Here is a 72,089-nt window from a genome sequence, read left to right on the forward strand (position 1 = left end):
TACGCAGAGATAAATTGGTGGGCATGGAAATGTGTTTTTGCACATGTCTCATGAATGCATCCAGCACTTGGAACAGCACTTTTGAGAAGGTTGGTTGTGTACAATCATGTAGCTTTCCAGACATGGGCGAAATGTGCCGGTGGATGGTTCAAACTTGAAATACATAGAAATGGACTTAGAGGCATGTATCGTCTAGTAGTGTGTTGTGAATGAGTAAAGCAATTTAACATGCACTAACATTTGGAAGCATTGGGCCTCATTACGAGTGAGGCGGAACGGGTTAACAGGATCCCCTAAAAGAGGCAGACCCGTTAAACCCGTTCTGCCTCATTACAAGCTCCCCTCGCGGGGCCCGGTAAGTAACGCCTGGTCAAACCAGGCGTCCTTACCGGGTCCCGCGAGGGGAAGAGGGAATAAACAACGGGCCGCTCGTAAACTGCCATTCGAACCCAGACCCGATTTCGGCGGCAGCCATGCTGCCAAAAGCAGCATGGCTACCGCCGAAGTCGTAATGAGGCCCCTTGAGTGCCCAACATGCAAGTATCTTTTTAGAGTTTGGAGCGTTTCAACACATTCACATTTCAGGCTTTCTTACATGTGATTACCTCTCTTCCAACCCTATTAAGCTCTCTAGTCGGGAGATGAAATTCACTTACCGCGCAAGTACCCTTGACTTCTGTACCTGAGTTGGGAGGAATCATTTATGCCATTCTACATGAGATACAAGGAAGGTTTGAAACTCACCTTGCAAGTAATTGTCACGTATAAAGTCCCGTATTTGTGTCGATAAACCTTTGTGACACGAAAAAGAATCCGAGCTGATAGCATGCTTGCAGAAATTGCATGTGCCAATCTCTGAAAAAACCCCTAGGTTTAGAAGGTAGCCAGGTTGCCGACTCTGTAGAGTTAGTTAAAGGAGCTAGGAAAGAAGGACACAGGTGATCTTTAAGTGTCTGGTTCCGAGTAAAAATAAATTTGGGTTTATCAGATATGTAAGGACGTATGTCCGGATCCAACTGGAGTAAATGCCAATGTTTGGCTAGTAGTCCATATAACAAATCTGAATTCTGAACATATTTAGTAATGATGCGCATATCAGAGTAACTGTTAGGTTGGCAAGTCTTTTGCACACAAAGTATATCCTCTAATGGTATGCTGCTGGCTCGTTGCATACCTTGTCTAATGTTTTGGTGGAATAGCCTCTGTTCTTAAATCTGTCATAAATCTGACCACATTCATCAATAAAGTCAGATGTGGCGCTGCAGTTTCTGCGAGCTCGGTGGAATTCCCCAAATGGAATGTTATCAATCACTGATCGTTTATGACAGCTTGTGGCATGAAGGATTGAGTTAACAGCTGTGGGTTTTCTGAAGGTCTGTGTACGTATCTGACAGTCCGAAATACTGATGACTAGATCAAAAAATTCAATGCTGTTTGAGCTGACGTGCCCCATAAAGTCAATGCCAAAATTGTTGTTGTTCAAATAATCAGTAAATTCCAGAAAAATATCTATAGTGCCGTTCCAAATCAATAAGACATCGTCAATGAGGCCGACATCTAGTGGAAGCTGCGGAGTATTACAGTTTGTTTTTCGAAACTCGAAAATGGGTGTCGACACAGGGCGTGCCAGTAATACCATCCCTAGTGTGACGTCCACTGTACCCAAGATCCCTCACGCGTCTGGGATCCTCAGATTTTATTTTTTCTGACATGAGGTAGCATGAGGAGTAGCGTGAGTACAGATAATCCAAGCAGATAGACAGAAAGGTAAGACTACAAGCAATCATGCGCCTTCTCTCAGAGGGGAGGAAGGGTGGGTCGCATGTGAATCCAAGCAGATACAAGCATCAGAAATACGATTACGGTGAGTAATGTATCCCTTCTGAGGCTTGTGGAATCTGCTTAAATCCCATGCTGTGCATAGATTAGCGAGCAGTACCTGAAGAAGGAGGTGGGATGTGAGAAGGGTCATGAGCAAATAAGTGTCTTAGAACCACTTGTCCCACTTGTGTATCTGCCTTGGAATGGCTGTCAATGCAGTAAAGCTGAGTAAAAGTGTGAATAGAGCTCCAAGTAGCTGCTTTGCAAATGGTGTCAAGGGGTACATTTGCAATGAAAGCCAGAGTGGCCCCAACTCTGCCTTTCACGCCAAGCCCCTAGTAGAGTGGGCTCTTGGTGTGAAAGGCAGAGTTTTTTCAGAGAGTGAGTAACACAGCTGGATACAGTTAATAATCCACTTCGAGATGGCACCTTTAGAGACGTGATCCCCCTCTCTGCCTGTAGCTACGGAGACAAACAGTTGATCTGTTTTTCTTAGCGGTCTGGTTTTATTTACATAGTAGAGGACCGCCCTACGCACATCTAGGATGTGTAGTTTCACCTCAGCCGAGCTTTGCGGGTCCTGGAAGAAAGCCGGAAGCTCGATGGACTGGTTTACATGGAATTTTGATATAAATTTAGGTGAGAACCTAGGGTGTGTGCGTAAAACCAGTTTGTCTTTATGGACAGTAAAGAAGGGATCCTGCACTGACAGAGCCTGAATTTCACTGACCCTTCTTATAGAAGTAATAGCTACTAAGAAGGCCGTTTTATAAGTCAGGTGTTTGAGACTGCTTTTATGCATGGGTTCGAAAGGGGGGCCCATGAGCTTGGCTAGCACCACATTAAGGTCCCACCCTGGTGGTGGGTTTGAAATAGGAGGGTGAAGTCTCTTTACTCCTTCGATGAAGGCTTTAACTACTGGTACTTTCCACCACGAAACCTTGTTATGGGAAGTGGTGTAAGTTGACAGGGCTGCCAGGTGTACTTTCAGTGAGTTAAAAACCAATCCTGCATCTAGCAGGTGGAGCATGTATGTAACAATAGTGGAAGGAGTGCAATCAACCGGGTTGATTTGTCTACTCTGGCACCAGATAACGAACCTCTTCCACTTGTCAAAGTAACAGTGCCTTGTGTTTGGTTTCCTAGATTCCTTTAGGATGTCTGAGGGGTTGCGGGGGGTTTCCCCCCGCATATATGTAACAATTGACCTTCACAATTCGGTCAGTTGTGCAAAGGTCAATTGTAATTCGAACAATTGTAGTTCGAACAATTCGTATACAACCGAAAAATCAATAGTGTCAAGCGCAAGATTGTGTTTTATGGCAGTATTCAGAGATTTAACATCAGAACTTGCTAACATATATTTCTCTGACCATTGAATTGAAGATAGCACTTGTAGAGTATGCGTGATATCTCGTAAGTAAGCAGGTAGTGTGATAACCAAACCTTTAATTGCTGTATCAGTATCCTGGGACAGACCTTCTGTTGCCCATCCCAAACCACTTAGAATAGGCCTAACTTGTGGCAGTTCGTGGAACTCTTTGTGAATCTTGGGTAAAAAATACATAGTCGGCATGACTGGAGTTGGCCGATATAGAAACTGTTTCTCATCATCAGAAATGAGTCCCCGTGAGTGCCAGTTTTGAATTAGGTTTGATAGGTTGAGAACTGTTTGTGAGGTTGGATTACCAGGTAATGGTCGATAACAGCCTGGGGTGGCTAAATGGTCATTAGCCATCTTAATATAGTCAACTTTATTTAATATAACTATATTTCCGCCTTTATCGGCTTCCTTTATGACTATGCCTGAATCATGCATCAAAGTAGTGAGTGCTTTATGCTCACTAATAGAAAGGTTCTTATATCGATGGAACATCTTCCTGGGGTGATCTATAAAGTGGTGTAAATCCTGTGTGACTGCCTGATGAAATGTATCCATGACATTCTCATTCTGCGAAACTGGAATAAATTTAGATGCCCTTTTATGTTCCGCTAATTTTAAGTTCAATTGGTGAATACCTAAATCTTGTTGTAATTGGCTTGCCTGGAAGCCAGAATCATCTGCAAAAAGACAAGAGCAAAGTAGTGTCCTCAATATCTGATAGCGTGAGCTGACTTGGAGAGATAGAAATAGTTCCAGCTTTATACTGCTGCACCTGTGTATGAAAGAATTTTTTGGGCTTCAGCTTCCGTATAAACTTGAACAGGTCCATCACTTATTTTGAGCAGAGCGTTGCCTTGAAAAAGACCCGTAGAGGTCGAAAAACGTGTTGGCACACAACTTTGACTCCTGAATATGGACACTATTAAATATTGAAATACTATTTCAGGATTTTCATGAGTAGCAGCTTTGAGGACTTGCTTCATTGGCAATATTGAACTTTATTATTGAAGGCTTTGAACTCTTACGGTGCTGGCAGCGCATTTACCTGGTGAAACAATTCCTGTTTCTTTTCTATGTGAAGTAGGTTTTGAGGTGCCTACTTGTTTCATCAGAGTGCAGCAGTTAGTTTTGGTACATTATCAAGTAGCACATGATTTATTTGCTCAAGTGCTTCCACTCCCTGGCACACCTCAGCTATACTGTTTTTCACGTTACAAGTAAACTACCTTGTGACTTGCAAGAGAAGACAATGTGTGCAATTCACAATTGCAATTTCCATTTTGTTCATTGAAAACTAACATTTTGCATTCGTGAAACCTGCACTAGTTGTGCATGTGAAACATCCATACACTGTTCATTTTTGGCTTGTTTGCTTTAAATAGATAATATGTTGATTAGAATTAAGAAAAATGAGAGTTTTTACTTAAAATAGTGCTTTAACTTTCTTAAACAAGTATGTTTTCCGGATCTGGAACATAATGTATTAAGCAACTCTTCAGCCTCATATTTCGCTTTGGTCGAATACTTGATGAACTAGTATCTAGTATCTTTATTTTGGAAAATATCAATTCTATAAAAGTACACACTACACATCATATTCATCCATAAAACCATAACACAGTACAATATGAACATCTAAAATAAAATCATGATTTCATATTACACAGTTAAATACTGAGTTAGATTATTGAGCAATACAATTCACAAACAATAACTGTCAACACCAGAATACCTAAAATCTAAACATTATAGGATACAAAAATGAAACAGATTGATCATAATCAAATAAAAACACAAAGTTACAGGTGAAAATTTAAATATAATTTTAAAATGGTACAAATCACATACTTCCACAAACTAAGTACAAAAATTCAAAAACCATGAGTTACACCACAGAGGTCAGTACCCAATCCTTATTAAGGCGAGTTAAAGGGTTCCAAGCTCCAACAAACACTAAAATCAACATGCATGTTAACATCGATCTTCATGTTGTTTTTGAGCATTTGTATTTGTGATACATGTTTTCTTTACAGGTTACACTGTTTAAGTGAATAGCAAACGCTGGTAAAGATGTGGCACCTTATTTATGATCACAACAGATCCTGCTTGTATTATCGTGGAAGTGGAGGAGGAGGAACACAGAAGTTAGGTTTAGAAGGAGATGAAGGCTGAAGGAGAAGCCCAGCAGGCTGTGTTAAGAACGAGACAGAGTTACATCAGCAGAGAGGTGAAGCAATGGTATAGAGCAGGAGAGTGTGGTAACCCCAAGACAATAAGTGGTCCGCCTAGGAGGGGTGGAGGAACAAGGATTGTGGAAGGGCGCTGATGAAGGGTAGAAGAAGCTCAGGATGAAGAGAGATAAAGAGAGAGAGAGAGAGACAGAGAGACAGATAGAAAGGTCTATGGTAGGTCCCTGTAGGAATAAGACTTGAAGTGAGACAGTTGGTGAAAGAGTTGTTAAAGAGGGGAAGGAGTGGATAACAAATATCTGGAAAGAAGATGATAGAGGAAGTAACAGGAAATCATGAAGGAACATGAAGGAACATCAATTAGGTGAAGGAGGAGTTGGTACAAGGAAGTAAAGGAAGTAAAAAGGGCAAGTGGTGGAACATCAAGGAGATAAGTGTGTATATGATATAGAATATTGTTCACAGGGACAAGGGAGACTTTACATAAGCAGAGAGGTGGAAGTATGGTCACGATGAGGAGAAGGCGGTGGACCCTAAGACAGGAAGGGCTCCCTCTAGGTGGTGTGGAAAGAATTGCTTGTGGAAAGGCATCAAGGGGGGTATTGGGAAATTCAGAAAGAAGAGAGGGAGAAAGGACAGTCTAAGGATGGACCCTCTAGGAATACGACTTGTGGCGAGACACCAAGGAGGAGAACTAGACTAGGCTAGGTGGTTGGTGAACCAGGTCTGAAAGAAAGAGAGAGAGAGAGAGAGAGAGAGAAAGAGAGAGAGAGAGAGAGAGAGAGAGAGAGAGAGAGAGAGAGAAAGGAGGCCAGGTGTAAACCTTGTTAAGACCTTAGGTTGACTGCCGGCCCCCTATCAGCTCCAGCCCTTGGGTGAAGACCAGCTTGATCGCAACACTGCCTACAAAACTCACCTACAACTCCAATATGGAGCTGAGCCCTTAGAGGACGCTTCTCATTGTGATGACACAAAAGAAAGAAGAAAAATGCAGGATTCCTTAAACCTGAGACTATAAGTATACTGGTTGTATTAACCTGCCAGCAGCACCTTAGACCTGGTCTACTGAAAACTAGGCACAGTGGATCCTAGCCACAATCTGCTAACTGGGCATAATGGAGTCTGACCATGATGTTCCAGCTGGGTATTATGAAATCTTACCATAATATGCTAAAAGGGCAAAATGGTAATTAGATGTTTGTTCTAGCTTTTTTATTTTTGTATTGTGCAATTGGTTATAAATACAACACACCTTTTGCGCAGTTTATAAACAAAGCAATAACACATTATATTCTGGGAATGTTGACATGCCAGAAAACGAATTAATGTATTAGAAGAAGGTGAGGATGTATATAGATTGTAAGAAAAAGGTTGCAATGCTGAATAAGCTAGAGAGAACAAATAGATGGAACTCCCAACTCACAATCGTATGCTGCGTTCTTCTTCAGGTGATTTGCTGGTAGTTAATTGCGGACCTCCAATGCATTGGAACGCATTGGAGGCCCGGCCTTCGCGATTGCTGTGGCTCAAATGTGGAATAATTTGCCACCTCTGATCAAGGCTATACATAACCATCTAGCCTTTAGAAAATCTTTGAAGACCCTGCCATTCTAATTTCTCAGTGGCCTACTGCTGGTGGTCTCCCTCTTCTCATCATCAGTGCCAAGATGCCTTTGGTGATTGTGCGCTCTAAAGGTTCAAATAACATAACATAACACAATGGAGAGTCTCAACTGGCACAGAACAAAGGACACCCAAGATGGAACTCAGGAGCTTGCCCTCACATTTTTCCACCCAAGTCGTCATGGGTTCTTGTAGGACAGCAAGTCTATAGAGGATCCTGGGTAATATGCTTTTACAATAAATCGAGATGAGGCCCTCAATGTTACAACCACATTCTTTTACAGCCAAAAAGCTTGAGCAACAACCACATTTTTATTATTTTGGATCCAATAAAGTCACCATCAAGATCTTGAGGGGAAGAGTTGCAGATTGAGACTCCAAGGTACATATATTTGTTCACAATTTCTAAGGCAGAGTCATTAAACCACAAACAAAACCTAGTTTTCTTTGATTTTCCACCAAAGATCAGAATTTTGCTTTTTGGAATATTAACTTTAAGAACGTTTTTATAGGCATAAGAGGAGAGGGCATCCAACCAGTGATGCAGACCAGGATTTGGTCTAATAGGATGGTATAATTGGCGTACACAATCCAAGACACCGATATGCTTCCAATGCGTGGAGGCAAATTGCGAGCAGATACAATAACTGTGCCCATGTTAGTAACATATACATTTTAAAGACAAGGAGATAAAACACAGCCCTGTTTCCGAACAACATTGGTGGGTATCTGACATGTAATCTCTCCAGCCTGATTAGTACGAACTACCACAGTAGTATTAGAATACAAAGAAATAAGAAAATGTAATAAAGATGAGTCAATTCCCCAATTTTTCAGTTTGGCCCAGAGCAGCAGTCGAGAAATAGAGTCAAATGCTTTCGTGAAATCCAATAAACTCAGGCGGAAATATTAAAATGTAGGGCACTGATTTTGTGCAAGGTACTGTGCCCTTTATGGAAACCTGTCTGAAAGGGAGATAGCAATCCTTTGGCCATAGCCCAATCTGAAAGATTTCTTTTACAAAATAGTACTTAAGTTCTTTTGGCTGATATCTAGCCTTGCCAAAAGTCTATAATCTTATGTATTGTCACGACAGCCCTTTTTAAAGAGAAGAATCAAAATAGATTTTCAGCAACTCGCAGGGATTAAACCACAAATTAGAATGTTGTTATAATGCTGCTCTAAGACAAAAGACCAAAATTGGGCATTTACTTTGAATACAACATTGGTCAAAGAATCTGGGGTGGGGTCAGGCAAACTATTAAGAGAATTAATAATCAAGACGATATCGTCCCTCCCAAACCCCTCTGTAAAATGCACCATTGAAGAATATTGGGTATCCTCAGCAGGTGAACAAGCAGGATCCTAGAAAATGTCCATAATTGCAACGGACCATACAGATACGCTGATGAGATTTAATTCCACCATGGACTGTCCATTAACAAAATGTCTGGCCATAGGACTTCTTATGATCACTACTTTTGAGAAGTCCAAATAGGAGCTTGCAATCAGCGTTAGTGGTAGAAAATGTATGATTTCTAAGCGAATTCTTGTATTGTGTAGAGGAGTGAGCTGTCATTTTGTTTTTCTCATGCCACATGTGCTTATTATTCCTAATCTTGATGCATTTTTTACGATAGGACTTCTTTGCATGATGTGTACCGATGTCAAAAATAATAGGTTTGTTAATTAGATCAACAGAGGCCCTACGATCCAAATGCAGCAACTTTCTCAGGGATAGCATCAAACAAGAACGATCCCAATAATTCTTCTGAAGACACTCTAAAAGAAAAATGTGATTAGAATATACAAATGGACTAATATGTGAGACATTTTTACCACTCCATATAATACAATTCCCCTGAACATTTGTAGTAACATTGATGTTTAATATAGTTAATCTTTCGTGAAGATAAAAGCTTATAAGTCCAGGATAATATTGCATGGTCCCTAAGCGTGGTGAATGTAACAGACAAAGTCCCATAACGCCCCCAGAGATTCCTCTCTACAAAAATGTAGTCAAGATAGGAAAAAGCATTCCCATTCATCCAACTACAATGTGGCGTTCCCCTATTTCTGCATTTATTATTAAAACATAACAGATTGTATGCATATATCAATTTTGCCCATCCCGAATTTCCCACGGGTAACGATAATTTGTTTTCCCACCACATGTCATCATAAGAGCTATCTGGAGACAACGGTATAGCTGCCAGCAATTGAGAGGCGTTTAACTCACGGGCCACAACAATATAACCACCGGGGGAAAATGCAGACCATTTAGAAAGAATTTTGTCAATAGTATTTAAAATACTGGATTATAGTCACAATGTACTAACTCAGAAGAAAGGATTTTAACCACGATATTCAAACTGGGTGTAATGGAGACTGGCCACAATGTGCTTGTCCGGCAAAGGAACGAAACAGGCCATGCTGAGTGCTAACCTGTTTTAATGGGAAATGGCTATGATGTACTAACTGGGTGTCAAATATTCTATCCTAGATGTGATAATTGGGTATAATGGAATGGAAACTGGCCATGATTTGCTGACTGGGCACAATTAACACTAGCCTTTATGTCCTAACTGGATATAAGTCATAGTAATTGGGAATAATGGCTATGATGTTAAGAGTGCATAATGTAAGGTCACCAGGATGTGTTAATTGATCATGATGTGGTAACTTAGCATAATGCAAACTGGTCACAATGGGCTAAATGGGTACAATAGGAACGGGCCATAATGTATAACAAAGAATAGAGGATTCTGATAATTATGTGCAAACAGGGCATAATGTAAAGTGATTATTGAGTGCTTGCTGTTAACAATGGTAACAAAGTATCATGTTAGAAAAATCTGGAACTGAAGCTACACAAGTGTCTCCCCAAGTGTCCTAAAGGAGAATTATAAAATCATCATATGTGAAAAAATGTACCTTTTGCCACTAAGTTTCCAAAATATTTACTGGGTAAGATTTATTAATCTCCTTAACTGTTAAGCAGTCTCTACACACCATCTAGTGTTGATCGATCCTGCTGGTCCATTATACTTTACAATGCACCATTTGGAGAATCGTCACAACCATTTGGAGAATCGTCACACTGCCCTGCAATCATGGGGCCTCATTACAAGGCTTGCTCTTCCGTAATGAAGGGTGCCGGTAACAAACCGGCACCGTTCATTACAGGATGCCTGATTACGAGGTCCCCTAGCGGCACCCGGCACAGACGTCTGGTAAAACCAGACGTCCTCTCCGGGTCCGGCGAGGGGACCAAGGAGCTAATAACGGGCCTGTTATTAACGGGCCCGTTATTAGCTCCCTCCCCATTCCCATTGAGCCCTATGGGGGCTCAAATAGGAATGGGGAATGGTTCTGTGCATGAGGAATTACCGGGTCCTCCAAGGTCGAATTACCTGGTAATTCCTCATTCACAGAACCCGGTACTGGAACCCAGTATGGAGGCAGCCATGCCCTTATTAAGGGCATGGCTGCCTCCATACTCGTAATGAGGCCCATGGTGTTGAATGCTATTAGCCTCTGACCAATGGCACTGGTTCAATATCTTTTAAAGGGCACTTTTTATGACTTAATCTCCTAAAATCCTGTTGTCGTGTTTTCTTTGTAGCGCTTTGAGGCCTGTGGGCATTAAGCGCTTTACTTCTTAATAAATAAATAAAATGTGAGAGGAAACCGCAATAGTACTAGTAAAAGGTTTATAAATCCTTTTAAGTCATGACCCATGTTTATGTCCCAACGTGCATTCAAATGCAATGTTCTACTGAATTTCCTAAACACCATTGGGGGAGACCCCTCAGTCCCTGTTAAGAGTTTGCTCAGTAGGTCAGTTCTTGGCCATATGGGGCAATTCCTTGTACTATAAGCCCACCCTCGCATATCGCATCTGCCACACATGATTCTCTCCCTGTAGTCTTCTTCCCTGTGCTCCCATCCATCCCTCCTCTTTCACTTTTCCGACATTACTTCAACTCCCCTCATTCTCCCTACTTTCCTTCCCTCTGCATTTCTTTGCTTTGTGTCCCTCACACAAGGATGCTTGACTGTCTTCCACCTGACCCTACTAAGGAAAACACTGCCAACCATTCCATCGACGTGCTGAGACTTAAAACATCCATATCCCTTCGATCACTTTAAGAGGTCTGTTTCATCATTTTACATAGCTGTTTCATAGCGCACTTAACTTATCCGTGGCACCTGCACTCTCCTAAAATAAAGCCCTATGTTTGGTTCACCTACAATGAAAAGGGGGCATGTCATGAGTTTTAAGCAAGCTCTTTTCGTACAGCTGCTGTTTCTAACTTTGGGCTGGTCCTGTTAGAGAGACTATTTATCCCACCCCCCCTCACCCCTCCCCGCTCAGGGAATGTAAGATTTGAGAGCAGATAAGTTCTAAAAGCTAGAGGTGGAAACATGAGAAACATGTGAATTGTATGAGACAGTTATAGTATAACATGTTGCATAATTAAATTCACAACTTCCTATGACCAGATTTGTTAATCAATCTGTAGGCAGAAAGGGGTCATTTAATTTCCTTTGGCATGTGGTGGGTATTTTAGTTGGCGGCAAGCATTTGGTTGGTTAATAGCATTTAATTCCCGTTATCCAGGGCACCTTCTTTAGGATCTTCAATTTCGTCTTGGCACAGGAGTTTGTTTGATAGTCACTCCCTTTTCCACTTCTGCCCCGAGGTGTTATTAGCTCCATTTCTTTTTCTTTTTCCCAGAAGGATTTTAGGGTCAGATTCTGACGGTTCTTTTTTTGTTGAGGGTTCCTTGGCATTGCATACCTGAATGAGGAAGTAGAGCAAAGCAAATGTTCTGTTATGAGATGAGATTGTGTAACTAGGCAGACCCATACATACAGATCTCAGCTAACATTATACGCACACCTCACAATAAGTACCAAACTTAGAAAAATAACACCAACATAATTTGGCCAAACAAAGAGGTTTCTCTCCCTTGCCAATCTGGCCTTTTGCATTCCATGGTGGGGTCTTCCAATAGGCATACATAGACGTTCCAATAGGACAACGCAAAAACAGGGACAGCAGCTAGACAATGACCCACCTTCAGGCCACATAGGGTGGGCAGGCTGCTTCCGAGCGATTCAAAATAAAAAAATAATTACAAAACAATCTCTTTCCTTTTTTCTCTTTACTTTATTCTTTATTTCTGTTTGTAATGCAAACAATGTAAACAATTGAGGGAAATGGGCATTATTTTATAATACCAATATACATTCCAATGAACCGTTTAAACATATCATAACAACTGTACCCTGCATATCATAAGCAGATCTAGCGTGTGCTCACTCTCTTCGTCTCTCTCTCTCTCTCTCTCTTGCTCTGTCTCTTTCTCCCTCTCGGTCTTTGGGGGTCATTGCAACTTTGCTGGTGTGGATTTATCGTGCCTGTGTACTGTATACCGGCACGTTTCGGCACCAGCAAAGTACAGGTTTGCCGGTGGAGTGCAGGAATTACCTCCAGCTCATAGCTGGAGGTAATTCCGACACCCACCGGCAAAAGATAGCTTGTATTACCGGTACCGGTATTACCAGTGCCTGTAATAAGGTCAGATCCCCCCATGGAGTCCTAATGGGGATTTACCACCCTTGCTGGCAGTAATTCCGCCGGACTGCATGCCGGTAACGGTATTACCATTTGCTGGTATCCTGGCGGATTTACTGCCAGGATACCGGCAAAGTTATAATGGCCTTGTTTTCCTCCCTTTCTCTGCAGGCGGGGGTTGCGTTGTTAAGTGCACATTTGTTAGAGCCATCATAACTTATACAAACAGCAGCACGACCACATAAAACACATTGGAGGAGGGGGTCTGTGATTCTTTTTGCAAAAGACGCTGTCAGGAATAATACATTATTTAATTGTGCTAACATTGTAATGGGACTCCTTTTAACATTTTTCAATGTTCAGTTATAATGATCACTTCCAGTATATACTGAAGTTATATCAAGAACTCTAGACATCTCTCCCTCTTCCTGAGTAAAACACATGTATCAAAACCTATAAAAACGATATACATTATGTTCTGATAGAAGGTTACCATTCCAAAATAAACAGTATGGTACACTTCCCTCATACTCTTTTAATATGCCTCTTTGACAAAGCGGACGGGGACTCTTACGACCAATGGGGGTTCTTGGTTGCTTTCCGTAACATTAAACAGCATTTTGGCAACATACGAATCACCACAAACGTTTACATTTGAAGAATATGTCTGTGATAAAATAGTTGTATGCTTGGATCACATAAAGCACACTGGACCTGGTGCGCATTAAGCCCCTGATTCATAGAATTATTTGCGCGTAAAACGCAGATTTGCGCGCCATTCTGCACAAAAAATCCCCATACCTCAAACACGGATTTTCGGGCAGAATGGCGCCCAAATCTGCATTTTACGTGCAGATAATTCCAAGAATCAGGCTGTAAATTGTTAGTGCACTCTTGATTCTGAATCCTCTCAATAAATCATACTGGTTACATTAAAACAATATTCAGTGATACCTATTCGCAATATATATATATATTTATATATATACAGGGTAATTCATGGAATTCAGCGCACAAGTGGCGCACGTGGCTGGCGCACAGTGTGCACGTGCGACTTTCTGCGCCATCCGCGTGCGCTTAAACCCATTTCCGCGCACAGCGTATTCATGGATTTTAGCTTCCAAAACCAGCCGTGACGCAGAGTGGCGCAGCGACCCTGCAGCAGCGCCAGTTACGCCCCCAACCCCTCCCCGTGCGCCATGCACAGTGCACAAATCCCGTACATGGCGCACAGGCCCCCAACCACGAAAACAGCTGTAAAACTCCCCGCGCACCCCTCCGAATACACGTACCCCGCTGCACGGGGAGTCTCACATGCGATTGGGATTGGAGCAGGGTACGTGTATAACTGGGGTTCGCGGGAAGTTTCACATTCGATTGGAGCGGGGTACGTGTATTTCGTGGGTGCACTGGAAGTTTCACACGCGATTGGAGCGGGGTATGTGTATAACTGGGGTTCGCGGGAAGTTTCACATGTGATTGGAGCGGGGTACGTGTAGTTCGGGGGTGCGCGGAAAGTTTCACACGTGATAGGCCCTGTGCGAGGGGGGTACGTGCATTACTGGGGTGCATGGGAAGTTTCACAAGCGATTACGCTGTCAGAGCGGGGTACGTGTATCCAGTGGGGTGCGCGTGGAGTCCCACACGTGAATTAGCACTGTAGGTCCTCCCAGGTGTCCCCTCTACCCCCTCCACGGCCCCTGCAGGCAGCCCACACCACAGGGTAGTCCCTGCACCCCTGGTCATGTGCTGCAGCCAGTCCAACCACCATGGGCATGCCCCCCAGCCAGGCCACATGTCACCTTGCACTAGTGATCAACAACTCATGTCCCCAGCACCCCCACCCCCCAGAAGTCAGGGGCACCTGCCAGCAGGCCCCCACTCATGTCCTCCAGCACCCCCACCCCCCAGCAGTCAGGGGCACCTGCCAGCAGGCCCCCACTCATGTCCCCCAGCACCCCCACCCCCCAGCAGTCAGGGGCACCTGCCAGCAGGCCCCCACCCATGTCCCCCAGCACCCCCACCCCCAGCAGTCAGGGGCACCTGCCAGCAGGCCCCCACTCATGCCCCACTCATGTCCCCCAGCACCCCCACCCCCAGCAGTCAGGGGCACCTGCCAGCAGGCCCACACTCATGTCCCACAGCACCCCCACCCCCCAGCAGTCAGGGGCACCTGCCAGCAGGCCCCCACTCATGTCCTCCAGCACCCCCACCCCCCAGCAGTCAGGGGCACCTGCCAGCAGGCCCCCACTCATGTCCCACTCATGTCCCCCGGCACCCCCACCCCCAGCAGTCAGGGGCACCTGCGAGCAGGCCCCCACTCATGTCTCCCAGCACCCCCACCCCCCAGCAGTCAGGGGCACCTGCCAGCAGGCCCCCACTCATGTCCCCCAGCACCCCCAACCCCCAACCCCCAGCAGTCAGGGGCACCTGCCAGCAGGCCCCCACTCATGTCCACCAGCACCCTCACCCCCCAGCAGTCAGGGGCACCTGCCACTTCTACACCAAAATACCACAGCACGCCACCCCATTCTTGAGACGCAATGATTTCCCAATCCACCCCACACTGACATGCCTATCTCAAGACACAAACCAATAGTCAACTATGTACATCAACACATGTCCGTCACACACACACACTGGTTGGCATTGATTGTGTAAACCCACATTTTCACATGCATCAACCCAGTGAGTGAATCCCACATATGGAACTAAAATATGAAAATGTATTAGGTACAAAAAAAAATCAATGACATGAAAGCATAAAAAAACAGCAAACATGAAATGAAAAGCATGTGCAAAAGATGAGTAAATGAAAAGTATAACCAATCCAAACAAATCCGAAAGAAAAATAGTCCAAACTCTCCCTCCAGCAATGCAAATCCAAAGGAAACGTAAAAATAAAAATCCATTGATCCATGGTGAAATCAAATGAAAAAGTTCAAAATAATCCATTGTCCAACTATGTACAATCCATTGTCAAGGGTCCATGAGCCCAACGAAAGAAATGAAACCTACCTAATAAACTACCTAATAAAAAAACTATATACAAATGTGTGTGGCATAGTCCATTGACCACAAATCTAAGAAAAAGGAAAAGGAAACCTAACTCTAAAAACTATTTACAATGGCAGCGGGCTAGTCCGACGGCTCACTTTTTGATGTCCCGGGCCAAGGCATCATCGAACTCCCGCTCAATGTCCTGGAGGTGGTCCTCTCCATGGACCCGAAGGTTTGCAGGGACCAGGGACGTCATTTCACCAAAATGCCAGGGGTCGTGGAAGTGACATCACAATGCCACGCCCCCAAGAGTGACACCACAGGAAGTGATGTCACGTGACCACACCCCATGTGATATCACATGAAGTGGCATCACATATCATTGTTTCTAAGTACACTACGAACAATATGGTGAAAATAACCCTGTAAATTGATGTACATTTCATACAAGAATGGATCACCATATGTATCGTTAATATCAATGCATATTGGCCCATATAACCAAATCACTGTGAATGCAAGCAGACGTCCAAGGCCAAACGATAATGATGTTTTGATATATAGCACTTAAGCTTAAACACTTCATTTAGAACAACTATACAAATCAAAACTACAATCCCTGTTATTATGACCATGGAGTTAAAGTGCCTCCAACAGGGCTATGCTTCTAGCACTCTAAAAGAAAAATGTGATTAGAATATACAAATTTACTAATAGGTGAGACATTTTTACCACTCCATGTAATACGATTCCCCTGAACATTTGTAGTAACATTGATGTTTAATATAGTTAATCTTTCGTGAAGATAAAAGCTTATAAATCCAGGATAATATTGCATGGTCCCTAAGCGTGGTGAATGTAACAGACAAAGTCCCATAACGCCCCCAGAGATTCCTCTCTACAAAAATGTAGTCAAGATAGGAAAAAGCATTCCCATTCATCCAACTACAATGTGGCGTTTCTGCATTTATTATTCAAACATAACAGATCGTATGCATTTATCAATTTTGCCCATCCCGAATTTCCCACGGGTAACGATAATTTGTTTTCCCACCACATGTCATAATAAGAGCTATCTGGAGACAACGGTATAGCTGCCAGCAATTGAGAGGCGTTTAAGTCACGGGCCACAACAATATAACCACCGGGGGAAAATGCAGACCATTTAGAAAGAATTTTGTCAATAGTATTTAAAATACTGGATTATAGTCACAATGTACTAACTGAGAAGAAAGGATCTTAACCACGATATTCAAACTGGGTGTAATGGAGACTGGCCACAATGTGCTTGTCCGGCAAAGGAACGAAACAGGCCATGCTGAGCGCCAACCTGTTTTAATGGAAAATGGCTACGATGTACTAACTGGGTGTCAAATATTCTATCCTAGATGTGATAATTGGGTATAATGGAATGGAAACTGGCCATGATGTGCTGACTGGGCACAATTAACACTAGCCTTTATTTCCTAACTGGATATAAGTCATAGTAATTGGGAATAATGGCTATGATGTTAAGAGTGCATAATGTAAGGTCACCAGGATGTGTTAATTGATCATGATGTGGTAACTTAGCATAATGCAAACTGGTCACAATGGGCTAAATGGGTACAATAGGAACGGGCCATAATGTATAACAAAGAATAGAGGATTCTGATAATTATGTGCAAACAGGGCATAATGTAAAGTGATTATTGAGTGCTTGCTGTTAACAATGGTAACAAAGTATCATGTTAAAAAAAATCTGGAACTGAAGCTACACAAGTGTCTCCCCAAGTGTCCTAAAGGAGAATTATAAAATCATCATATGTGAAAAAATGTACCTTTTGCCAATAAGTTTCCAAAATATTTACTGGGTAAGATTTACTAATCTCCTTAACTGTTAAGCACTCTCTACACACCATCTAGTGTTGATCGATCCTGCTGGTCCATTATACTTTACAATGCACCATTTGGAGAATCGTCACACTGCCCTTCAATCATGGGGCCTCATTACAAGGCTTGCGCCTCCGTAATGAAGGGTGCCGGTAACAAACCAGCACCGTTCATTACAGGATGCCTGATTACGAGATCCCCTAGCGGCACCCGGCACAGACGTCTGGTAAAACCAGACGTCCTCTCCTGGTCCCGCGAGGGGACCAAGGAGCTAATAACGAGCCTGTTATTAACTGGCCCGTTATTAGCTCCCTCCCCATCCCCATTGAGCCCTATGGGGGCTCAAATGGGAATGGGGAATGGTTCTGTGCATGAGGAATTACCGGGTCCTCCAAGGTAGGAATGACCTGGTAATTCCTCATTCACAGAACCCGGTACTGGAACCCAGTATGGAGGCAGCCATGCCCTTATTAAGGGCATGGCTGCCTCCATACTCGTAATGAGGCCCATGGTGTTGAATGCTATTAGCCTCTGACCAATGGCACTGGTTCAATATCTTTTAAAGGGCACTTTTTACGACTTAATCTCCTAAAATCCTGTTGTCGTGTTTTCATTGTAGCGCTTTGAGGCCTGTGGGCATTAAGCGCTTTATTTCTTAATAAATAAATAAAATGTGAGAGGAAACCGCAATAGTACTAGTAAAAGGTTTATAAATCCTTTTAAGTCATGACCCATGTTTATGTCCCAACGTGCATTCAAATGCAATGCTCTACTGAATTTCCTAAACACCATTGGGGGAGACCCCTCAGTCCCTGTTAAGAGTTTGCTCAGTAGGTCAGTTCTTGGCCATATGGGGCAATTCCTTGTACTATAAGCCCACCCTCGCCTATCCCATCTGCCGCACATGGTTCTCTCCCTATAGTCTTCTTCCCTGTGTTCCCATCCATCCCTCCTCTTTCACTTTTCCGACATTACTTCAACTCCCCTCATTCTCCCTACTTTCCTTCCCTCTGCATTCCTTTGCTTTGTGTCCCTCACACAAGGATGCTTGACTGTCTTCCACCTGACCCTACTAAGGAAAACACTGATAACCATTCCATCGACGTGCTGAGAGTTAAAACATCCATATCCCTTCGATCACTTTAAGAGGTCTGTTTCATCATTTTACATAGCTGTTTCATAGCGCACTTAACTTATCCGTGGCACCTGCACTCTCCTAAAATAAAGCCCTATGTTTGGTTCACCTACAATGAAAAGGGGGCATGTCATGAGTTTTAAGCAAGCTCTTTTCGTACAGCTGCTGTTTCTAACTTTGGGCTGGTCCTGTTAGTGAGACTATTTATCCCACCCCCTCCCCACTCCCACCCCCCGCTCAGGGAATGTAAGATTTGAGGGCAGATAAGTTCTAAAAGCTAGAGGTGGAAACATGAGAAACATGTGAATTGTATGAGACAGTTATAGTATAACATGTTGCATAATTAAATTCACAACTTCCTATGACCAGATTTGTTAATCAATCTGTAGGCAGAAAGGGGTCATTTAATTTCCTTTGGCATGTGGTGGGTATTTTAGTTGGCGGCAAGCATTTGGTTGGTTAATAGCATTTAATTGCCGTTATCCAGGGCACCTTCTTTAGGATCTTCAATTTCGTCTTGGCACAGGAGTTTGTTTGATAGTCACTCCCTTTTCCACTTCTGCCCAGAGGTGTTATTAGCTCCATTTCTTTTTCTTTTTCCCAGAAGGGTTTTAGGGTCAGATTCTGACGGTTCCTCTTTTGTTGAGGGTTCCTTGGCATTGCCTACCTGAATGAGGAAGTGGAGCAAAGCAAATGTTCTGTTATGAGATGAGATTGTGTAACTAGGCAGACCCATACATACAGATCTCAGCTAACATTATTTGCGCGTAAAACGCAGATTTGCGCGCCATTCTGCACAAAAAATCCCCATACCTCAAACACGAATTTTCGGGCAGAATGGCGCCCAAATCTGCATTTTACACGCAGATAATTCCATGAATCAGGCTGTAAATTGTTAGTGCACTCTTGATTCTGAATCCTCTCAATAAATCATACTGGTTACATTAAAACAATATTCAGTGATACCCATTCGCAATATATATATATGTTTATATATATACAGGGTAATTCTTGGAATTCAGCGCACAAGTGGCACACGTGGCTGGCGCACAGTGTGCGCGTGCGACTTTCTGCGCCAGCCGCGTGCGCTTAAACCCATTTCCGCGCACAGCGTATTCATGGATTTTAGCTTCCAAAACCAGCCGTGACGCAGAGTGGCGCAGCGACCCTGCAGCAGCGCCAGTTACGCCCCCAACCCCTCCCCGTGCGCCATGCACAGTGCACAAATCCCGTACATGGCGCACAGGCCCCCAACCACGAAAACACCTGTAAAACTCCCCGCGCACCCCTCCGAATACACGTACCCCGCTGCACGGGGAGTCTCACATGCGATTGGAGCAGGGTACGTGTATAACTGGTGTTCGCGGGAAGTTTCACATGCGATTGGAGCGGGGTACGTGTATTTCGTGGGTGTGCTGGAAGATTCACACGCGATTGGAGCGGGGTACGTGTATAACTGGGGTTCACGGGAAGTTTCACACGTGATTGGAGCGGGGTACGTGTAGTTCGGAGGTGCGCGGAAAGTTTCACACACGATAGGCCCTGTGCGAGTGGGGTACGTGCATTACTGGGGTGCATGGGAAGTTTCACAAGCGATTACGCTGTCAGAGCGGGGTACGTGTATCCAGTGGGGTGCGCGTGGAGTCCCACATGTGAATTAGCACTGTAGGTCCTCTCAGGTGTCCCCTCTACCCCCTCCACGGCCCCTGCAGGCAGCCCACACCACAGGGGACTACCCTGCACCCCTGGTCATGTGCCGCAGCCAGTCCATCCACCATGGGCATGCCCCCCAGCCAGGCCACATGTCACCTTGCACTAGTGATCACCAACTCATGTCCCCAGCACCCCCACCCCCCAGCAGTCAGGGGCACCTGCCAGCAGGCCCCCACTCATGTCCCACTCATGTCCCCCAGCACCCCCACCCCCCAGCAGTCAGGGGCACCTGCCAGCAGGCCCCCACTCATGTCCCCCAGCACCCCCACCCCCCAGCAGTCAGGGGCACCTGCCAGCAGGCCCCCACCCATGTCCCCCAGCACCCCCACCCCCCAGCAGTCAGGGGCACCTGCGAGCAGGCCCCCACTCATGTCCCACTCATGTCCCCCAGCACCCCCACCCCCCAGCAGTCAGGGGCACCTGCCAGCAGGCCCACACTCATGTCCCCCAGCACCCCCACCCCCAGCAGTCAGGGGCACCTGCCAGCAGGCCCCCACTCATGTCCCCCAGCACCCCCAACCCCCAACCCCCAGCAGTCAGGGGCAACTGCCAGCAGGCCCCCACTCATGTCCACCAGCACCCTCACCCCCCAGCAGTCAGGGGCACCTGCCACTTCTACACCAAAATACCACAGCACGCCACCCCATTCTTGAGACGCAATGATTTCCCAATCCACCCCACACTGACATGCCTATCTCAAGACACAAACCAATAGTCAACTATGTACATCAACACATGTCCGTCACACACACACACTGGTTGGCATTGATTGTGTAAACCCACATTTTCACATGCATCAACCCAATGAGCGAATCCCACACATGGAACTAAAATATGAAAATGTATTATGTACAAAAAAAAAAATCAATGACATGAAAGCATAAAAAAACAGCAAACCTGAAATGAAAAGCATGTGCAAAAGATGAGTAAATGAAAAGTATAACCAATCCAAACAAATCCGAAAGAAAAATAGTCCAAACTCTCCCTCCAGCAATGCAAATCCAAAGGAAACGTAAAAAGAAAAATCCATTGATCCATGGTGAAATCAAATGAAAAAGTTCAAAATAATCCATTGTCCAACTATGTACAATCCATTGTCAAGGGTCCATGAGCCCAACGAAAGAAATGAAATCTACCTAATAAACTACCTAATAAAAAAACTATATACAAATGTGTGTGGCATAGTCCATTGACCACAAATCAAAGAAAAAGGAAAAGGAAACCTAACTCTAAAAACTATTTACAATGGCAGCGGGCTAGTCCGACGGCTCACTTTTTGATGTCCCGGGCCAGGGCATCATCGAACTCCCGCTCAATGTCCTGGAGGTGGTCCTCTCCATGGACCCGAAGGTTCACAGGGACCAGGGACGTCATTTCACCAACATGCCAGGGGTCGCGGAAGTGACATCACAATGCCACGCCCCCAAGAGTGACACCACAGGAAGTGATGTCACGTGACCACACCCCATGTGACATCACATGAAGTGGCATCACATATCATTGTTTCTAAGTACACTACGAACAATATGGTCAAAATAACCCTGTAAATTGATGTACATTTCATACAAGAATGGATCACCATATGTATCGTTAATATCAATGCATATTGGCCCATATAACCAAATCACTGTGAATGCAAGCAGACGTCCAAGGCCAAACGATAATGGTGTTTTGATATATAGCACTTAAGCTTAAACACTTCACTTAGAACAACTATACAAATCAAAACTACAATCCCTGTTATTATGACCATGGAGTTAAAGTGCCTCCAACAGGGCTATGCTTCTAGCCCGGTTGTCACAATGTTCCATGCTAGTAAGATAGCTAATAGAGTTGCTGCACCTGCTGCAGAAGTCTGTTGCAACGTCAAGCAGAGAACCTAACATCTGCACAGAAGAACTGTGGTTCCGTTGTCAATGCAAGACCTGGTTAAGACATTTATATTACACCGGTAGCGCGACTACAACTCAAATGAAGTCATTAAACCTCAGAAGACTTTGAGAACAACGTTTGATGGTACGGCTTGAGTAAAGCGAGCTCAAAGAGTTTCCATGAGAAGGTGTTTTGGGTGAGGAGGGGCAGTAACTGGGTTGGAATGGTTATAGAGATTAGCACGGCTATGGGCAATGAATGGATGGGCAAATAGCCAAACACCTACACGCATTGTGTCCCTCCTCATATGCCATTTCTCCTAATCTGTACTCTAAAGCAATCATTTCGGCTTATAGGTGCCTCTTAGTGCCACGGAAAGGCCCAAACTAAAAATGCCAAAAGACGCTGCGCAAAAGCACTCGAGCTGTAAGCGGCGATGACTAGAGAAAATCAGAGGCCGAAGGAGAACAGTGGCAAACTCGACCAAAGAGAGAGAATGGTGGTGCAGTGCAAGAATCTCTGAGAGAGAGGAGGCTGCTGCCAAATGGCAAACCCAAAGAGGAACAGATGTAGGACCGCTAAAGTGGTTACAGGGTCAGAGAACCCAAGGATGGGGACAATGATGGAGGGAGAAGACCAAATGTACGCTGAAATGTCTGCAGAAGCAGTAAAACACTGCTTGCTCTAAACACTGCAGTGCCTTTTTGCGAGTACACAACAGCAAAAACAAATCGCTGCGAAAGGGAGAACTCGTGCTGAACCCTGCAACTCTTAGTGAAACTTATCATGTAAGAGCCAAAACTTAATATTTAACGCCCCCTCCTTGAGCCAAAGCCGAAGGAGCTTTAAACAGGATCAGTGCACAGCACCAAGACAGAAAGCTACTGTTGCAGTGAGGAACCACTGGCGAGAGTGTAGTGCTAACCCCCTGCCCCTGCATTTGGACAAATTAAGTGATCCGGGGGAAATACTGGGTGCCATGGTTTCATTGCATGCCAAACTTGGGAACGCTTAGAAAGAGAAACGGAACCCCCTGTGTAATAAATGACACATTTTCTTTGCACATGATATACACCACATTGTTATTGGATGCTAAGAAGGACAATTTTATGATTTTCCTCCAGAGGTGCAAACATACCATGGGACGGGACATTTCGTGACTGCAATAACATTTTGTTTCTGTTGAAATATCGTTTCACACGTGTTTTCGTGACAAAGCTGCACCCATTTCTCTTACTAAGGAAGCTTGCCTTTTGTCGGTCGTTATAGTATCCCCGCACTGACAAAAGAAGCAGCAAAAATAAATGTTTTGTTTTCCATAAGATAACACGCACACAGCCCCTATGCGTTGCAGTTGCAAAAAGCATTTCCTCATCAACGGGATGTTTAACCATAAATTATAATTCGGAGTGCCGAGAAGCGAGAACGCTCCCCCCACCCTTTGTCCTACTTCTGTGATTTGACAATAAAACGCCTTATACTTTCAAATAATTACCACATCGCATTTAGCAGAATTACAATGAGCTGTGTTTTTTTTAAAGTATTGGAAACATTTCCTTCACTCCTAGCGAAAAGGTTAGTAGAATAAAGTACCTGCTCCAGCGCGACAGGACCTGCTAGGAACGTAATCCAAGAGCCTGGCCTCTTTCTGCCAGCAAATTCAAAGCCCAGGCCTCCGGCTCGCTGCTTCAGCTATCTCTTTCACTGCAGGCATCTCACACGAGTTCACCCAGCCGTGACCCAACCCTCCAACCCCACTTGTTCTTAATGAGAGAGTGTACGTGACCCGAGCGGGGGCAGGACTGACTCCTGGGTTTGCACTGCAGGCAGCCTCTGTTGTGTTCTGGCCGGCACCGAGCTGGCGGATATCAAGGCCTGATGGACACGCACTGCCTGATGCTTTTCTTGGTGCTAATGATTTCATCAAAGAAAAGTGAACACTTAGCAACTAAGTGTTCACACTTTCTTTGATGAATGTGTCTGATGTCACTGTGTGCATATGAATGCATCCATCCCTCCTGGTCCTCTGGCGGCAGGCAACGTAATGTTACTTTACTTGTTTTAAGTCCAAAACCTTGATGTGTTGTCAAACCTCGTCCAGGCCCGCCGCGCGGATCTCTGCTTCCTCTGGCCAGGGCTGGGGTCGGTGGCGTCAGGAGCTTGCTCATTTTTTTATAAATAGTGTGTAGCAAACTATTTATAAAAAAATGCAAGCTCCAGCCTCCAGGCCGGGCCAGAGGACGCAGAATTATACCAGCGGTCGCTGGGGAAACAGCAGAGGTCGCTCTTGCGACCTCTGGCGACTCCCAAATGACGTCCCTGGCAGGGACGACGACATGTTCACCTCCACCTCCCTGCGAATTGCCTCAAGGCACTCGGCCAGCCTCAGTGCCCTCCGCATGGAGTTCTCCGCCCTGACCCTTGTGAGCCGTGCCTCTTCCGCCCGCTGCCGCTCCGCATCTATGGCGAGGCCCAACCGCTGCCACACGGAAGACACTTGAAATCCTGGGTCCTCCTGCCCTCTGGCCGATGCCTGCCCCTCCGATGTTGAAGGCCCCGAGCCATCTTTGCTCCCACCATGTTGCTGCTGCTGCTGTGCCTGTGCCTGCACCCTGGCTCTTGCTGCCTGCACGTCCTCCTCCGGCTGGGGTGCAGTTGTCGTGGTGGCCACCCCTGCTGAACGTCCGACTCCCGACTGTGGCAGGGATGTGTCCTCCACCAGCCTGGCCGCTGGGTCAGAGGCAGCTCCACAGGGTACCCAGGTGATAGATGGGTGGGAAGGTTGCATGGAGGACAACTGGCGCGTAGGGGTTTCAGGTGTGGAGGGGGTCACAACAAGGTCCAGCACACGGAGGAATCCAGCACCGGTGACCCGTCCCAGCAGGTCAACGTGGTCAAAGAGGCATCCGAGATGACGTGCAGTCTCTTCACGAAAAGACCACAGGTCACCTTGCATTCCCCGTTGACGCAACGCTATCCCGGCCAGGACAGGCTCAACACGGTCCCGGATAGCCACGTCCGCAGGGAGAGGAAGGCCCGTTGTTGTGTGTGTTAGGGAGAATTCTCTGTTAAGGCTAATTTCCCAAACCTAGTGAGTCCCCCAGCAGCTTTGCTGGATTTTTGGGGTTTATTTTTTTCTCCTGCTAAGAGTGAGACTCTTTTTTTCTCCCACTCTTAGACATGATTTGAGATATCCTTTGACTTTGTAATGTGTTTAATGGGCTATGGGGTCTTTTACTTCATAGGGTGTCATGTATTTTTGGTAAACGTGTTACACAGCACCCTCAGTGGAGTAACACAGGGTTGTCATAGTGACCCCCAAACATAGACTCCATACCCTGGGACTGACTACTGTCTCCCAGGGCATGTAAAGTCCCCATTGACTTTACTAGTCTTAAATTGGGAACAGAACCAGTACAAACCATCAAATTGTGGAAGTACTGGTAGGGATAATTAGATTGCCCCTGGGTCTGTTCTTCGAGGGGGCACTGTGCAGTCCCCCCTCATCGAGTTTCTGGCTGGTGGCAGTGGTTACCAGGCGAAATATTCCACCGGAATATTTCCTATGGGATTTTCCCATTCATTTTAAACGCACCACTTTTTGGTGCAATGTTAAAGATACCGCTGGGTTATTTATTTAATATATATTCCCCGGTTGGGTCTTTTTGCCAGGACTCGGTTTTAAAATGGCTTTTGTGTTCGCCTCTGTAATTCCAACCCAAGTCGAGCCCTTTGTTCCACTTTTTGGCGGGCTTCTCCACAGAAGCCTCCAAAAGTGGTGCCACTCTGTCTGGGTCTACAGGATGTGCGGGAGGGGGGTTTAGGCACCCTGGACTGAGTTACCTTGGCAACTCAAGTCGCACTCTTGTGTTATTGGCCCAGTGGTGAGCCACCCGGCTCTCCACTTAGCATGTTTGAGTGACAGCTAGGACTGATGAATGGGGGTTTTCTGCATAAAAGCAGGGCTTTGGGGACTGGAACTTCAGAAGTCGCCACATGACCAAAGAATCCGAAGAGGGAGAAGCTGAGCCAACCCGCAACGACGACACCACCGGTGGAGCCCTGCTGAACCGTCTCACCACTTCCCAACGACAGAGAAGATCTTCATCCCGGAGAGGCTTCTTCCTCTGAGCTGGTGGGGATAACCAGATCGCCCTCTTTTTCGCCTTCCTGGATCGTCTTGTGGTCGAATCACCCATGGCAAGCACCCCGGCGGCCGGATAGCCACGCTTCACCACTACCGCGAATAAAAGGGTAGTACCTTTTAACCGGGAAACTCTGCGGCTGGTTTCTTCCCTGGCAGTGCAACGACCTCCAGCTTTCCTCCACGTCGAGATCTCCTCTTCCCCTGGACGAAGCACTGACTTGCACCCGCTGCCAGGAACAACTGCCCCGCTGGAGCTTTCTCACCCTTTCAGGTACTGAGTCACGCCTGGTCTCTCTTGCAACAGACTGTTCAAGGTGTCCCGTAAATCCTTGACTTTCTATCCTGGGGTGACCTGGGACCGACTAACTAACTTTTCCTGACTTGAGCCAACCCTTTTTGAACTCTTTGCAATGACTCTTTAAAAGTACTATTCAACTGTGTGATCTTGGACACATTCCGCCTTGCTCTCTTCAAGAGTGGGCTTGGCCTATGACTTTCTTGCTCCTCAGTAGATTCTGCCTTTTCTGACTTGCTCTGGTTCTCCTAAAGTGGTGGTAATGTATATGTTCCAAATTCTGCCTTTTTCCCTCCCTTTTTAATTAACATATTGGAATGCCATTTTAGGTTAAGCGCTCACCTCTGTCTGAAACTAAGTGGTGTTTTAACTAAGACTTGTTCAATAAGTGATCAGGGGTGTATATATATTAATAGTGACTGTGTTTGAACTTGCTTGCCATATTAGTGTTAGTGTATTTTACAAAGTGTGTTTTTAAATAAATAATGATATACTTTTATACCTAAGCTCTGGTCAGTGTTTGCTTGTGCCACTGTATTTTGGTACCTATCTTGTATACTCTATATACTGTCTAACCCTTGAGAGAAGTCTGGCTGCTCAGCCACAGCTACCAGGTAAATCTGGTTGGTACAGGCTGCTACCAATTGGGTTTACTGCCAACACCTGTAGTCTTAAGCCTTTTGAAGTGGTCCCTAAGGGAAATGCACAGGTTTCTGCCTAACGTGTGCTCATCCCCTCCCTGAAAACGGGTCTGGACGTAGGCATCCCTGCTGGTGCCAGATGATGCAGTGACAGGATCAGGGACAGGATTGCACACAGGCACCTCCGCGGCGGCCTGTGCTGCCTCCCATCCCTGCCCCTGCACTGCACCACTAGCACCAGTGGAATCCCCACCTCCAGACCCAGTGTGTGTCCCTTCCACGGCCTCCTCCTCCACCAAACCCCCCACCAACCTGGATGACTCTGTGCCATCTTCCTCCGTTGGACCCTGTGGGGTCTCAGCTGCCCCTTCTGCTGCCGAGGAGTCCACCTCCGACCTCCGCCTCTTGGACCTACCCTCGGCAGCTGCGGCCTGGGACGCGGCACCAGACTCCTCACTCCCCAACGAGATGAGAATCTGGGAGGGGAGCCGGGCTTTGCATCTCCGGCTGGTGGTGCGATCCCTGCCGCTGTGCTCCACAGCACCCTCTCCGCCCTCTTCATCAGTTGACGCTGCAGACAGGGAGAGATAAAACACAGGCATCAGGGCACTGTACAATGGACTGATACACACATGATTGTTGCACATGAGTGGCAGTGTCAAACTTCAGACATGGCATCACACTCCACGACACACATGTCATTTCAACTCACACACATGAGCATTTCCACAGCAATATTGCACCAGGCAGCACCATCCATACACATACAACAGCATGAACAGCCAAAGGTGAGCCTGACATCACATGAAACACAGGGAGTACACTAGACATGCACACATGCCACCACACTTACATGCATCTCTACATCTCCTCCAACTGTCGCAGTGATACAATCGCCATACATTTCACGTCTGGCATTCAGCCTTCTACATATCAGTGTCACATGCATCCATGTTGCATCACAGTTGCACACTTGTCAAATACACACACATGCACATGTACACAGTGCAGATACATGCAGCAGGAACCACCATCCATGTGTGACACCACAACCATGCCAACGTACATACACAGAAAATCAAACATGTTGTAACGCTCACCTGACTCCCACGGAGGCGCTGGCCTGGTTCGCGCTGCTGTGACCTCTTCTAAGGTGATGCGCAGGGTTCGGAAGACGGACTGGACCGGGCCCCCAAATCTGGCTTGTCTGGCTTGCAGAAGTATCCTTCTGTAGGCGAAAATAGGGGATTAACTGTCTGCGGGGTAATGCAATCAGCCTCCCACTTTCCCCTCTCACCCTCCTCGAAACCCTTCTGTGATTCCTCGTAGCGTCTCACCTTAGGGTCTGGAAGGACGAGCTCTCCATCCTGCTTCTGATGCAGGGGCGCGTTGGTATCCAGTTACTTCACTGGATTTTCGGATTGGTGAGAACCAAACTTGCTTGGCTTCCAGGTAAGTTTTTTTGATAAGAGGTTCCCCTTGTGTCCATGCATTAATGTACTAATGCTAGTGTCTTTTTCCCCATAGGGGCCGGGGTACGGAATGCCGGGGAACAGGCACCGACCCGAGATGAGAGGTGAAATCCTTGTAGAAATCAGGTAAATCTTTAACATGGAGATTTAGCTTTCCTTATTCCCTTCTCTCTCTCACCTTTTGTTCTGGTCTATTTCTCCCTAGGCGCTGGGGCGTGACTGCGAATCCGGATGATCGCTGCTGAACATGGAGGCGCCCAGTAAAGGTGAGTGGAATGCGGCGCTGCAGCGATCGACGCGATGAGCTTTTAAATAAAAGTCTTCCTTTTCAGGATTGTCGGCGAGATGTCTCCGGGATGCGGATTTAGCAGGTAAGGACTTTTCCATCTTCTGTTCTCTTCTTCTCTTCCTTTGCAGGTGATCCAGGATGCTGGCAGGCGTGGCAGAAGTCAGGATGCAGGAGCAGACACGGTGAGCGTCCAGCTGCTAGATGCAGAACAACGTGAAGCACGTGTGGCTGTTCGGATGGGGTTTAAATAGCCTTGGAAGAAGTTCCAGGTATGTATCCTTCCTCCAATCAGGTATGTATCCTTCCCCGACCACGCCCGGATGGTAAATTAGTCCCACAGGTAAAGTAGTTCCTTTCAGGCCTCAAGGATGCCGGGATCCTGCAGCATGGTCTGCATCAGGTAAGTGCACCCAAGCACATCCATAATGAGCCTGGCGCCTATGGCGCCAGGACTGATGTCTTTTATGAGCCTGGCACCATAGGCGCCAGGACACTGTCCAAAGGGCCCCTATATGGGGTTGCTGGGTCCTTCCTTGGGGACTGGATGTCCGCTTTCATGGACGCAAGGCTTGAACCGGCTCCCCGGGAGCGGGCATCATGACACATGAGTGCTCCCACACCTGCATTTGCACAGCATGCTTACCAACACATACACCATCGATGTGTCTCACACCTAAGAGGACTCACATGTGGCAGCCTCACGCCCCTGTTCATACACATCCCTACATGGTCCTACGAAAACACATGTGCAACCTGCACACTACTGCCACACCACCACACGCACAGCGTCCAATCAGTATGCATGTACACTTACAGCTCAACTCCAGACGGGTCTGCCTCTCAAGGACCTGGACGTGGAGCGCTGGGCATATGTGTTCCAGGACGCTCATTTGGTGGTCAGACAGGTGGCCCCGGCGCCCCTTGGCATCCGCTGCCTTCAAGGGGCGCCGGGCCTTGTTGAGGGTCCTGGACTTGAAGGCTTCCCAGCGCTTATTGACATGTTGTAAGTCGCGGACTGCCACCCACTCCGCGTTGATGGCAGTCATGATGTCCATCCAGATCCTGGTCCATCCTTCATTGTCGGCGCACAAACTTCCAAAGAGGGCACCATACTGCCCCAGGACTTGCTCCACCAGGACACCAACTTCCCTGGCACTGAATCTGGTGGCCCTCTGCCTCTCTGGCTGGGGGTTGCCAGTGGTGCCAGATGGTGTTGTGCCCGACATGGCAACCCCAGAGGCAGGAGTGGGTGGGCAACTGGATCCTGGGGCTGGGCTGTGGAGCGATGGTATCCCAGTCGGGAGTCTTTGGTTCCAGCAGGGGTGGTCACAGCAACTGCATCCCAGGCTGACGTGCAGGCAGCAAATAGCAGGGCACGTTGGCAGCAGGCAGTCAGGCAGCAGCAGATGTCAGGTGGGGGCGTGCTCGGGGCTCTGGGGGGCAGTAATTCGGCCTTCTGGAAAGGAGTGTGGTCTTCCGTGTGTTGTTGCGTGCCCAGCTTGATACGGAGTGATTTGGCACGTGAAAATCTTGCACGTCAGCGTGTAATTCGAGGAAAGGCCCTTCGCGCGTAAGCGCGTCAAGCACACGTAAATGGTTTCATTGGACCAATGGCCCTTAGAGCGTAAGCGCTTCTGTGACGTGACTCGCACAGGCGTTTCCCTCGTGACGTGGGCATAGTGGTTCAGCGCTCGTGAAAAAACTGCACATCCGCGTGTGAATGCGTGTAATCCGAGGGAAGGGCCTGCGCGCATAAGTGACGTGATGCGCGCGGGCGTTTCCATCAACACGGTTGCATGTTCATCGTACACGTGCAAAAATTGCACGTCCAAGTGTCAGCTCGTGTAATTGGAGGAAAGGGCCTTAGGGCGTACACGCGTGAGTGACGCTGTACGTGTGGGCCGCTTTAAAAGGTACGTGTAGGACACCATTCCCTTGTACGTGCTTTTCATGGAGAGCGAGTGGGTGAATTCTGTACTTCTCGTCGGTTCACACGCGATTACTTCACAGCGTTTCAAGTTCGTACTCCCTGTTACCTCTGACAGAGTTCTTTATTTTTTTTTGGGCCTGTTTCCTCAAACAGCGTTCACTTCTTCTTTTGTCCTGTCTCCTCAGACAGCGTACAATTCTTCTTTTGGTGGGGGTGTTTCCTACGCGCACACGCGCGTTTTTTCACGTTATTTTTCCAGGCAGACGGTGAGTCGCGCACGCATTTACCAACTGTGCTTGCCCCGTGTGTCGCGCACCCCTTCAGAGGTCATTGTAGGCTGCATGTAACGGCGTACGCTTGTTTTTGTGTTTCTGGGTGCCACAGCGTAGTGTGGGTTCATTTTTCCATGCACATGGTCTACGAGGGGTTGCGTGCATGTTACTTTTTGTTTTTGGGGTGCCTGTGCGTTGCCTGACCCGTCATCTTCCCCCAGGTGTCACAGACAGCCTTGCTAGAGCACTAAGGTACAAATTCCATCTAGTACCCTACCCCTTTGACCCCCAATTGCCCAGGACAATTGTTTACTGCAACTCCCATACGCACAACAACATCAGTGCCATGGTTGGGAGGCGACCAAGTGGTAAGGGAGGCAAAGGTGGCCGACCTCTAAAAGGTGGGCATGGTGGGCACGGTAGGGGACGTGGCCAGGATTTGCAGGGTGCCCCTAGACCCCCATGGGTGGAGGACCAATCAGGGACACCCATGCTCCCCCCCATGCTCCCCCCCCATGGTTGAGGGAAACGTGGCTGACACCATCCCAGCTCAGCCCTTGTTGGACCAGTCCATTGTGACACCTGACCTGGCACAGGATGACTCCCATGCTGACTTCCAGGTCAGCAAGTCTAAGCCACGTGTGCCGGTGCAAGTTGGTGTCACCAGGCCACGTGTATCTGGGTCAGCAATGTCATCTGCTGCCCCAAGTAGGCAGGGTGGGGAGGCTGCAGGGGCAGCTGCAGCTCTATCCACCCCAGCTCTGAGTCTCCCAGCCGGGACAGTGTCGGTCATGGTCCATGAAACTGACGTTGCCCCTGCCAACATCACACTTCAGCCAATGCCTGCAACAAGACCTATGGTCATTGTGCCTTCGCACACTCCCAGTACCCAGTCCACCTGCGTTTCTGCCCCTACTGACCTGAGCGGCGCAAGCCACTCAGGCTCCTCTCCACCTTTGAAAAAGAGAAAGAAGGGTGCTGTGGCACTACAGGCTGAGACCCCAGACACGGCTACACAGTCCGGCACGTCAAGGAAGCCTAGTTTTAATGACCCCGAACTTGATGCACTTGTGACCTATGTGTCGGCACATAGCCGCAAAATGGTGGTGACTGCAGGGTGCAAGACCACACCTGGTCAACGTAGGGCATACTGGCAGACCATCGCGGACTGCATAAGTGCCCTTGGATTTGTGAGGCGCACAGCTGATGATTGCTACAAGCGGTGGAATGACCTGAAATGTCGAGCCAAGAACAAGCTGGCCTCAAATCATGCCGCTACTCTGGTGACTGGCAGTGGGTCTCCACCAGAGGACAACTAACTCACTGAACATGAGTCTGTTGCTGGGACCTTCGTCACAGAGGAACAGATCCAAGGCGTGGGAGAGCTACCTGATTACGAGGCATTGTCCGGTGAGTGCCCATGCATGTGTGTGTAATCCATGTGTATGTTGCTTGGGTGACGGGTTCTGATTGAGTGCCAGGTGAGGGTGTGTACTCCTGAGTGTAATGGGTCACCCATGTGCTTCCTCCAATCCATTCATGTGCCTTTGATTTGGGTATGACAGTATCCCTTCTGCACACAGTAGCCAATTAGCCCCACATTACTGCTGTTGCACTTGAACTATCATCTTGCAACAACATTATTCTGATTTTTTCTGTGTTCATTCAGGCTGATTGTTTAGATTATCCCATTTTTCATATGCTTTTTTCATCCCTAATGCCACATATGTGACATGCTTCTGTCATTGTTTACACCCCACATTGTGCCACTTTAGATATCTGGTTATGTGAATGTTTAAACCATTCAGGGTGAGGGAGTATTGGCCTGCTGAAATTTATTTTTAGGGCCTGTTTGCATGTGGAACATGATAGTTGTTTCCTGTCATGTTGAAGTGACCAACCATTGATGTGTACATCTGCCTACAATCACTGTCTAATTGTACACTTGATGTGTTGCAGTGTGCGGCACATGCATATTTTGCGACACTATTCTGCATTAATCTTCTCATCATGTCCATGTGACATGGATGTGTGACAGTACTCATTCACTGACATATCGCTGTAGTTGTCAAATTTACCATGGCTATGCTACATGACATCTGTGTGCTGGCATGTGTCATGTATGTGTATTGGACATGCCACTCACAGGCTGATGTGTGATGCCAGTGCTACACGACATGCTGCGAATGTGTTGCTTTTCCATCTTGGTGTCCTCATTGTCTGCCGTTTTGACTCCCCTTCAGAATCATTGACAGTGCATGCATGCCAGGGTTATGGTCATGTGGGACATGTGTTAACCATGTACAGGATCTCTGTCTTGTCAGGCCTATGTGTGTGCTATGGTGCTCATGCCCGTTTCCATTTCTTGTGTTTCATGTTTTTGCAGGTGATGACGCACTTGATGCTGGTGAGTTTCAGGAGATGGTGCAGACCCAGGAGGATTCTCAGCCACGACCAGGCACCAGTGGGGGATGTGGTGTGGTGGTGGGTGAAAACACTTTGGTACTGCAGACCATACTGTCGAGGGGTGCCTCTGGGTGCAACACCCCAGACCTCTATTCAGGTGCTGAGTCAGATGATGAGACTTATGTGCTGTCGCAGGTCAGTGCTTCTGGCAGGGATTCTGTTCTGTCCAACCCACCTGGACCAGGGGTACAACCCTCTATGGGGATGTCAGTGTTGGTAGGTCTGCCTTTGGCGGTTACGGATGCACGGTCACACTCCACAGCATCTGATCCTGTTCCTGGGCCAGCAGATCAGAGGGGGAATGCAGTCCTGCAGCCTCGGGCAGTGCCAGCACAGCAAGGTTCAGATCGCCTTGCCCCAAACAGGTGTGGTGCCCGCCGACGCGGTGGCCGTGCGCCACCGGGCAATACTGTATGGGAAAACTCCATGTACGGTATGGCAACCCAACAGGCAGCATCAGTAGAAATGATGTCTCAGGCAATGGAGAGGGTGGCCACTTCCATTATCCCACCTGAAAGGCAGATGGAGCAACAACAGCAGGCAACAGACTCCATTTGCCAATCACACAGGGAAGACATGTTGGCATCCTGCAGGGCGCGACGGGCGACACTGGAGACTCTGCGCGAATCCATATCAATAGAGTCACAGGGCCATAGGGAAGCCCTGAGGGTGGAACTCCATAACCTCAGGCAGAGTCTGCTTGAACTTGAGGCTTCCCGAAATGTTAGGGCAGAACAGCAGCTGGAGCAGCTCACACGTTCGCTCTCAGCTGAGCTGCAGGCAACACGTGAGGAGATCCGGGCATCCCGCGAGGCCATGCGTGCAGAAGTGCAGGCAACCCGTGACGTGCTGCATGGGGATCTCCGCACTTTAATCCTCCAGAATCAGACCTTCCAGACCCGCATGCTTGCTGCCATGGAGGACCATACCAGGGCTTTGCGTGGGCTGCCTTCCATAGTGCCGCTGCCTCCCATAGTGCCACCACCTCCTGATGCAGCAGCAGAGGGTGAAGAGACCGACAGCAGTTCTCCCACAATGGCATAGCCGTGCAGGCCATGAGCCCATGGAGGTATTTTTTTGTCTGCAAGATCCACGCAGGTGGGTGTTGGTGTGCACCCTGTCCTCGAACCTCCTGGGTGGCTCCACCTCCCCGGTCCCCACATGGCCATTTTTTTCTTTACAGTGTGTTGCCTTGTGTGGCTCCCGTGGGCATCCACTGTATTTCGGCTGGGCACATGCAGGCTTGTCCTGAGTTTGGGTTAGATGCTTGGGTTTGTGACACACACACCCCTCCTGCTTCCCATTTCTATGGGCTTGCAAAGGGTGTGACCAAGTGACAGTGACTTACACAGTGACATTGGGCTCCCATGAGCTGTGTGGGCAGTCTGTAGGCAATACTGTGTGTACATCCCTAGTGGGTATTGTTGTTGTATTGTACACTGCATGGTGTATTGATATGTGCTAGTGCATCCATGTCTTCCTCCTAATTTGCAGGTTCCTTCCTCATGTCTTCACAAGGCTGTCTCCTTTACAGATGGAGTTCATGTTGTAGGCAGTACACTGACACATTTGCGTGGCAGCAACACTCTACAGTTGGAAGGGGTTGATGTGCTGGCTTATTCAGGTTGTAAGACTACCACTACTTTGACTTAGTACTGTCATGTTTTTGCAATGTTTCATGGTGTGTTGCTGTATTGTGTTGGTGGTAAGTATTTGTTCATGTGTGCTGTTTGTTATTGATTACCGGGAGCATATTGTCTGTGGGCTGTTTCCATTTGGGACAGTGCACTTTGTGACACTTGTGTCAGGTCTTGTGCATTGCTTTGTTTGCTTTCACATTGCATGACATTGCATGACATGCCATGGTGTGTTGGGTAGTGGATGTGGGGGCACCACCAGGTCCACGGGCAGGCCCCGGCATGTTGCAACGTTGTGCAGGACACATGCTGCATCTATGATCCTGCACACTTCTGGCGCGTATAGCAGCTGCCCACCAGAGCGGTCAAGGGAGCGAAAGCGTGACTTGAGCACTCCGAATGTGCGCTCCACTATGCCCCGGATTGCAATATGGGCTGTGTTGTGTCTTACCTCGGGTGGTGTGGTGGGGTTCCGAATTGGCATCATCATGTGGGTGCTCAGTGGGTAGGCACTGTCCCCTGGGGAGATGATGATGGGTATCATTAGTGGGATTGTGACATTACTCAGTGTCTGACATGCATGCATGTGCAGGGGCATTTATACTCACCAAGCAGCCATGTTTCACCATGCCGCCTAGCTTCTAGGTCCCGGTTTAGGGTTGACATTCTGTAAATGAAACTATCATGGGTGGACCCTGGATAGTTGGCATATACTGAGGTGATGATTCCCTTGGCATCACATACTACCTGCATGTTGATGGAATGCCAGTGCTTGCGGTTTCTGTAGATGTGCTCAGTTGCCCTGGGAGGACGCAGAGCCACATGGGTGCAGTCAATGGCACCTAGCACTTTGGGGAAGTGTGCCACCCCGTAAAAATCCTGGACGACAGCCTGCCTTTCTACAGGTGTTCTGGGCAGGTATATGTGACTGCGGACTGATGAGTGTGCAGTCATGATGGCCAACACCTGGTGCAGGCAGCGTGACTGCGTGGCCTGTGTGACCCCCCACCCCCACTATGGCCGTTGTCTGCTGGAATGAACCAGTGGCCAAGAAGTGCAGTACATTGAGCACCTTTTCCAAGGGGCTCAGTGCTTGGGAGCACAGGGTGGGTGATGTGAGGTCATCCTCCCACTCACTCACCAGGTCGAGTATTATGTGAGGTGGAAACCTGTACCTCCCATACACCTGGTCATCAGGCATCCCAAAAAGGCTGGTTCGTGGTGTAAACATTCTGGGCCTGACTATCCTCCTCCTCCCCCTGCGGTATCCCACGACCACTGCTGCGAGGAACGGTATATTCATCTTGGCGTCTGAGCTCGTTTGTTGTTTGCGTGCACTTTTATGCTGCGCGGGTCCACATACACCTGCTTCCTACTGGCGTACGTGTTTCCGGATTAGCGTGTCTTTTTTGGTGCACGCATTGGCCCCGTTCGATTCCATGAATATGTGTTGTAGACGCGCGTGTGGGCGTTCCGCACATTTGGCTCCTGTACTTCCCCCGTGAAGCCCACATTTTCACGCGTTGTTCCCCATTCCGCGTGTTACGCCCCCTGTTCCGCCTACTTTAGCTGTGTGCACTACGCTATGTGCGCTTTCGCTGTGCGCGTAGCGCACGCTGTTTGAAGACATGTGCGCCAGCGTGCACCACGCAGGATTTTAGCGCACTTCCAGGTATTGACATGCACACGGACTTCCATGAATCGCTGTGCGCGGGTTTCGCTGCGATTTTCGCACTTGCGCTGCGATTCGCACGCTTTCGGACGCTAGCGCGGGAATTTTCAGCGCACATTAATTCCATGAATCGGCCTCATAATATTTTCTTATTTTTCACATACTGTTTGCTCATCAGCAAATGTATGGATAAAAAAATCGTTATAAACAAAGTAATCTTTATAGACAAAGTAAAATAGTACTCACGACCCAAGAACCAAATTACACTGTTGGCTCAATTCCTGATTTTAAATGATTGTCAATTTCAGATACAGTAATTGTTACATGTTCTGCTCCACTAGTATTCATCCATATCCACATCCCGAGTTATTATACATCAAATAACAGACACCAAAGACATATTTTTTATCTTTCGATGTTGTTGCTGACGAGTTTTGGATATTTATCTATACCCTTCTTCCTGGGCTACACTGATGTGGTTTCTTAATTATTTCCAATCACTGGTGTTCTACAAAAAATATAAAATATTATGTCTCAATTCCTATTATCCGTTGCATATCACACATATCACACATATCACAGAGGTAGTCAGGGAGTTTGGAGGAGGGAAGCCTATATGTGTATTGTGTAGATGCATGAAGCTCGTAGCTCCATGCACTCTATGTTGCACCACACAATGTAGGAGACTGGTGGGGGTGGCCCCACCAGTATATAATCTGTGCGTTAACAGCACACCACCAGCCAGCCTCTTACTTTAGATTGGGGCATAGGCTAGCAACATGTATTTAGTGAACGTCATTGGCTGTTTGCCAGCCAATGACATTCATGAGTGTGGATGGGGGTGGGTGATGGGCGCCAGCTTGTTGGTGATGTAGGTGTTGCCACTTTCTAGAACTTCTCAGTCTCACTTGAGAAGTGGTTCAGGCAGTTGCCCAGCCAGCCCGGAGAAAAGGACAGCAGAGGGGGCCCACTTCACACAGCCAGTTGCAGTAATCAGTAAGTAAAAGGAGGTTGGAAGAAGACTTTTTGCCCGGCCTTCAATCGTTCCCCAGGTCAGGAGGACAGTGCTCTCCTCTGGAGCCCTGTCCTGGCGAATACAGCTGGGCCAGGGAGGGCCTAGTCGGTGTGGATGTCAACGCCGTAGTAGGCTCTGTTCCAGGCGTTGATGTCGGCTGGCTCAGGGGAGCACCGTTAAATGATAATGCTAGATCACACCGAAAATGGGGCATTATTCGGTGTGTGTGCAACACATACATGATGCCATACATTCTAGACTGTCTTGGAGCGAGGAAGACCCAGCCTGAAAATGTAAATGATGCCAGTGCTGCCCTCTACGTGAGCTCATCAACCCATCGTTACCTATCATTCATGCGGCGTAGTCTCTGCTGTAGGGATCAATTGTCACTAGATAGCAAGGGCAGCTACAGAAGCAGCATAGGTTGTGCTAAGGAGGCTGTGATTCATAGTCCCAAAGGGACCCAAGTTCTTAGCACCTGAGAACCCCTACAGATCTTCTGGTACATGATTTAGGGTAATAAGTATGACCACAGCATCTGACACAGGCAACTGACGTAAAGTTTCAAGCGCGAGCAGCACGGCGAAGAGCTCACGATCCATATGGGGGACATGTCATCTTCACGAGGTTAGTGTGATTCGTGGATTGCAGTGGGACCAGCCCGCCCCATATATTTGTATTTGATTATTGTTGGGGTGGTGGGACTAGCCCGTTGTGAACCTAGGTCTGTTGTTTGTATCTTACGTTGTGATGAAGTTGCCTTAAAGGCTTATGGTTACATTCCTTATAGAACTGAGGCAGGTCCTTCTCACCACAAATAGGGTTTAGTAATCTAATCATGAAACGGCGGCGGGGCTGGTCGGACTCTAATGCTTTCAATGAAATGTACAAATGGTCAGGGGCAAAACCCAACGGAATTGCTCATTATTAAATTAAATAAACAGATGGCAGTGGGGACCAGTCCACCCGAAGGCTTTTGACTGGACCAGCCAACCTCCAGCATTGATTATTGGATTAATCATAATGGTGGCAGGATCAAAGAGTGCTATTGTTTGCCGTGTGTAAGCATGGTACGTGTAGGTACAACACTCTGTATAAGGTTAATTTAAGCAATTTGAAATTAGTAGTATCTTGTGAATTACGAATACAATTATTGTTGAAATACAGCCTTGTATGACCCAATCAGTATTGTGGATAACAAACACATTTGTTATTAAGATTCAGCCAAAACGTGGCCCGCGTTCCGTGCACTTGAACTTTTTCAATTCACTCCGTATCAATTACTCATTTCAAATTGCTTTACTTAACCGTGTGAAATGGGGCAACTATTATGTATATGGGCGATAGTGCGGTGCGGTGCAGTTTAGGTGTTTTCTAGAAATCTATTTGAGCAGATTTAGATGTGGGGCTGGGACATTTTTACCCTTCTCAGTGCCTATCTGCTTGCTTCCAATACAGTGCAACTCACTCATCAATTCAATGTATCGTTCAGGAAAGGGCGAGACATTACCTGCCACAAGGCAACGAGTTCGCCCTAAATTAAAATTGGGATACTCAGTTTTATAATACTTGACATGCGGTAGGACACACCATGCAACCATACACATATGATTACTGTCAGGTGACCTGCCCAGCAGCACCGTAATCGTTGTACTACATGTCATGCACGGGGTTGCAAGCGCTTTGCTGTGTCCAAGAAAGGTGCTTGTGTAGCAGACAATTGCAAATGAAAGCAACAGAGAGAGCACAATCATGAAGAGTGGACATTTAGCTGGACACATGAACATCATGTTAACGGCATCCAAAACGCGCCCCTGTAGAAAAGGTGTTCACTCACCAGATACTAGGCCTAGTGACATTGAGATCGCACAAGTGCAGGGAAGAGGGGAGGGGAAAAGTGCCAGGGAAGGGGAGGATTGGAGAGTGCCATACAAAAGATGAAAAAAACAACAAGTAGTGCGGCCAGCAGGCGGCAAGTGCGAGGGTTAAAGTGCAGACAGCAGCTGTCCAATAAGTGCAGGTAAGGGGACTGTAGAGTTGAAGATAAAGACCCAAGTGCAAGGGTTGCCAGGAGGCAGTGCGGGAGTGCAACTGGGAGGGCAGGGACATGGGCCCAAATTCAGATGGTAGCCAGGTGACCAGTGCAGTGTCAGACAGGAGATCAGCAGGGGAGAGGAAGAGAGAAGGCGGAAGCAAAGCAGAAGGTAGTGAGGTGCTTCCGCAACCGGAGATGGTTCTGTTCAAGTTTCAGAGAGGCAGGGAGGCTATTCCAGAGGGAGGCACCAGCCGAAGAAAGAGATCTAAGAACATATTTGGAGAAACATATTTGGAGGATTTAAACAAAGGCTAGGTCTGGCCATCTCCCGCTTGTTGTTCTGACTGGGGGATCAGTAGGAAAAGAGGAGGTTGAACACAGGTTTTTATGTCCCATAACATGGATAGAAACAAACACGCATGCCCTTTTAGCGTTAGCTTTTTTTGCTTTACTTTTGGCCCTTTTAGGTGGCACTTTACTGCTCCTCATATGTGACCCCAAATAAACGCTGTAGATGTGCAAAATGAGGGTTGGAATTCTAGAGACAGGGGTAGACCTTGGGTGCTGTTTGGCTGCCCTGTCTTGTGTTTCAGCAGCCATTTTAGGGTCAGCATTTTGTATTATTTGTATTGGTTCAAGTGAATTAGGGTCAGGCCGTGTGCATGCACTCTGTCTGGATCCAATCGAACATTGTCAACCATTGTCAAAAAAGGGACCATCTCCACCCATGGTAGATGATTGCCTATCCTGGATGCCATGGCCACCCCTGGGCCACCATTGCCTATTCTGGTTGACCATCGCCAAACATGGGCCACCATCACCTGCCCTGGTTGACCATTGCCAACCCTGCCCAACGTTTGTCAATGCTGGTCCTCACCAAGCTGGTCCTCTTGCCAGTCTGTCTGCCTATGAAACATAATAATCAAAAAAGTGGACCAGTAGAACGGGATGACACTAACTGAGTTCAAAGCATATCAAATTTTAATCAATAAACTCAGGTGCCGGCAGCTGTATACCCTACGGAAGAGGGCATTACATTTTTTGTTCACGCTTCGTGAAATAGGACTGACGGATACTTGCTATAAAGTGAAGGCAATCCCTTTAAGAACAACGTGTGGCTCTGGGGGGAAATTGGTAGCCTCTTGAAGATTTCCACTTTGCACCATGGGTGCTTGTTGTCAACTTGTATTGATTCCGGTGGAGGATTGATTTCCGCTGTCCCGTTCACTATCCCTTAAGTTGGAACTTGGGGATTGACCACTGGCCCATATATGTTGAGAATAGGGCTTGGTGATCTCTCCATGCCCTACGTCCTCAAGAAGATCTTTGCCCGAAACACGTGTCGACGGTTTTTGGTGTGAATCATCTGGTCGAATAGAATACCGGATGCATAACGACACCTGATACTATGGACTGGGTCACTTATTAATGTGACAATTGAAACAACTGGTGTAGAAATATTATCAATGTCTACTGGTTTAGAAATTACATTGTGGTGTTGTATAGATGAATGTCTGAATGAGTTTTGTATGTGGCTGTGACTGAAGGAATTAATTGTTTTTTATCGAATTTTATGATACAAAGATTATTTGTTGTTATGCGTTTATTGATTAAAATTTGATATGTTTTGAACTCAGTTAGTGTCATCCCGTTCTATTGGTCCACTTTTCTGATTATTATGTACTATACCTGAAGGATCAGGGACTTAAGTGCAGGTCTACCCCTTTATTTACAATTTGCCTATGAAACATGTCAGTAGTCATGGAGCCCAAAATGCCTTTATGAAAGGGCGAGGCCACAGGATCACACAATGCTTATTGCACCTGTCCACTGCTGTTATTTTGCATGTGTTTAATGGCTTAGTAAAACAAGCATTGTCAATGCCAACAGTTTGAGCTTTTATGGAGGCATGAGAAAGGCACTTGCAGGCACAGCCATAGTGGTATTAACTGCCCATTGATGGTAGCAGGTGTAAAATGGTGCGAGCACCTGGGCATCTATTAGCAGTGCCTGGCAAATGCCTAATACTTATACACAAGCCAAAACTGCTGGCTTTGCCAATGCCTAGTTTTAAACCGACTTTGGTAAAGGACACGCACAGTGCTTACAAATGGAGGGGATGAAGTCAGACCTGGTTAAGAAACTTTTATCACACCAGTAGCGGGTTTCCAACTCCGATTAAGTCATTAACTCTCAGAAGAAGCCTTTGAAAAAGCACTGCTGGCAGGCACTTTTTAGCGCAAAGTTTGATGGTAAGACTTGAATAAAGCAAGCTCAAAGAGTTCCGATAAGGTGTTTTGGGTCGGGAGGGGCAGCAGGAACTGTGTGGGAATGGCCATAGGAATTAGCAGGCAATGGGTGGGCAAATAACCAAACAACACTTACACGCTTTGTGACCCTCCGCATATGTCATTTCCACCTATCTGTACCCCAATTTTTGCAGCTCCAAGGTGAAATAGACCACACTAAAAAGGTGCTATCAGAGGACAGTGCCAGACATTCGCTGAACTAAGGTCTCTGTAACTATGCACGCTTCTGAGCTGTAAAGCGTGGACCATGGTTCACGCAATGAACCTCCACTTGTGCTGGGAAATTCATCTTTATGATTAGAAATAGGTGAGATGTGTCAGTAACACTATAGTTGCACATACCCACAGCACTGTTATATTCTTTAACCAGAATCAGGTTGTTCTGATAAATGTAATCTTTTTAAACTGTATGAGGTGTCACAATTATGATAAATTACATTTCTCTGGGCTGCATGAGGTTTGAAGATTCATACTGCTCTGAGCCTGAGAGGGTGGCGTGTGAAAATGGAAAGTCATAAAACATATAATTCTAAAAAACCTGTAGATGGGTGGGTCAATAGAAGCAAACGTATTGTCCATTTGGAAACTGTTTTTAGAAGGATAGGATTGGGGTGTTGTGTCTGCTCCCACCTACCTCATGATGTCCTGGTATCTTCCAGTTGAATGGTATACAGTGATTTCAGATTTACAGCTGAGAGATCCCACAACCTTCGAAACATCAGAATGCCTTTACTTTACTTTATTTGATATAGCGCAGCAGTGGACCTAGCAGTGGACCTATGGGCATGATGGCGCTAACAAACATAAAAACAGTGACATAGAAAAGCATGGCTCTATGAGGGAGGATCACAAGGAACTCTGAGTAGGGATTAAGCAAATAGCCAGGTCTTCACTTTCTTCTTGAAAAGCTCAAGCCAAGAGGTAACAAATTCCAGGCCGAAGGGGCAACCACTGCAAATGGCCCCTTTTCTGCCTTCCTGGATTTGCATCTTGGGATGATTAAAAGGTTTTGGTTATTAGATTGGTGGGCTCTGCAGGAACCTTTCTTCACAACTAGGTACTCCAGATATCCTGGAATTGGCCTAACATGCATTTGAATGTAATGGTAAGGAGGCGGAAACAAACTTGCGTCTCCACTGGCAGTCAGTGTAGGGCCCTTCTGGCCTCCGACATGTGACTGCGTTTGGCTGATACCTTCACAACCCTCACGGCACCGTTTTGTATGACCTGGAGTCTGTTAGATTCTGGCTTACATTGCCAAGTTGGAAAGTTTCATAGCCCTGGCTCAGCTTAGATAGGGGGGCCTTCTTTCTTTACCAGTCCCAGAGTGCTTGGGAGGGGTAGTGGGGTGATGCAGTTGGAAAAATCAAAGTGCTTCTGTGTTATAAAAGAGCATACCTTTGAACAATGACGACATGACCCCATATACATAATTACATCATATTTTGCTTATTAACACTTGTCACTCTTGCTGAAAATGAATTCAGTGGATCAATTGCTCTCAAAACCATTTTGTGGACTCACACACAGTAAAAAACTGGAGGTAAAACAACTAGGGCCTGATCCTACAAGATACTACAACTACATAACATGATACGCCTCAATGGCTTTACGTCGAGCAACTCCCATCTCGCTCCCACAAGAATTGAGGGCCAGTCTGCTACCACCATTGATTAAATTTTTTCCAATCATCTAGGCATGAAATTTATTGTGGATATGGGTGTTGTATGTCGTGATGAGAGTGATCGTCTACCCTTATGTCTCCTCATTGATACTAAGTGTCCCAACAATCCTTGCTCGGCCCAGGATTTGAATGGACAGTTATGCCTTAACCAGGGCCAAAATCGTATCTCGAAGAAAAGGCCTAACATAACGGAAGCCAAACTTAAGGCCCATTTACTCTTATCAGATTTCATACGCTTTTGTTCATCTGATACCAACTACAAGGATGAAATGATTAACAACTTCTCGAAAGTAATGGAAGAAATCCAGAGTAAGTCCTCTGTACAGAGATCCTATAAAACTGTCTTCGAAAGAGCTAATCTGTCCCTACCTCGAAGAACTGGCAATGATAAAGCGATCCAACTAGCTAAAAGAGATCTGCGTCAGTCTATCAGACATATTGTTCATCGCCAAAATGCTATGCCTTGCGAACCTTCAATTGTGGCCCAGATTAGGACGCTGAAATGTGGCTACAAATTCTGGTTAAAGTCTCACAAAAAAGAATTGAATTACAACTGTGGCAGAAACTTGCCCATAAAGCATTGTCAGGCGATACCAATGGGATATGGCAACTGCTTCAAAAGAATAAAAAACGCAAATTACCAATAAACTGTATCAATGAGGATGCATGGGCGTCCCATGTTCAATCCACCCTTGGTTCTGAGGATTCGGTGAATGCTGCTTTTCCGATCCCTGATGCCCCATGGGTATGTAAAGCGTCTATCCTTGATATCATAAGTATCATTGAAAACCTAAAATCTTCACTAGCTGCCGGTCCCAATGGCATTTGCAATCTTGTTATTAAAAACGAACCAGCACTCTGGGGTGCTGCCCTTCACGCTCTCTTTTTGCATATTGGTAACCATGGTATTCTCCCACCCTCTTGGTGCTCCAGCAACATCTTGACGGTCCACAAGAAAGGTGCTTGGGACGTACCATCTAACTACCGTATGTTAGCCATGTTAGATTCCACATCGAAAATCTTCACCAAAGTGCTCCTTTTCAAACTCAATTCATGGATAAGTGTCAACAAGATACTACCTCCAAACCAAATTGCCTTTAGAGATAAGTCGAGCACATCACACAACTTGCTCATTTTGACCTCAGCTATTGAGCACTCCTTGCAACGTCGCAAATTGGATGTACAATGTGCATTTATTGATTTCTCCGCAGCATTCAATACTGTGTGCAGGAATCGGCTGTGGCGGAAACTTGATGCATGGGGGATTCCTTCCGGTCTGCTTTGGATGCTGATGCTTCTACATGAAAACACATCCGTTTGTATCCGATTAAATGCTCTTGGTAGACTCTCAAAATCTAAACCCACCTCCTGTGGTGTTAAACAGGAATGTATGATTGCTGCCATTTTATTTAACCTTTATCTTTCCGATTTGTTTGATGCATTTGCAATCCATGATGCTAACCCCATTAAAGTCAAGAATGTCAACCATTGGCTGGCTGGCTTATGCAGACAATCTTATTCTCCTCGATTATACGCCTGCTGGTCTACAATTAATGTTAGATGCCCTAGCCATTTACTCCGCCACAAATGGTCTCAAAATCAACATTGCCAAAAGTAAAATCATGGTTTTCGCTCAGAAAAATAGACCCAAAAAACATCTATGGACTTTATCTTCTCAACCATTAGAACAAGTCAAATCATATAAATATTTGGGTCTCACTTTTGATGATAAATTAAAATTGGACTTACACTGGTCTGACAGACAACAGAAATGTAATATATCAGTTAGTGCACTCAGTGCATTTATTGGACGTCACAATGGCTATTGTACATCTGCTGTCCTATCCATTTATAATGCCAAGATTGTGTCCATGCTTTCTTATGCAGTCACAATCTGGGGTCATGGTTTTAAGCGACAGCTTATTACCTTTGAAGCAAAATTATTAAGAAAGTTATTTCGACTTCCTAAATGCATCAGTGTCCAATACTTTTATCTTGAATTTAACATCCGCGGCATCTGGAATGTTTATATAGCTCAATGCGTATTGCTGTTCCAGCGCCTATCTACAGTTTCAATGGAAACTATTATTACTCCTTACATGTTGGCCTTTTTACGTCTTGATGATAAGATTCCCATGGGCACAATTGGCTTATTAAAATTGTTGCACACTGAGTGGCTACATGAGGAATCTGACAATTACATTTCTGGTGATGTCAAATTATGGCTGAAAACTAAGTTACGTCATGCTGCATTCATGGAGAATATGCTCCACATTGGGAATATGTCTTCTACACGTGATTACTGCAATGAGAGAATATCTAGAAACTTCCCTCGGATTTATATAACTGCCTACCCGAGTCCGCACATCTTCTGTATTTACCTATTAATAAAATATATAATGTCACAGTGGTTTTATTGCCTTGTTACGGCGATACCTATGCGACTCATCGACACACTTTCTGTCGGCTATGTGGAAACTTAGTGAAAGAGACCATTTATCATCTAATTATTGAATGTGAATCTCTTGTCTTATTGCGAGCAAAGTATTTTAAAGCGTACAACAATGCTATTATCATGAAAGATATTCCCTCTTTATGGTCTGCATTAATGCAAGGAAATGACATAAATTTAATACATTTTATAGTACGATTTTATCTTCATGTGGCTGAAATGTTTAAATGTTTACGATAGTTTTATCATGTTGTACCTTTTGTATTTTACTAGATCCATATGTTTATTTTGTCAAAATGTGTATGAATCATATTTTAGATGTTATACAAAGCCTTGTTGCTATATGTGTATCCAATAAACAAATCACCAAATCACTAGGGCCTGATCGGCCAGATTTAAAAATTGAACAGTCCACTAAAGATAAGGTAATGGCCTACACATGCACATTTTCCATGGTTTGGTTTGAAAAGAAGACGTGGCTCACTGGTAGCGTTGCTAAGCGGTCTTTGTTCTGCTTTCCCTGCCTGCTGTTTGGAGGTAACACGGCATTGACCAAAACAGGAGTCACTGACTTAAAGCATTTGTCAGAAAAAAGCAACAGTTATAAATCGTGCAAATCTTATATTGAGAATATATTATAGCTGTGCATGTTGGGAAGTGTAAACATTGCAACACAGATGGACGATGCCTATCGCCTGAGCGCGATGAAGCATATTGAGGATGGGGATACAAACCGATACATCTTGTCAAAGTTAATCAACTGTGTGCGCTTTTGAATCCTGATGTATTTAGAGGCCTAGTGGATTTTGGATCCCGCATAGACAGTGCAATGGTTACTGCATTTAAAGAATGCCACATTATTTAAGGACACTTCAAAAACAATTCAGAATGAGCTGCTGGACTTCATGCTCACAGTCACTAGCGAGATCATTGTAGAGCAGTTAAAACGCACAGATTATGTGGCTATTCAGGCAGATGATACAACCAATGTTTCCACTAATACCCAGTCTGTGCTAGTCTATCACTACACTGATGAACGATTCAGAATTGTTGAAAGGTTTTGTGGATTTACTCATCGAAAAACTCTAGTGCGCAAACCATTGCTACTGCCCTAATGGAAAAATTTGACAAAGTTGTCCCTGAAGATTGCCACAAAAAGAAAGTGATTGCGCAAACGTATGATGGTGCAAGTGTAATGAGGGGGGGTGTCATGTGGAGTCCAAAAGAAAGTAGCTGAAGTGTATCCAAATGCCCATTATGTACATTGCTATGCACATCAGCTTACCCTCGTCATGGAACAAGCAGTTTCCAAAATATCATAGGTTCAAATTTTCTTTACTGATATCTGTGGCTTCTGTGCATTTTTTTCTCGTTCTCCAAAAAGAACTGAAGTTTTAGACGAGGTATCGGATAAAAGACTTCCAAGACCATCTCGCAATCATTGGTGCTACCATAGTCGGGTAGTAGAAGCAATATATTAGCATAGGGACGCACTCTGTAGATGCTTTGTGATCATCCAAAAACTGGTTGGTTTTAAGGGAGTTACTGTGCATGAGGCCTGGGGATTCATTAGACCTCTGAGAGAGAAGGAGTTCCTTCTCTTCATTTTTTTGTTCAATTACATAATTCCCCATGTTGACATTACATATAACCAGCTTCGGAAGCAAGATATTGATTCTCTGTATGTGCAGAAAGCTACTGAAACTTTTATCAAGTGCATTCGAAAGAGTACGTGAAAGCACTGACAATTTGGAAGCTAAACATCCACCAGAGACAAATTTTGCATCGCACAATATAAATATGAACACTTTAAATCATTTGGCAAAAGAAGTGACATCATAGTTACACATGCCCAAGATCGCTTTGCATTTACTAAACACTTGGAGGTGACCACATTGTTGCACAGTGACCTATTTCAAACACATGGGCAGTCTTTTCCCAATGATGCACTGACTGCAACAGTCCAAGCATACCCTGTGTTAATCAAGGAAAGACTGCGCACTGAGCTTTCAATTGTTTATGAGAGCCTGGAATGCTGTAGTGCAAATGGGGCAATATCTTTGCTTAAATTGTTCATCGAAAACAATCGTGAGGAAGCATTTTGTGAGGCAATGCATTTATTAAAAATTCTAATCACAACACCCATGACAACAGCTGAGTCTGAGTGCTGTTTCTCCTCCCTAAAGCGAATTAAACCATTCTTGAGAAACACAATGACTGAGGATCGTCTGAATGCTTTGGCCATGCTGTCCATGGAAAAACAACTTATTCAAGAGATCCCGGACTTCAATAGACGGACTATTGATAAATTTGCCTCTCTGAAAAAATAGGAATCTGTGTGATTTGGCCGCAACGGAAATGTTCGAGGGAGAAATGACCAAAGATTATTTGCTCGAAATAATCTTTGGTAATTTCTCCCCTGAACATTACCGATGTGCACAAACCCCTACCCACACTCCTACCCCCCAACACTCCCCACCCCCTACTTATCTTTCCTTCCGACGTGCTGTTTGCCTGCGGCGCTGGTTCCCTTTCACTTCCGTGATCAGGAACCGGTGCCGCAGGGTCCTTTTCTTTTTTTTTTTTTTACTTTTGATAGAGTGAGCTGCAGGGTTGTCCCCCGCAACCCCTGCTCACTGTACTGTATAGTATAGTGAGCAGTGTGTTGCGGAGGACACCCCTGCAGCCCCCGGCTTATTTTTTTTCATTTGTTTTCAGTCGGGTGAGCTACGGGGGTGTCCCTAGCAACCCCTGCTCACTATACTATGTAGTATAGTGAGTGGGGTGTTGCGGGGGACACCCCGCAGCCTTTGTGTTTTTTTTTTTTACCGACCCCACCAAAAGACCCAATACCACAAAAAGTTTGAACTTTTGGTAGTTAGAACTTTTTGTGATATGTGTTTTAGGTTGTTTGGTCGGGTCGGTAATTTGCATACAGTCATTTTGGCCTATTCCAAAAACAGATGTGCACAATTTGTGTACAAACCTTCAAAATCATTGACAGTTGAATGTTGTTCTGTTGCAAGCTATTGGCAGGTATTGTGTGGGGTATGTCTTCATTGAATTATTTAATTGTTTCAATCTCTTTACATATTAGAATTTTGTGTAAGGTTGCAGTGATCTATTTGTCAGAACAGTGAGATATGTGAAGTTATGTTTAATTGTTGATCGGATCAGAATATGATGTTATGGTTCTGATAATACCACACTGACAATAATAAACTTAGTAAACTATTTCTGTAGTATTTTTCTCCATGCAATATCTATGTGCTATTCTGTGACCTGTGCATTCCACATGTTTCAACTTTGAGCAACTGTAGCAATGTCGACTCGGCTGGGAAGACAGCCATTAGAGGTCGGACAAATGTTGCATTAATTAAGTAGTAAACACGTATTTTTTTTTAGCTTAGACTCTCTCCTTTCAGATAATGCCAGTAACAGAATGACAAAATGATATTTTTCCATCATTACAGGATATCTAGATAATACATTTCTTTATGCATATAAGCTTTTATTTGAGAATAGCTTGTACTATGTTGTGTCATACAACATAGTACCAGCTATTCTCAAGTACAAGCTGCTGTGAAATACACCATCACACTTGTACATGAATAATGTACCACCATTGGTATGTAAAACCTAATGCTTTTCAAGTCATATTTCTGAGGGTTTGGACAGTAAATTGAACCTTTTGGAAGCCTTTTTTTAAAAATGTGCTCTCGCGGGGAAGATCCACCCCGCGCCCCCCTTGGGGTACGTTGGGCTCACTCACTGCGATTGCTTGAGAATTCGCACCAACAAATTGACCCCCCCCCCACCTTTCAAAGTGACAAGCTGCCACTGCAAGGGAAGACCCTTGGATCCAGAGGCTGGGTCCCTTCCCCAGGATTTTTAGGTAGAATGGCAAAAGTGTCTCTTTATCCAGCAGTTCTTTTTGGGTCTTTGTACTGGGCTCACAAAGTTCTTGTTCAAGTAATGAATTTCATAACAGTCTTTCTTTAACTTGATCAAACAGCAAATTCCAAAATAGCTTTTCTTTATCTTGGTCAAACAATAGATTCCATGAAAGTCTTTCTTTAAGTCTTCTGGTAACCTTTGTGTATTGCCTTGTTTACTCTGCTGCCAGGAATCCTCCTATGGGCTTTTCAGATCGCCTGGTATACTCCCCTGTCAGGTACCGTCTCACAAGGTCAGAAACTTTATTCAACTTTAGGCGCCTGTTTTTTTTGCTGGCCAGGACTGCTTTATACAATTTTAGGTGCCTGGTATCTTTGCCTGCCAGGACTTCTTTCATGGGCTTCTCAGATCTCCTGGTATACTCCCCTACCAGGTATCTTCCAACAATGTTTGAAACTTTATACAACTTCAGGTGCCTGGTATACTTGCCTGCCAGAAATTCTTTTGTGGACTTCTCAGATTCCCTGGTATACTCCCCTGCTAGGTATCTTCCCACAATGTCATCTGTCTAGGATACTCCCTTCATTTGTTTCACTGTTCTTTTGACTATATCACAGTACCATATATCCTGAGGTGCTCAATATATTTGTCTAAGGTAACTTTTGCTTTAGTTTTCCCCCACACTGGCATCTCATGTACCTGTACTTGCCTGTGGTTTTTTGTTGCACTTTGCCTCATCGGCATTCAAATATTCTGCTTCTTGGATTTTTGAAACAGTATTGCGTTTTGTCTGCATTCAAGCACTTTTGTATATTGTCTGTATTCAATCATTTGTTTACACGCACGTCGGTACGCCCCAGGTTCCCCAACAACTTTGGGAAGACTCTGACTCTTGGCGTGCCTTTGCAATTAAGCTTCCTTGCTGGGTCGGCTTCTTACACAGTGCGGACGTTCCCCATGCATCTCCTGCAGCTCCACAATCACTCACCGGCTTCCCTGTGTTGCCTGGACCGGAGAATCGTACCTCCAGGAGTTGCGCTGCATCTCCCAGTGCTTCCACTGTGATTCAGGTGTCCCTAGTCTTGCTGGGATGAGGCGATTTCCTCCTGATTGGTGTTCCCAGAGGAGCCTCTTGTGGCCTTCAGCTGGAGATCAGGCTGATCCAAGATTTAAGTGCTTAACAAATATATTTTTTAACTAGTCTGAACTGGTTGAAATCACTTGTTTCTGTAGCTTGTAATTAATGGCAGTAATGACATCTTTATATATGGCCACCACCCATCGGACTACTCCCGATTACCAATTTTATAGCCATCTGATGGTACAGGGGTGTCATTCACCCAAGCATTCCCAAAGCCAGCAACTAATTCCTTCTCATCATTTTCTTTAAAATGTTAGGAAAATGCATCCACATACACTATGGGCATTCCCTGAAAGGTGTTCTCGTCATAAAGGTTCTGAGGAGAGTCTAGATATGTCTCCATATTATTGTTTGTTTTACATTTTTCTTCATATAGACCATTGTCTTGGACGTAGTCATGTAGAACGTCTAATCCCTGTGCCATCTTGACCATATCTGATTTCTACAGGATAACCCTGCATGGAACAAATCCAGCAAGTAGTCCTTGAGCTACAGACATTCCCAGTTCATATTCAGTCACTGTGCAGATATTGTAGAGGCTGGTGGACGGTCGCAACTATTATATGCTCCTTGTAGATCAACTGAAAGTAGTTTTTCAATGTCCCGATGATAGGGCGAAAAAGTTTTGCTTGCTTGAAAGATCACTGTATTAACTTGTCATGTTTCTGATATAACACTGCGGTTAAACAGGTGTTGGAAAATCTCTTTTCCAGGAAACAAATCATTATTTTTCATGGGATGAGCCAAGGACGGAGTTTGGGAAAGTCTTTTTTTCATTTGTGTCACAGCCTACGTTTGAGAGTCCCTCCAATCAGACTTGACCCCTTCCTTCAAAAGCTGTCCAAGGGTTAAGTGCTTTCTGCGTAATTCTCTAGGAATATATGATTATAATCAGTCAATCTTAAGAGACTTAGCAATTCACCTAGATTTGTGGGGTTCTTCAATTCTAGTTAAGGCTCAACCTTCTTTTTCTGAGGATTAAAATCCTCAACTGTGATTTTGTGTCGGGGGTCGCCTGGTAGAACTCACCCAAAAATTACAAAAGTAGTCAAAAGTGCAAGAAGTAACAGTTTATTTTTACAGGCCTCAGATGCAGCTGGTACAGCAAATTCAAACAGATGACGGAACAGAACTGCATGAAAAGGCACTGTTAAAGAAATGCACCTAAAGTCATAACTTTAATACAACGCAAAATAATTAGCATTCGTGATCATGCGACATGAAGAAATCTCCCCACACAAATCTGATTGGACTCCACACTTTGAACACTCTTAAAAAAGCATAAATTGCGAACAATAATTGGGTCCACGCACCTTCCCACACAGCCCTTAATTACAGGTTTGACATCACAATCCAGCCCCAATTCCCACAGCACAAAGTTAAGTAATTGAAACATTTAAGACGACTAGCAGAACTTTAATAAACTGCCCTGGTCGCCTCATCCTGATTCTCATCAGAACAGCTCCCCACCGTGACACCACCAGAGCCTTGAACCACGGATGTACTGTCACAGATATGTTGCATATTGGGGACACTATAACCCTTTTCTCAAGGAAAATGTTCTACGGGGCAATTTGAAACTCCCATGGTTCTTGCCGGCTTCCTTAGAAAATTGCATTGCATAAATGATTTTGAATTATAAAATGGTCTTGTATTCATTATTCGTTGGCAGAAACTGTGATCTCTGATCTGATCTGTTGACCTTGGAAAATAAGAACCACTGTGTACTTCTCTTAACGCTGGCATGGGATCGCAGACTCTGCACTAATTCAGCAGCTACAGAGGCCCATGCTGCAAACAAAATGCTTGCACACATTTAAAGCAGAAGCAAGATTCTAAGGCTACGTTTTTCACAGATATCAGAAAGAGCACCCTCCCCTTTTACAGTGCTACTCTTGCAGCTGATAAGTGTGTTCCTTCATACCATGCTGAACTTGCATTTTTATTACAATTCCATGGCCTAAAAAGTTAACTTTAGGCCTGCACCATTGTAAAATCTCTTCCAGGCATTCTTTTACAGTCTGTCTTTTGATTAGTAGGTCGCCAAGCATGCCTTTATTTGGAAATATACTGAACTTGTTTCCACTATTAAAATACCCAAAGGAAGTTCAGGTCTATGTTTGTTGTTGCCCCTGAAACATTAAGGCAAGTTTATATTGGTGTTCATGGAGTACAGCGACAGTCCAATACCCATTAGTCAAATCGAGAGCAGTATGTACTTTAGAACCCTCGTTCTGAGCAAGACCCTGTTAAATATATGGAAGTGGCCACTGTGACATATGCACCCTCTTGTTCAATTCCCTTAAGTCTGTACAGAGTGTCCATTGTCCATGTACTGTGAATTGGTCAAATTATCCCACAGGATTCCACATTTTTGATAATTTCCATGAGGGACTCCATGGATGCTACAGGTATTATATTTTTTATTTATATAGCGCCTATAAACAGGCAAGTGTTTCAAAGCTCAAGGAGGGTGGGGACAACAGTACAACACAATACAACAGTCACTCAGAGCACTTGAAGATATGAGACGATAATAGTCTGCACAGGCAGAGTAAGTGCATAAAATACATTTAACATTATGGGATATAGCAAATAGGCCTGACAGCGATTCTGCAATGTTAACAGTACAATTAGGGGTAAAGACAGGGAGAAACAGGCAGATGCTCTTCAGGTGTGGGTGCGTAGGGATCGAGCAAGTGCACAGAGGGTAAAAGGGAGGGGAGGGTAAAGTGCACCCTGTCGGTTGAGACTGGGGTAAGTGCAGAGAGCGAGCCACTCTCTGGGGTTAATATCTCAGTGCGTTGAGTGTGGGTGGGGTGTAGGCCCCTGAGGCAAGTGCGAGAGAGGACTGGCAGGGGTCCCGGGACCACTGGAACTGTGAGGTACACCATGCAGTGACCAGGCGGCCAGTCAGCATGCTGTAAGGAACAGGAGGGAGAGAGGGATAGGAGGGCGAGAGGGATAGGACAGAGAACTGGGTTACCAGGGTAGAGGGAGAGAGAAGGAAGAGGAGAGGAAGGTCTGGAGGAGTTTCTGGAATTTCTGGAGATCCGGCTCTAGACGTCGGGTGGCAGAGAGGCTTTTCCAGAGGGAGGCACCTGCTGAGGCTAAGGATCTCCCACCGAATCTCTACTTGAGAACCAGCTCACTCGCAGAAGGTTGGAGGTAGATGACCGGAGGGCTTGTGAGAGACACTATTTAGGTAGGCAGCGTTGAAAGTAGGTGGAACCCAAACCCAGAAAGCCTTGTGGACAATACAAAGGGTCTTTAATGATTAATGATATTAACGATGCATATGGTGATCCATTCTTGTATGAAATGTATATCACATTACAGTGATATCGTAACCATACTTTTCGTAGTGTACTAGAAACAATGCGAATGTGAGGCCACTTCCTGTTTTGTCCAGGGGTTGAAAGGTCATGTTCTATCGCTTCCCGTGATGTCCCTTTGGTGGGGTCAAATGATACGCCTTCCTGTGGTGTCATCAGAGGTCAAGGGTTGTGTGAGGTCACTTCCGCTACCCCTGGCATTTTGGTGAAATGACATCCCTGCAAGGTAGGAACAATGTTGTGTTGAGTCTCTGGCCTACGGTGTAGGCTTTGTTGTGGCACAAGGATAGTACACGGTTTATGTATTCTTGTGTACTTGTTCTTTATTGTGCTGGTTTTAATTGATTGTGTACTTTTCAAACCAGATCCATAAAACTAAAAATGCTTAAACGCCAAACATACTTCTTTCAACAACATCTGTTGCCCTGGCAGTGCAAAACACAAGGTAACAGCACTACCCGGCTAGTACAAAATGCAAGAAAAACAAGCACTTGCAATGACAAAAGTGTTAACTTTTAATAAGGCATGGGACAAGAATTTGGCTGGCACTGCCATAGTGATATTAACTGAACATTGAAGGTAGCAGCTGCAATCTGATTGGAGTGCTTGGGCAGTGCCTGCCAAATGCCTAATACTTATACACAAGCCAAAACTGTCGGCTTTGCTAATGCTTGTTATGAAATGCGCCCTTTCACGTGCCACTGCAGTAACATGGTGAGCTTAAATCAAACCTCCACACGCTTATGGTTGCAACAGCAAACAAACTCTATTCCTTTCTCCACCCAATCTCCTTCAGGACTCGCCCGAACTATACACATAATGACACGGATAAACTTTTCCCAAAGGACATTACCTCTCATGCTGTTTTCCCGTATATAAGAAATAAGAAACTGATCATCTCGTCACACATGTTGAAGCGCCAAAGTCATTTCTTGTAGCCTACATATCAGAAGACTTAGGGCCTCATTACACGGATGGCGGTGAACCATGGCGCTATTAGCTATTAGCTATTAGCGCCATGGTTCAAGCCGGTAAAATACCGGCACCGCTTTGGTGGAAAGGGGAATTACCGCCCTATTCCAAGGTTGGCGGGGCGGTAATTCCCCCTTCCACCATTGCCCTTCCCCATTCCCATTTTTGCCCCATAGGGCTCTATGGGAATGGGGAAGGCGCTAATTACGGTACCGCAAATTGTGGTACCGTAATTAGCTCCCTGGTCTTTTTGCGGGTTGGTTTTTAACGCCTGCAAAAAGCAGGCGTTAAATTCCCCAACCCGCAAAGGGACCTCGTAGTAAGGCGGTAAGGATTTACCGGTACCGGTAAAATACCGGTACCGGTAAACCCTTACCGCCATCCGTGTAATGAGGCCCATAGTTCATATATGATTTCCTCTATCCCCCTCTCTGATAGTCGTCCAAAATGTTACTGGCGGCCACAGTGTGTTTAAACGAGCTTGGATTTCTGTTGTAGGCAACTGTTAATTTTTTTTAAAAAAGTCTAATAACGGCAGATTTACGGGCCATTGAAACCGTTTGACTCTTGCAGAAAGGAATTGATAATGCTGGGGCTCCTTGGACATAATAGTTGTGCTGAACGCTTGATTATTGACATTTTCAACAAACAAACACATTTCAGATTAGGGCCAGTTTCACTGCATCATCAATGCAATGTTAATGTAGCTTTACATCAACAGTGAGCTTATCCCTACCTCATTTCATACAATGAAATAAGCTTCAACCTAGTAGGACAGTGAGGGGAAGTATAGTAAAAGATAGAGAGGTAACTTGACTTATTAAACTTATATGTCCAATAGGAACAGGCACAAACACATGGAAAGACTAGTTTGATATCCTGATTTAGTAACCACTAGTGGTACCACCCGGCGTTGCCCGGGTCTGTAGCTGACATGCACGTGGGGGTCGCTAAAGCCTTATTGATTTTCGCTTTGCATCAGATGGAGCTTTTCCAAGTGATGTTCGTTTTTTGGGAGGCATGTTTCAGTCACTTAATGGCTCCAGCACATTTGATCAAATATCCAAGAAAGAGTGATTGATTGTGCTCTCTTCTCGTGAAATAAACTGTAACTTTGCCATTTACCATATTTGACACTTTTCTAAATGTTGCCTCCTTCTAGTACCTACTGTAGTCAATCGGGGTGAACACACCACCACCACCACCCTACCCCCCTGAATAAACTAGGTTATTGGAGGGGTTAAGAATTAAAAGCGTAAATAAATTGAGCAAGCCATCTAACGTACCATACACTAAGTGTTGCCTTTTTAGCTTTGTGTCATAGTATGTTTGCTTTGCCATCCTTCACGTCCGCTTTACAAACATTGCATTGCTCTTTTGTTGGGAGTACATTCTGACATGCGTTGGTCATTTCTTAGTGTCTGTTCCAGTTGAAAATGGTCAAGAGACTTCTGATGATCTTCCCCAGCCTTCTGAGCACTTAAACTAATTTTAGAAGTGTTAAAATTAAATGATTACGAGAACTTCTAAAAATTATTTTCCGGCAGAAGCTCCTGCAGGGGATGGAAGGCACCCATGGCATTAACGCTTTTCAAGTCATAGGGGAACTGACAAGGTGATGGAAGTCGAGATACAAGGGGGCTGGGAGGGCAGGCAATTTGGTAGCAAGTGATCTGCAAGCAACCATGGAAGGGAGCAGGGGAGGGCAGATCACTCAGTCTCAGCTTAGATGGGAAGTGGAGGGTGTGCAGACTTAAGAGTTGGGGGGAGGAGCCTTTCCTTGAAGAGGAGGGAGAGGATCTCCTTTGTGAAAGCAAGGGGGCGAGTCTGATGTTGACGAGTAGGGGGTTCTACAGTATGGGGGCACAGACAGGGAAGGCCTGAGATGCTGTTTAAAGTCCAAGCACGCCTTTAATTATCCCTCCTGCTCAGACCTCCTAACAGAGATCCCTGTGACCATACATGCTTCATTTCCACCCATCCTCTGGACCTATTTCCTCTTTGAACGCAAAAGTCTAACACACACTGGATGTGGATAAGGAGAGATGTGGGAAGGGAAATGAGAAAGGGAAAAAAAGGGGTGGTTGATGCGCAGACAAAGGTCAGTGTTCATTTTCTCTTCTTAAGCCAATAGTGATCCACTAAATACATGTGCAGGGTGTTGAATTACCCTGAAATCAATGCATATTTATCAGTAGGTCGCTTGCTTTCATCAACGGCTTCTCCATCCCGAGGTATATCAATCTCTGGATCCAATCACCACATTGAGGTTCATTATTACTCTTTGCAGTTTTTCAAAGTGTGTTTTGTTCATAATGAGTAAAACCCTTTATACCCACTTTGGCTCAACTGGTAGCAGACCCAGTATACAGAGTAGAGGTGACTTTGGGACAGAGGTACTCGCTGTCATTTCTATTGACTGTTTCAACCACCTCTTCCCAAAAATGTGCATTCCCAAGGTTCCACATAATAATGTCCCCGCAAATATGTCTCGTGACAAAGAAGTTGCAGTTTTTTGTGGAGACATTTTTACATTGAACGTGCGGGGAAAACACCCCTGAAACCCCTGTTTTTTCTTTTTTTACAATGGCTTTTCCCGGCGACATTATGTATGGGGACATTATTACCTGATACCCCTGGCCAAAAGGTATGTAGGCTAGCACCACCACTTTCGTAACAGTACCAGCATTGGTCAGCTGGTAAAAGCGTGCACCTCCACATCCTCGTGAACAACCTATATGAATGGTGTGCATTTCTCTGCTGAGTGTAGCAAAGGTTTAGATATGCCTTCATTTTCACCAAATTCAGACATATTCGTGGCCAGTATTGTTTCACAATTGACATCCTATTTCTCCTCACTCCTCACCAAGCTCCCCCAACAAGAGCTTCACATTGGCTAAAAAAGGTTGTAGATCATTGGCAGAGAGAGATTGGCTGCTTGAGAAAGACAGGGGGACCCTGTGGCTGCTTGTATACCTGCATTTAGGGGTAAATTGATGGAGACAAACAGCACGCAGCTGACAATATTTAGAATACTCTGGATTACACAACTTCTATTTGAATTTCACAAAGCCAAAGTCTATCAGTGCATCTCCTTCTTGTGAAGGGGTCTGCAATATGCAGCTCTACAGATGTTGTGGACTAGGACTCCCATGGTCCCTCGCCATTCACTATGCTGGCTATGGACCATGGGGATTATAGTACAAAACATCTGGAGAGCCAGAGGTGTCAGGTTCCTGGTCTATAACATGTATGATTTTCCACACTTCACGCTTGGCCATGTGTGCCAATTCAGGGACTTGCTGTCAAACAAAATGAGGGTTCTTCCATGACCTGGATTGCTTAGACAGAAGGTATTTTTCATTGCAATATTTGTTCCCAGCTCTCCATTCTAAAAAAGCGTGGCAAACTACGGAATCTCAAGAGGCGGTAAAGATTTGTCCATTTTCAGTTAGCAGTCTATTGGGGGAGGACGATGTTCAGTTCAGTGTTGAATCGGTAGTGTCTCGGACCCAGGAGCACAAACTGAATAATGTATGCACTGGTACTTCTTTATGTTCGGGGAAGCCAAAGACTCCTTCCTTCACTGAATATGAGAGCAATGCGGATGAAATCTTGAATAGTACTCCTTCACGCCCCACAAATTAATTGAGAACCTTATTTATATTGTTCAATGACTTCACGGCATTAGGCACTGGTAACATATTGGAAGGACAGAGTAATTTAGGTATAAAAGTCATTTAATTGTGCCAATGTTACCTCAAAGCATCAAAATGAGCTTATTTCATCCTCTACAATCAGAAGTAATTTCCTCTCATTTCAGGCATATGTTTATCACCACCATGCACACAATAACCCCGGTGTCAGTAATTCCCAAATATTTAAAGGTATGGTTCGGTCAAAAATGTTTATTGCCCCTACGGGTCGGCCATGTGTTTTTAAGCCTAAGTCGCTCGATTTTAGAAACATTTCCTATGGACCTTACCCGAGTTTTCGTCCATTAAACACAGGTGAAAACAGGCATCAGGGCGTTGCCATTTTGTGATAATCCTATCAGTTGCCCCATCGCTCTGGCTGACCTGCTTTTGCGGCACTAAATCATATCCCCCGCCCCTGAGCCTGTCATCAGCAGATGCGTACTGCCCATTTCACAACGCCAAAGCACGTCTCGTGTCAACATTTGCTGCGCTTCAGCTAATGACGTGTCGCCATGGAAATGGCAGGACGCCTCTTTCCTCAATAAGTATAAACAGACCGTTTCACAACACACAGCAGCAGATTTTCGATTCCATTCCTCTCTCTGTGTTACTTTGAGTATTCTGTGACTCGTTTCTGTTCTCTGGTCAGCTACCTTCATTGCTTGTAGCCCGTGTGAACAGATACCAGTACCACCGCTATAAATTATTTTAGTTTGTTTAACACACAATGGCTACAATAATGCCCTACATGTACGAGCCCGAGTATACCGAGGAGGAACTACTGGAAAGGGAAACACGCGAAAATGATGGGTCTTCGGACGGCAGTTGGGAGGACGATTCAACAGCTGAAGAGCCTGGACCTAGTCGCATGGACAGTGTTTCCACCTGGTGCACATGCAATAGGTGCGAGCTAATGCCAACCGAGGACAAGAAGTGCTGCTGCTGTGAAAACTTGGGATGCGTGGCCTACATTTCGGAAGGCGAGCCACGACCGCAATACATCACCGAGCTGCCAGACTTCAGGGCAGCCTGCCTCACACGGTCCGTGTTGAGGAGAATGATGGTGCTTATGCACGAACTTCTCGCAACTGTTCGTCCTCGTAATCCGAGTAACGAGTAAGTATACTCTGCTTGTCATGCCACTCCTATTTCATGGTCTTTTACTATATCCAAAATAGCATATACATATCATTGTAACGCATGAAAGTCGTTCAATAGTGTGCAGTGTCTAGATAGCATTTGTCCGAGCAGAATGCCATTAGTTACAAGAATTGTCATTGACAACAAACGTTTATTAAACTTATCTTGGTCATTTAAAAACAGTTTGTTTCATTCCTTTTCACAGGTGGTACAGGCTGGTGGCCTATCGTTCCTTTACATGGTGGCTTCACGTGAGGCTTGGACACCGCGTTCGAAGAGTGATACCCCGCCTGTGCCGTTCGTGCCATGAGAGAAACGTTCCCGAGTGACAGCGGTCAGTACAGGGGTTTTTCTCTCGCTGTGCTGCAACCTGAGCTGTACAATGTTTAAAGTCTTGTATTTTTGTGTCATCAAAATAAGATACAAAATAAAACACCACATATATTTTAACAACGGTTGTTTCGGTTTTTTAAATTAATCAAGTTTGTCTCCATTCAAGGATGGACGTCAGACATCTGTGCTCGGAATGGGTGAAGGTCAGGTCGCTGTGAAGAAGGGTGGTCACTATCTAAGCTAACATAATATATTATCAATAATGCATGCACTAAATAACACTTGTTCAAAGTCTTTCAGTCGGTTATGTGTCTATAAATGTCACACATATATCTATACTATCAATTAACATTGGATTATACAGGCCTTAGGTCAAGGGTCTTGACCACTATAATACACTGTTTGAAGTGTGGGTCTGTGCTCACAAGAATCCCCGGTATGTGGCATTTGTTATTGATAGGCAACGATATACTGCAGTAGGGGTCTAATGTTAGTTGGGGATCTGCTACGTGGGCATCATGGCGTGGTCAGTGGTCTGGCACGTGAAGAGAATACCTTGCGGGTCAGAATGGCAGTAAGTTTTCACTGGCGAGGGTGCGTGGGCAAGGACACGTTTGTGGAGATGAACGAGCTATGTGCTTAGTTCAGGCTGGTTCACATGCAGGACCGTGATCTCAGAGGAAGTGATGTGTTACGAGGGTGTGGGCCATGTGCTCCGCATGCTGTACTATCGCAGTGAGGCCTGGTCACCAAGATGGAGTGGAAAGGGGGTACAAAAATGGATGCCCCATGTCCTGCTCAGTGTTCCCATCTACGCGAATGTCATCCAAAGTTAACATCACATAAGGGCAAGGGGCGAACCCACTACTGGAGGCACTTGGTACGAGTTTCTACTGAGAAGTAAAGGATGAGAGGGGCCTCGCTCCCACACACTTTCCTGCACGCCCCAGGCCCATCCATCCCACCCCCCTCTATCAAAGGCGGATCGCACCCGCGGATGAGCGCTGCCATGGGGGGCTGTCACGGGCGCAAACGGCCAAGGTGCCAAACAGCATGTACGCTTCAAAAGGTATCCCACGGCCAGGGGCCATCGCTCACATGGCCTCCTGAGACCCCGTGTCTCCAGGCAGGCCTCCCCTGAGGCAGGCAGCCCCCCTGCAATCCACATAATTGTGTCTCCATTCAGCAGTCTTCCTGTGCCTTATCTGCATGCCCCAGGCCCATCCATCCCACCCCCCTCTATCAAAGGCGGTTCGCACCCGGGAATGAGCGCTGGCATGGGGGGCTGTCACTGGCGCAAACGGCCAAGGTGCCAAACAGCATGTACACTTCAAATGGTATCCCACGCCCAGGGGCCATCGCTCACATGGCCTCCTCAGGCCCCGTGTCTCCAGGCAGGCCTCCCCTGAGGCAGGCAGCACCCCTGCAATCCACATAAGTGTGTCTCCATTCAGCAGTCTTCCTGTGCCTTATCTGCATGCCCCAGGCCCATCCATCCCACCCCCCTCTATCAAAGGCGGTTCGACCCAGGGAGGAGCGCTGGCATGGGGGGCTGTCACGGGCGCAAACGGCCAAGGTGCCAAACAGCATGTACACTTCAAAAGGTATCCCACGCCCAGGGGCCATAGCTCACATGGCCTCCTCAGACCCCGTGTCTCCAGGCAGGCCTCTCCTGAGGCAGGCAGCCCCCCTGCAAACCACATAATACCATGACATACACACGTCATTCATTCACAAACACATCCCTGTTTCTAATACTTTATAAACCACTTGATATGTCTCATGAGAACATCTTTGTGCTTTGCAAGTCAACTCCTGAACCTTCTACCTGAGAAGCACTGAGATCTATGCTAATCTGCTCGTCGTCGTGCTATCTGTGACCACTTCGAGCAAACTCGTCAGTGTGCTACCTGTGGCCATCTACCTGTTCTCCTGCAACATACTGCTCGGCCTGCTGAATCCAACTGTTTGTTGGTCAAGGTAAGGCCATGTATCCTAGTCATATTTTGGTCATTTTTACATTTCTATCTATTTGCGATTACAGTACCCAATAGAGCTATGGTCATTGGTCTCATTGCTATTGTCTTGAGTTTCAATTGTTATGCTATCAATAGATCTATTTATTTTCATCTGTGTCAATTGTCATCAAATTGCATCCTTCAGGGGGTCCAGTCTATAATGTAAACATGTTTCCTTTTCGTGCAAGACAGAACATCCAAGGGACGAGTCACATGTTCAGAGTTTAGTCACATAATTTAAAACATTTCTATAATTTATGCAAATACTAAGCCGCACATGATGAACTGGTATAGTTCCAGCGACCAAATCAAACCTTGCATTGAGCATGGTATGGTTCATTTACTTTTTTATGACATTTATATTCATCAAGGTTTTATAATAATCTTGATATTTACTTTTCAGAATTTTCACCAATGCCTGCCTGTTCGATTAGCGGTTGCCCTTCCCATGCTAAATCTGAAGGCACTACAATGCATGTATTCCCGAAAACTGTTGATCGAATAAGAGAATGGGTCAGACATTGCGGATATCCACTGGATGAGCTGGAAAGTAGAGTCCAACAAGTCTTTGAGGACAAGAGGGGTGATCGATACCGCATCTGCAGCTGGCACTTTCCCTCGAATATATGCACCACATCTTGGGTAACAAAAAAGAATAAACCTTGATCGACACGAAAATTGCTCGCAAACGCTATTCCCACTCTATTCGTCCACATTCCGCCACTGGTGAGTCAAGTGTCCGTTTTTAGCTTTTGGCCTTGTGGTAGTGTGTAGGTAGCCGAATGGATTAATTGATATTTTAGGTGTTGTTTCCAATTTGTAATACTTTCGACATTGATATGAGTGTATAGCTTTTTGAATAATGACATTCATCAATATATTATTTTTAGATTTCATAACCCACAAACGAAATCTGTATATGGGCACAGGGAACTGTGCTTTATTGCACATTACTCAAGTATTCTGTCTCCTTACATGGCAATTTTAAATATTGGCATTTCATTATCAAACAATAATTTACCTTTACAACTTCTTGACTATCCCTTGAATCTGAAGCAAGAACATTCAACTTCCGTGACATGCTTGCAGTTATCAACCACTTCTAGCGCGTATCAGGTGATCATACTTGGCTACTCCGCTACAGACTTGTTTTATGCATGTCAAGTAATAGTGTTTATGTATCGTGTGATTATTTTACCAATTGTTTGGTTAGTGCTTTCCAATTGATATACACCTTAGTTGTCGTCCCCTGGTGTTTGTTTTCAGTTATAATTAGTGTTATCCATACTAATGTAAGTACTGTCTTTCAGGGCGATGCTGAAGCGTCCACCACATTGACAACAGCCCTAGATGTTCTTCAGCAGCACGAGGTATGGATACTGACAGCTCAATCGACCGTGATCATCAGGACTTGAACACTTGTCCTTTGACTGTTCTACACCATGTTTCATTCGTGGTTAGCCATTGATATGTACCTGTGCGGTCGACCCCAAGCATGTGATGTGTTTTCAATATTGTAATCCTTACTAATGCAAATACTATGTTTCAGGCATTTGTTGAATCGTCAACCCACGCACTTGATGCGGAGCCTGACATTCAAGTAATTCCAGGGGAAGCGGGACCATGCGGATACGAATCGGCGCAACAGCTTTCGGAAGTGCGCACCACATTGAAAACAGCCCTAGATATTCTTCAGCAGCACGAGGTATGGATACAGACAGCTCCATCGAGCGTGATCATATAACGTGATTCCATTTGCTATACTGTCTTCCCTATTAACGCAAGTACTGTGTTTCAGGGAGACGATGGAGCTTCCACTACAATCACAAGATCCCATTTAGATGATGCAGATGTAAAGAAATCGGAGAAATAAGTCGATTAAATCTGATCATATTTAAATATTCCTTGATTCTTTTAGACAATGCAACATTTGTGGTTATCTCTTTATATGTACCTGTGCCGTCGACCCCAAGTGTGTGTTATGTTTACAATATTGAAAACCATACTAACGCAAGTACTGTGTTTCAGGGAGCTGCTGATGCCTCCTCTTCAATACAATCATTCGTGGCAGTCCATGCAGAGTCCGAGGTATGGATACTGACAGCTCCATCAAACTAGGTCATCAGAGCTCGAATACATGTCGTTTGATTGTTCCACAGAATGTTTAAATCGTGTTTGGCTATTGAGATGTACATGTGTGTTCGTCCTCACATGTGTTTTATGCTAACAATATTTTGATACACAGTAATGAAAATACTATGTATCAGGGAGTTGATGGAGCCTCATTCCGTGCTGTCTATGCGGATACAGAAAATATAGTCGTTGCAGCGCAAGAGGAAGGGGAGACATGCGGATACGTATCGGAGCAACAGCGTGCAGATGTTGAAGGTCGAGTCAAAAAAGTTGCAAAGAAAAGAAACTAAAATAAGGTTAGTTACAAACAGTTCATAACTTTAGACATTTTTTTGTGCTGGGGACTATTTTATGTTTTTTTCGAGTCAATTGTACCATACTTTATCTTGTGTTTAAACTGAACATCCCTTTTCCAATCTGTCCTGTAGTTTCCCGTCGGTCTACGAACTATACATACACAGACAGTGAAGCGAATGAGAGATGTTGCTTGCCAGACCATTTACACTATGGAGGAACTATTAATTCAGACGCCGCGTGTTGAGTCTAGAGATGCTCAAATCCAATGGCCAGAACATTAAATGAATGTGTCCGGAGAATCCAGTAAAGTTGTAATGGACCATTGCTACAGTGCGACTGCACCACCACAAGAAGATGATACTGAATGTATTGAGGTTAGCTCGGAAGTAGTCGCAGATCAATTCACACAATCTACACCCGCCAAACAATTGCCACCAAAAAAGCTGTCAACGATGTTGTGTTTTCTCATCAATGTTGAAGTAACAGATGTTGAAATGAAAGAGAATGAACCAGCAGCAGCATTCACCGACGCATCAGAACCTGATATCAGCGATATTTCTTTCAGTTGTGGTGAAATGTCCTCAACGATGCAGTCCGAAACAAGTGTGACACCGCATGACAGTCTATTGAAAGAGGGCAAATACATAGTATTCGACAGTTGTTTGATGGATATTATAAGTATGCTGAAATGTGGGCATTCCGTCAGAGGGAAAGTATGTGGGAAGCCATTGATTCATGTGACTCGTCAAAAACAAGGCAGTAACGTTATAATACATGCCGCCTGTACATTACATCATATGTTTTCATATTCTGCACAACCGATGCTGGGGAAACTGCCAGCAGGCAATCTACTGTGTGCAGCTGCATTACTTTTTAGTGGCTCTAGATTTAGAAAGTTAGAGTCTTTCTTTCAGTTTGTGGGACTCCATTTCATTTAAAAAATGCGGTACTACAAATACCAACGTGATTATCTGTTTCCGGCCATTAGTGATGCTTGGAAAATTGAACAATTGTCTCTAGCAAGCACATTCGAAGGCAAACGATTCAGGCTAGCCGGCGATGGACAGCGCGACAGCCCTGGATTTTCTACCAGGTACTGCACCTACCACTTTCAGGACATGGATAGTAAGAAAATTGAGAGTTCGGTGGTCGTGCAGGTAACACAATGCACAGCCTCAGTGGTCATGGAGAAACTAGGATTTATAAAATCAGTGAAATATCTGCAATCGAGGGGAATGCACATTGACCTCATAGCCACGGACAGACACGTTTCAATTGCCAAGACAATGAGAGAGCAGTTCCCACATATTAAACATCAATTTGACGTATGGCATCTTGCTAAATCGATCAATAAGAAAATCTCGGCTGCAGGGAAAAAAAGGTTTGGAAAGTATTTCAGAGTGGTCCCAGTCTTTCAGCAACCATCTTTGGTGGAGCTCCAAAACTTGTGAAGGGTCAGTGGAAATACTACTTGAAAAATGGCGGTCACTGATGCACCACTGTACCAACGTTCACCGCTGATCAGAAAACCTACATTTCCACCAATGTGAACATGGCCCTTTGTCCTCAGTGGAGGCACGGAAGAAGAAGTGGTTGAATCCATCTTCACTGACACACAAAGCCATTGAGAAGATTGTTTTCGATAAAACTCTATCAATGGTTTTTGAGGGGACTGACAGAATTCTGTCACACAGGAGGTTTGGAGGTGTTCCACAATATGTGCCTAAATTACAGGCCAAAGCGCTTGCATTTCAGCATACAGGGCATGAGACATAGGACTCTACTAGCGGTCTTGGCCCATAACGAGAATCTCGGCTGTGAACAATCTAGGACTAAGGGTAATGTAAGGATGCCTCGCTACACTAAGGCCTTTTCAAAAAGAAGTAAGCAATGGGTGATCAAACCAATCTATGAGGAAATGGAGTTCGACTTTGTCAAAAGCCTTATTGTTGCTGTATTAGAGAAGCACAGATATGGAATTTTGAACGTTTCTGTGCAGAGCACTGATCCATTGCCACCCAACATTGCCACTGTGCCATGTCCACCCAAAGGAGAGCTGGTTGTGTACAAATCCCGGTTTAAATAATTGTAATACGAATGTCTTTTTGTAAATAAATGTTATTGTACAGTGTGCATACAAAGTACGCTAAACCTTACCCCTACCTTCACCATCCTGGGTGCCGAACAACCTGGGTGTCATCTTTGAATTCTCTCTCTATTTACCTCATATTGCTGACCTTGTCTATATGTGTATGTATATATTTTTGTTGATGTAACTAATTTTCGCAATCTCTTGTAAATGCTGCGCACTGTTAACCGAGGGGAGGCTTGCGTATTGCAAATAATAAAACAAACAAACAATAAATCTCACTTTCAACTCAACTCCTCGGGTACTTTATACTTTCCCTGACCTTTTCCAAAAAATTTAAAGTCTCAATAGTTATGGTTCTTTGGGGCTTCAAAGCTCGCAGACAACAAGGACAAAATTGGGGGCCTTAGAACGCGCCAAGCGAGCCGTTGCAGATGGGAGAGAAGCCAGTTCGCATTTGCACATTGAGGCGCACTACATAGATGGATTCGAAACTTCAAGTTCTCACAGATGGCTTTACTACAGGATGGTGCAAAGAAAGAATGTATGCTCATTTCTAGTGAAGGTCAGCGGCTTTGATTTTCAGCTTGCGCCCTGAAGAGGCCCACAACTCGCACTGGCAGTATAAGGTTCTATTGTTTTTTGACCTTGAGAGACAGGGACCATGCCGAAAGAACTTCATTTGAAGGGGGCGGAGTGCAATAACGTAAGAGACGATAAGGCAGAAAATTCGGAAACTAGACCGAGTTTCATGTTAGTTCAGTATACTAAAAATCGTTGTCAAGAGCACAGTGGGATTTACGAACTGCATTACGCAGAGACACAATGGAAATTGCAAATATAATGTAAGTAACTCTTTAGACGCTTTTATACCGGAATGAAGAATTAATGAATGGATGCATGAATAAATGAATGAATGAAGAGCTTGGAAAACGTTTGTGGGATCGTCCTTGTAGCGGGCACATGGGCATGCAGGTCCACATTCCACACGCATGTAGACAAAAAGTAGTTTCTCATTGTGTACTAACCTCGATTTATTTCGTTACTTTTCGCATTGATTTTAGAGCCGAACATACTCCATTGAACTATCCCTGAAAGCAAATAGTTTCTGCTCGGCCGTAATAAATAAAATGAATAATATTAATAAAGATCGGCTGGCGAGACTAATTATTAATTTTATGTTTTCAAAACAGGTATATCCTTCCCTTTTGCTACTGCCACCAGTTTCAGACACCGGCAGATGGTTTTTTTAACCGCCAGCTGCAGCTTAATGTAAGCAACTGCACAATTCTGATGATTTTATGGGACGATCGCCAAGGGCCCATATGCCCTTACGCGGTACTAGCGGCTGGAAGCAACATATCAACCTTTACGCTGGCCTAGTGCCTACTTGATGGAACAGCCTTGCGGTTCAACGTGCGACAAGAGTGCTTCTTTTAACGAAAACCAACACCCTGTGTACCATAAAGGAACAGCGCGTGACTCACAATAAACTTTTAAGGATTTGCGGATAGAGATAAAAGAAAATAAATGGCTTTCGGAGTTCATATGGCAATTGCTGAATATTCTATAAACATTTAATGTCAAATAAATGTACTGTACCAAATGTACCGTGTTGCTGTTTGATTTTAAAGTACAGTTTCATATTCCGAATTGTGGCGCGCTGTGTTCTGAGTTGATCTGTGTTGGTTTCCGGATTCCTTGTGAAGTCGCGTAGAAGACGACTGGGCGCGTTTGCCTACGCAGCACAGAAACATCACGGAGAGAGGCGGGGAATATGAATGTTTTGATAATGTCAGGCTCAGGGGCGGGGAATATGATTTAGTGCTGCAAAAGCAGGTCAGCCAGGGCGATGGGGGAAATGATAGGATTATCACAAAATGGCAGCTCCCTGATGCCTGTTTTCTTGTGCGTTGAATGGACGAAAACTCGGGTAAGGTCCATAGGAAATTTTTCTAAAATCGAGCGACTTAGGCTTAAAAACACATGGCCGACCCGTAGGGGCAATAAAACATTTTGACCGAACCATTCCTTTAAACCCATCTTTTGCCCAGCTGAATTTGTGGTCCGTGAATTAGCTTCAGAAGCATGTTCTTGTCATGGGGAATAGTTGCGTTTTTTTTAATTGGAGGGAGCACCGGAGACCCAAAGTGATAGCCACAGCAGGCAGAAACGCAACGCGGTTGTGTTTACATGCTGCGGTGTTTCTGCCTACAGCTGATTTCCCATTTGGGGCTCTCGGGCTCCCCACGGGGGGCCCAAGAGCCCCAAATGGGAAATGCTAAATGCTGCAGTGTTTCTGCCTAAATCTGCTTTCCCATTTGGGGCTCTCGGGCCCTGGGGGAGCACCGGAGACCCAAAGTGATAGCCACAGCAGGCAGAAACACAACGCGGTTGTGTTTGAAAAGGCTGCGGGTTTTCTTTCCGAGTTTCTCAGGCTCCTCCGAGCCAGAGGAGCCTGAGAAACTTGGAAAGAAAAACTGCAGCGTTTTCAAACACAATGTTGTATTTATGTTTGCGGTCGCTTCAAAAGCGACCGCAAACATAAATACAACATTTTTAAAGCTGCGTTTTTATTTCTAAGTTTTCCGGGCTCCTCCAGCCCAGAAAACTTAGAAAAGAAAACACAGCTAGTGCTTATTTTTTAAAAAAAATAAATAGCACTTACCGAGATTCAGCTGCAGCTTTTCTGCTCTGGTCTCCGGTCCCTTTCCTGCTCTGGTCTCCGGTCCCCGTCCTCCGCGTACAGCACCAATGAAGAAAAAGCCACCCAGCGGTAGCTTTTGTTTACAACAGCTGGCTGGCTTTTCCTTCATTAGTGCCGCAAAAGCAAAAGCCAGCACAGGCGGGCATCCATTTCACAAAATGGATGTGCCCATGTGCTTGCTTTTGCGAATTTTGAGGTTGAATAGCTCAAAATTTTACATAGGAAGTTTTAAAAAAAAGTGCTATTTTTTTTTTAATGTTGCCTATCTATTTCTTAAATACATTTTTTTACTGGACTATCCCTTTAATAGCGGAGCAAAAGTGTCACAGTTGTTTTGAAGACAAGTCATGAAATTCTGATATAACATTTTAAGTCAACCAGAAAGACAGTTAGGCCATTAAGCAATTGTGCTCTTGTAATAGTATCCATTTTCTTTTTACTGCTTGCCAATTGAGCATTAGCAGCTGTGGTTTTTCCATGTTGCATCTGTCCCATTGGGTATCAAATGTTACCACATAATGATCTGACAATGTGACAAGTATGGTCTCCTGATGGCACACAGTAAATGTTACCACATAATGATCTGACAATGTGACAGGTATGGTCTCCTGATGGCACACATTTTACCCTCTGAACATTACTATATCCGAACAATGGCCACCTATATGGGATGACAGTTCAGTCAATAGAATAAGGTCATGGGAATACATAATATCCTTACATAATATCCTTAAACTGGATATATTCCGAGGTGTCAGGTTCAATGCACCATATATTAAAATCACCCAGGATGATTACATTCAAGTGATATAGTGCTTCTGTTCCAAGGTAAATATCAAGGCCATGTAGAAAAGAGCTAACAAGAGCAAGCCGGGGCGGGGGTGGGGGGGGGGGTCTATAACAAAGGACTAAATGATAAAAGTCATTATGAGATATAAGTAAGGTACAGGTAAGAAGTTGGGAGTTTGTATTCCTAGTTGGTATTTGAAAGTTGAGTAACTCCAAGCAGGACCTCACAATAACAGCAAATCCTCCTCCCCTCATGAGTTCTCTATTTGCCCACTTGATTTGGAAATTTTCTGGAACCAATATGTGGAAGTGTGCAACAGAGGTGGCTGTAAACCAGGATCCTGTTATGAAAAGAATATCCAGGTTTGATGAAATAATAAGATTATGTGCAACAGCATTCTTTATTGCAGATCTGGCATTAATGAGAGCTACCTGCAAGGATGGTGTGCGATGCACAACTGGTGCATAATGGCTATTCAAAATGCCCAGTTGCCTGATTTTATTCAAGGCCCTTAAGGTAATTGTACCACCCTTTTTTTGCTGCAGTGCCTGCAGAAAACCCATTGAATACTGCAACATTACGTACTTCCTCACAACACAGATAATCAAAAATAGTGTAAAATATGCACAAAAAGTGGATTGAAAATGGGCTGTGCAGTCCCACCAATAAATCCTGCATCTTACAGACTTATTTATGCCTGTAGGGAGACAGGAATAATGCAGATACCCCTCAGACTAGCGTAAGACCAGCAGCGCCCCACGCCGACCGGCGAACTGTCCCGAATAAGCACAAATAGGCTTCACGCTGATGCAAGTCTTTTAAGCCTGTAGCGTGGGAAAATGACACAGCTGCAGGCGACTAGCCTGGAGAGCTGGGATTTGAAGTCTAAATGAATTCAAACTGTTGTGCAAAATGAGCAGAACACGGGATCAAAGAACACACACAATATTCAATAATGTAAAGGATGAAACACTCCTAAAAATAGTTAAATGAATTTATTCTTTACATGCAATAATTAAATGTAGCATTA

The sequence above is a fragment of the Ambystoma mexicanum genome, chromosome 2p (genome assembly GCF_040938575.1).
Source record: "Ambystoma mexicanum isolate Mex_15411 chromosome 2p, UKY_AmexF1_1, whole genome shotgun sequence".
Classification (NCBI taxonomy): Eukaryota; Metazoa; Chordata; class Amphibia; order Caudata; family Ambystomatidae; genus Ambystoma; species Ambystoma mexicanum.